Genomic DNA, 72089 nt, shown 5'->3' on the forward strand with positions numbered 1-72089 from the left:
CTTCAGAAGCTTTGCAATTTTAAGAGTGCTGCATCCCTCTGCAAGATATCTCACTATTTTTTACTTTTCTGAGCCTGTCAAATCCTTCTTTTGACCCATTTTGCCAAAGGAAAGGAAGTTGCCTAATAATTATGCACACCTAATATAGGGTGTTGATGTCATTAGACCACACCCCTTCTCATTACAGAGATGCACATCACCTAATATGCTTAATTGGTAGTAGGCTTTCGAGCCTATACAGCTTGGAGTAAGACAACATGCATAAAGAGGATGATGTGGTCAAAATACTCATTTGCCTAATAATTCTGCACGCAGTGTACTTTGCTATAACTTTGCTTTCTTTTCACAATCCAGTAACCACCTTCTCTCAAACAGCTTTGGGTAAAGCTTCTTCCTTGATGCAAGGATTTGTTGTGGTAGTGATCAATAATCAATCTTGTGAAGGTAGAGTTTTGGGGTAGAATTGCTGGATGCTTCCCTCTGCTAGGTAACGATGCATTTCCCAGTCTCCCTCCCACCTTCAGTATACGATCCTGTAGAACAAGATTAAGCTTGTACAATAGGTGGTTGTTTGGAAGCCTTTTAGGTTCTTGACTAAGTCTCTTCAACTCTTCACTGTAGAATCTCTGTTAAAAGAGTCTTATGACTGTTCCTTCAGCTTTCATTCTTTCTTCTACATTCAACAATTCCTTCTTTCTGATTCCCTTTGCCAAACCTGGAATTCGAGCTACTACGTTTATGACTGTATTCCATTTTGAACATCTGGCTAGTCTTTCAAGTATGTCATCTTGACACTTGGCAGCAGTGCTCAATGTTTGTACAACTTTTACTTCTGGATCACCCATAGACAATTCTGTGTAACCTTTACTGGGTGTGATTTCCTTTTCCCAAAGGAACTCTGGACCTGTGAACCAATTTGAATTTTTTCAATTCAGTTACATTCAGGCCTCTTGAAGCATGATCTGCTGGGTTATGCTTTGTGTCAATGTGATGCCAATGTTCTGGATTTGTTTTTCCCCGAATTTTCTCAACTCTCTTGGCGACAAAGATATGGAATCTCCGAGCTTCATTGTTTATGTATCCAAGGTCATCTATTTTTAATTCCAATTCTTCTCTCAGAAACTTGCTTACTGATGCTGAAACTACGGCTGCAGTCAGTTCAAGTCTTGGTATTGCCTGAATACTGGTAGGTGCGACTCTGGCCTTCCCCATAACCAGGGCACAGTGTATCTTTTCTTCACCTATCACTGTGATGTAGGAGCACTGACCATAACCATAACTACTGGCATCTGAATAATTATTAAGTTCTATTTTCTTGTACTTTCCGAAATCCTGAGGTACAAAACATCTGGGTATCCGAACTTCTCTCAAGTTTTGCAAGTCTCTTATCCAACTCTCCCACCTTGGCCTCAAATTTTCAGGTATGGGTTCGTCCCATCCCAACTTCTGTCTGCATGATTCTTGTAGTATTTCTTTTGCTCTGAGGATTACTGGGGCCAAGAATCCCAATGGATCAAATATAGAAGCCACTGCGGAAAGAATGGTACGTCTAGTTACAATTTTCTCTTCAATAGATACTTAAAAAAAGAACTTGTCATTCTCTACATTCCATCCCAATCCAAGTATGTTCTGAACTGGAAGATGATCATAATTGAGATCTACATTCTTCATTGTTGCTGCAGATTCAGAGTAACTGATGGATTCCAGTACCTCTCTGTTGTTTGAGATGAATTTATGAAGGCGCAGGTTTCCTCTTGCGCATAACTCTTGGCTTTCTTTCACTAGTTCGATTGCAGATTCTGTGGACTCTAGACTTATAAGACCATCATCTACATAAAAGTTTTTCTTCAGAAAATTTGCTGCTGATGGGCAATCCTTTTCACTCTGATTAGCCTGGTACTTCATACAATAATTGGCGCAACCTGGAGATGATGCTGCTCCAAACAAGTGTACTTTCATTCTGTATTCTGCTGGCTCTGTATCTGTATCTCCATCCTCCCACCATAGAAACCTCAGGAAGTCTCTATGTTCATTCTTCACATGAAACTGGTGGAACATCTTTTTAACGTCACACATGACCGCTACGGGATACTTTCTAAATCTACAGAGTACTCCAGGCAGAGTGTTTGTAAGATCTGATCCTTTTAGTAGATGATCGTTCAATGCAACACCATTGTACTTTGCTGAGCAATCAAATATTACTCTAATCTTATCTGGTTTCTTTGAGTGGTAAACACCTTGATGTGTGATGTACCACACTTCTCCTTCCTTAGGTTGGTTATTAACTTAATCTGCATGTCCTTCTTCGAGGATGCCTTCCATGAATTTCAAATAATCCTGCTTGAATTTGGGATCTCATCCCATCTTTTTCTTCAAACATTTCAATCTTGCTAGGGCAAGATTTCTGTTATTTGGCAGACGAGATCGTTCTCTAAATGGTAAAGGCATTTCAAGATGACCTTGTTGATTCATCTGAATACTTTCTTCTAGAGTGTGTACGAACTTTATGTCTTCTTGTGATACACTCTTTTCTTTAGAACTTATGTCTGCAAAGTCGGATTCAAGGATCTTGATTACTTTTGCTGGACTTACAGTTGGTAATTCTTGGACAGATATTCGATGACACAAACCTGTCACCTGTCTGCTGTTTTCCTCCAACAACACCCCATCCTAGATCAGTTTGAACAGCGTAGGTTCACCCTTTCCTCCTGTGATTACCTTTCATGGTACCAAGGCTTTGTGACAATCGTAGCCTATCAACAGTCCAACACCAAACTACTTCAGTGGGGACATTTCATGAGATATGACAGATAGGTGCTCCCATTCATTGGCTGTTTCACAGGTAGGTATGCGATCTCGATCTAGAGGTATATCGTCTTTTGTATAAGCTGGAGGTAGATCTAATGTGCAGTTTGAATGAAGTCCTCTAACTCTCAGTCCTTTGACCCTTTGACTGTTCACTAATGTGTCTTTCTCCGTCATTGTGGTGAGTTTGAGCTTCACTGGTTCTGTAGCCACTTGTAATTTCTTGCAGATTTCTTGATCAATGAAGGTGACGTCACTGTGGGCGTCCAGTAGCGCATAGGCATATACCTTCTTGTTCCTCCTTTTAGGATTTGAAATGCACACTGGTACAACCATTGATGTGCCATTGCTTTCTCCTTCCCTCACTCTGCAAGAGAATACCGATACTTTCTTTCCTTCCTCAGTATCTTTAGGTATTGAGGATGTATCTTTCTTTGGACGTTCTTCATGTAGTGGTGTAGGATGGCGTCCTTTGCAAATGCTGCATGTGTCCTTTTTCTTACACTCCTTAGTAACATGGCCTTTTCTTAGACATTCAAAACAGTTGGTTATCCAGTACAATTTTTTTCTTTTCTTCTGGGGACTTCTCCTTCAATTGTTGGCACTTGTGTATGGAGTGGTTCTCTCCACAGAACCTACACTTGAAGGTAGTCTGAAGATTTGTTGGTTCTGTTTCTCTACTGATCCCAGTAGTGACTTTGAATTTGCTCTCGTAGGTATCTGGACCTTTAGCTGCTGTGTTGGTTGCAAAGCTAGTTACTCTTTCACATCTTATCTCTCTTGCCGGCCTTTCTTCTAAGGATTTTAAGACGTAAGATGATGTTACTGGATTACATGCTATCCGTGCTTCCTTATTGACGAACTCAGAGAACTCTTTAAAACTTGGGAAGTTCTTGCCTAGATCTAACTGTTCAGTCACATAGCGGTTCCATCTAGAAGCCACTTCTTCAGGTAGCTTAGTTAGCATCCTGTGGTTTTCTAGATAGTCGTTCAGTACTTACAGTCCTTGAACATGTGGGATGGCATTGCTGCATGCTTGCAGGAAGTCACCGTACTCTTGGAGTCTGAAGAATTCTTTAGGACCTATTTTAGGCCAGTTATTCAATTTCTCTCTAAAAGCTCTTTGTACTAAGAAAGGATGACCATATGTCGCATTTAATTTTTCCCAAGCTTGCTTGTAGGCTTCTTTGTCCTTTCTATAGAAGTTACCTTCAAGAACTTTCTTTGCTTCCCCACCAACATATCTCTGAAGGTAGAACAATTTGTTGATTGAACTGAAGCAATGATGCTCAATGATCATTTTAAAACTTGCCTTCCACTCTATGAAATTCAGTATATCTCCTGAAAATACAGTGGGTTCCGGCAAAGGAAGTCTAGCGAGGACTGTTTGCTGTTGTCCTGTTGGGACAATAGTTGGAACATTCTCCTGAGCATTGCCGTGACATCTAGGAATAGAATCATGCGGTTCTATTTTCTCACTTACTTCTGAATTAGGTGAGTCCTTTTCTTTATCTTTTCTGGTAGAGATAGAGGGTAAATTCACACACCTTTTTTCTAACACTGGACTAGGCCTCTCTTTGTTTTTCTGAGCAGGGATGGAAGGATAATAACTTATTCTCTCACTAAATGCTGGAGAATCCCTTCCATTCTCATGGGCGTAAGAAGGAAAGTTGGAGTCTGCTTCTTCACTTAGAACAGATTTGAAAGTAGGATTCGGGCTTCTATGATCTTAACTTCTTTTTGCCTTTCCAGACTTTTCATCTGTTGGCGCTGTGCCTCGATTTCAGCTTCCATTTGAAGGCGTTGTGCATCTATTTCAGCTTCCATCTGATGGTGTTGTGCATCCATTTCAGCTTCTATCTGATGGCATTGTGCATCCTTTTCAGCTTGCTTTTCAGCAATCAGTTGGCGCTGCGCCTCGATGGCAGCTTCCATTTCAATTTCTGCTCTCTTGACAGCTAATTCCTTTCTTTTGGCTGAAGTATTTGAGGACTCTGATATGTGGGTGGCACTTCTGCTAGCGAAGGAAGTCACACTTGAGATTGTGGTCCCCCCTAAGGACCTAGCATAGTCTCTCATAAAAAGCTTGTTCATTCTACTTCTTGTTTTAACTTCATCATAATTAGCTGCAGATGAAAGTTCTCTCATGAGCTTTACTAAATCTTTAGTGACTGCAGTACATGTGTCCATGTTCCTTACAATGTCCTGGGAAGGTGTCGCAAGTGACTGCAGATTGACATATACTGCCATAAGCTCTAATTCAGATTCTTCTACCATCTCTACCATATCACTCAAGTTCCCTTTTATACTTTTTTATTTTAACTTTCCACGAATGCCTTTAATGTATAATTTCCACTTCTCATACATTCTGGTGAACTTTTTTGCTTTTAATGCTGCTTTTTGCTCCAAATTTTCCAGTATCTTTGGGGTCGGTTTTCTGGCACGTGATGAACGTCTTAGTTCATCTGTTTGGGCTATATTTATTTGAGGCAAGACTAATGCTGCATCAGACTATTCTACCTCAGACAGGTTCTCTTGCTCTTCCCCTTCTACCCTATCTATCTTTTGTATCCTCTAACAGTGGCATGGTAATACTAAGCTCAGACATTTTAGTTTAAATGCTATAACAATCAATACGAATATTAAGAGTCCTTTCACTTTAAATGCAATACTGACAAATGCAGAAATAAATGACTTTCACTCTAAATACAACAGCGATAAATGCAGGCAATAAATGACTTTCACTTTAAATGCTTTAGAGTCCGTGTACTACAAACTGTCCTTTGTTTTTATTTAAAGTCTCTTATTTCTGATCACAAAAAAAAAAATGTCTCTTTATGCCAAAGCCTATATGCAATGATAAGTAATAAAAGTAAAGCTCTGACCTTATTCTGAAGAGCAGGATACTGCGATCTGAAGGTTGCTGGAACAAATGTCTGTCTTAAAGGAGACTTGTCTTTTCTTGATGTGATGCTCTGTGCTGAGTTGCGATGCTCTGCTCTGAGTTGCGATGCTCTGTGATGACTTGCGATGATCTGTGATGAAAAATTAGAATATCGTGCAAAAGTCCATTTATTTCAGTAATGCAAATGAAAAGGAATTGCATTAATGCAGCTTAAAATTAGAGTTTTGTGAAAAAATTCTATATTCTAGGCTCAAAGTGTCACACTCTAGTCAGCTAATTTATCCATACCCCCTGAGCAAAAAGTACCTCAAAATTGAGACTTTGGAGTTTCATAAGCTGTAAGCCATAATCATCCAAATTATACCAAATAAAGGTTTGAAATATCTCACTTTGCATGTAATGAGTCTATCTCATATGTTAGTTTCACCTTTTAGGTTGCATTACTGAAATAAATGAACTTTGCACGATATTCTAATTTTTCGAGTTTCACCTGTATATACAGTGGGATGCGAAAGTTTGGGCAACCTTGTTAATCGTCATGATTTTCCTGTATAAATCGTTGGTTGTTACGATAAAAAATGTCAGTTACATATATCATATAGGAGACACACACAGTGATATTTGAGAAGTGAAATGAAGTTTATTGGATTTACAGAAAGTGTGCTATAAATTGTTTAAACAAAATTAGGCAGGTGCATAAATTTGGGCACCACAAAAAAGAAATGAAATCAATATTTAGTAGATCCACCTTTTGCAGAAATGACAGCCTCTAAACGCTTCCTGTAGGTTCCAATGAGAGTCTGGATTCTGGTTGAAGGTATTTTGGACCATTCCTCTTTACAAAACATCTTTAGTTCATTCAGGTTTGATGGCTTCCGAGCATGGACAGCTCTCTTTAAGTCACACCACAGATTTTCAATTATATTCAGGTCTGGGGACTGAGATGCCCATTCCGGAACGTTGTACTTGTTCCTCTGCATAAATGCCTTAGTGGATTTTGAGCAGTGTTTAGGGTCGTTGTCTTGTTGAAAGATCCAGCTTTGTCACTGATTCCTGGACATTGGTCTCCAGAATCTGCTGATACTGAGTGGAATCCATGCGTCCCTCAACTTTGACAAGATTCCCAGTCCCTGCACTGGCCACACAGCCCCACAGCATGATGGAACCACCACCATATATTACTGTAGGTAGCAGGTGCTTTTCTTGGAATGCTGTGTTCTTTTTCCTCCATGCATAACGCCCCTTGTTATGGCCAAATAACTCAATTTTAGTTTCATCAGTCCACAGCACCTTATTCCAAAATGAAGCTGGCTTGTCCAAATGTGCTTTAGCCCACCTCAAGCGGCACATTTTGTGCTGTGGGCGGAGAAAAGGCTTCCTCTGCATCCCTCTCGCATACAGCATCTCCTTGTGTAAAGTGCGCCGAATGGTTGAACGATGCACAGTGACTCCATCTGCAGCAAGATGATGTTGTAGGTCTTTGGTGCTGGTCTGTGGGTTGACTCTGACTGTTCTCACCATTCGTCGCTTCTGTCTAGCCGAGCCTGAGACTGAGCCTGTGGTCTTCATTTCCTCAATATGTTCCTAACTGTGGAAACAGACAGCTGAAATCTCTGAGACAGCTTTCTGTATCCTTCCCCTAAACCATGATGGTGAACAATCTTTGTCTTCAGGTCATTTGAGAGTTGTTTTGAGACCCCCATGTTGCTACTCTTCAGAGAAAATTAAAAGAGGAGGGAAACTTCCAATTGACCGCCTTAAATACTCTTTCTCATAATTGGATTCACCTGTGTATGTAGGTCAGGGGTCACTGAGCTTACCAAGCCAATTTGAGTTCCAATAATTAGTTCTAAAGGTTTTCGAATCAATAAAATGATAACAGTGCCCAAATTTATGCACCTGCCTAATTTTGTTTAAACAATTATAGCACACTTTCTGTAAATCCAATAAACTTCATTTCACTTCTCAGATATCACTGTGTGTGTCTCCTATATGATATATTTAACTGACATTTTTTATCGTAACAACCAACGATTTATACAGGAAAATCATGACGATTAACAAGGTTGCCCAAACTTTCGCATCCCACTGTATATCTATAATAATAAAAGCCCTGTGTGCCTGCGCTGTGTCCGTGCTTGTGTGCCAATTTAAGTGCGCATGCGCAGCGGGGCGCCCAATCGGCACACATGCACGGACTCCGCCTACACTGCCCATACCTGCATGCCCGGCATGTACAGAGGGTAGAGCGCCCGGCGTGTAAAGCTGTCCGGAAATAAAGGGCCACGTAACTTGGGGAGAGGGGGCTGTGTGTGCTGCACTGTTGGGGCTCCCCCAGTACCCGGCTCTGGAGCTAATGATCTCTCCTGCTCGCTGCAGTCTCTTTGTTAGTGGCGGTGAGAGGTGAGAGGCCACATCCACCCCTCTGTGCCGTCCTATGTCATCCCGAGCTGCAGGCAGATGACGCGGGGAAACAATAGTGCAACTTCCCTGCCCTATCCCTCCCCCCATTACTCTGACTACATCTGTACATTCCGGCCATGATATTAGAGAGAGCTAGGGAGGGGGCTACAGGGGATATATTATAGAGATGGAGGGGGATACAGGGATGCAGGACTAACTTGGTGTCAGTGTAGACTTCCAGCCCCCTTGGTCACCAGTGCCCAAGTATAAATGTTGCCTCTTCCTAGCCTTTGGTTACACCCCTGTCTGGACCCACTGAGTAATAGGCCTCTACCAACCTTCAACCAGTCCGTGGCATGGAGGGCATTTGTTTTTTTAGTGGTTGGTTCGGCCCAGGTGGCCAAGGATGTGGACAGGCTGTGTGCAATTGTACTGGCTGGTCAGGACTCCATAGGGGAGATTTATCAAAACTGATGTAAAGTAGAACTGGCTAAGTTGCCCATATCAACCAATCAGATTCCACCTTAAATTTGCAAAGGAGCTCTGGAAAATGTAAGGTGGAATCTAATTGGTTGCTAGGGGTAACTAACTTTATTTAATTGGTTGCTAGGGGTAAAATAACTTTATTTTACTATGGGGCCCTCACTCCATTTTGCATGCTTTTTGTATTTTGACTTGAAATTACAGAATTTTAGAAATGTAGCATTTATGTCCCCGGAAATTAATATTAAAAAAAAAACCAGAGATTGAGCTAATGAGTTTCCTCAGAGAATCCATATTGGAAGGCTAATTGCAATAATTATGCTGTTGTATGATACATAAACCTGAGGAGCAGTTTCATCAGATACATAATGAGCTGAAGAAAAACTCAAGAGCCACAACCAGCAGACTCCCATTACCAAGAAGTAATTGTCAAGCAGCTGCGCTGGAATATAACCACCGACCATGGGATGAACACGTCGTTGGTTGTCATGTCAATGATGGTCCCCATGTAAAATATTATATTATGTGCTTAAAGGGGTTGTCCAACATTAGAAGAATGGGACTGAGCTGAGCTAGGATATGCCATCAAAGTCAGACAGGTGAGGGTCCCATCTCTAAAATGGGCCCTCGAGAGTGAAGGAGAGCGCACTGTGTATGCGTGGTGTGCTCACCATTCATTTCTATGGGACTTCCGAAAAAAGCGAGCTATTTTTGGAAGTCCCTTACAAATTAATGGAGAGTTCACCATGCAAGTGTGGCCACCACTCCCTTCACTTCTATTAGACTGCTGGAAGGTGGGACCCATTCTGGAGATAGGGGTGAGTCCCAGAGGTGGCATTGGTGGCATATCCTAGCAGTACACCGATTTCTCAAAAGATACAACCCCATTTAACACCAGCTTCCCCTCTGTTGGATTCGAGGTGACCATGTATTACAAGGCTGGTCGGTGCCTCTGACAAAATCAGCTGAAGCCAGAGCCGCAGTAATTAGTGGCTTTTCACAGCAGCCCCAGTAGGAAACTGGTTGTCTGTGATGAGACAACCCCTTTAAGAAACAGTGATGGGTCACTAAGATCTATAAGTGAAGACATATTGACCCAGTTGGTACCAGGTCAATATTTTGTTTTTGCATTGGCCTTCAAATGGCAAAACTTTTTTACTTTTCCATTCACATCGCTGTATGAGGGCTTGGATTTTCATTGACCAAATCTTGTACTGATAAACGGGAAATGCATTGTGGGGTGAAATTGGGGGAAAAAACTCTGCACACTAAAAATGAAATGACGACCTTAGGGCTCATTCAGATGACCTTATCTGTTTTGCGGTCCGCAAATTACGGATCCGCAAAACACGGATACTGGCCGTATGCGTTCCATATTTTGCGGAATGGAACGGCCAGCCCTATGATAGAAATGCCTATTCTTGTCTGCAATCACGGACAAGAAAAATACATGTTTTATGTTTTTTTGTAGGGCCACGGAACGAAAGTACGGATGCGGACAACACATGGTGTGCCATCTGCATCTTTTGTGGCCCCTTTGAAACAAATGGGTCCACACCCGTTCTGCAAAATTGCAGAGAGGATGCGGACACAAATATATGGTCGTCTGAAAGAGCCCTTTTTCTGCAGGTCAGTCTGATTGTCATGATACCAAATGTATATAGTATATGCTTGAAAAAAATACAAAATAAAGACCCTCTTTTCTAATATTTTCTTGTATCGCTATATTCTGATACCTTTAACTTTTTTATATTTCTGTCTACACAGCTATTTAGGGCTTGTTTATTGCAGGGTGAGCTGTAGCTGTAGTTTTTGTTGATACTATTTTTGTGGCACATATCACTTTTGATCACTTTTTATAATTTATTTATTTATTTTTTTCCCGGATGGCTAGGTGGCAAAAAAATGTCTATTCGGCCATTCAGCTATATATTTTTTCGTTACACCATTCACCGTGTAGGATCTGTACATTTATATTTTAATAGTTCAGATTTTTTGGGCACATTGATATCAAAGATATTTTATTTTTTATTGTTTATTTTTATAGGGAAAAATTGAGAAAGGAGTGGTAATGATTCCTTTAAAAAATATATATCTATATTTTCAAAAGCATTCTTTAACTTTGTTTTAGTTGCTAGATCGCTAGATCACTAATACCATAATTGGAAACAGCATACTTACCATCATTGTACTGGTAAATTTGGGGCATGTAAGCCCCATCCCCAGGAGCACCCCAAAACCTGCATGGGACTGCCCAGTTCTGTGTGGGACTAACATAAACCCCTTAAATTTTATTCCCGGCACAGTCAAAATTTTTAGGGATTAAATTAGGGACTGTTGGCATCTATATAACAGTATACCATTGCAGTCTATGGGGAATCTCCATACATTCCTTTAAAGGGAATATGTCATCAGAAAATGACCTATTGTTTAAATCACGTTTTTATATTTAACATATTTTAAAATAATTTTTGGTGATGTTATTTTTAATTTTCCATGTCAATATCTACAGGGTGGGCCATTTATATGGATACACCTTAATAAAATGGGAATGGTTGGTGATATTAACTTCCTGTTTGTGGCACATTAGTATATGTGAGGGGGGAAACTTTTCAAGATGGGTGGTGACCATGGCGGCTATTTTGAAGTCGGACATTTTGAATCCAACTTTTGTTTTTTCAATAGGAAGAGGGTCATGTGACACATCAAACTTATTGGGAATTTCACAAGAAAAACAATGGTGTGCTTGGTTTTAACGTAACTTTATTCTTTTTATGAGTTATTTAAAAGTTTCTGACCACTTATAAAATGTGTTCAATGTGCTGCCCATTGTGTTGGATTGTCAATGCAACCCTCTTCTCCCACTCTTCACACACTGATAGCAACACCGCGGGAGAAATGCTAGCACAGGCTTCCAGTATCCGTAGTTTCAGGTGCTGCACATCTCGTATCTTCACAGCATAGACAATTGCCTTCAGATGACCCCAAAGATAAAAGTCTAAGGGGGTCAGATCGGGAGACCTTGGGGGCCATTCAACTGGCCCACGACAACCAATCCACTTTCCAGGAAACTGTTCATCTAGGAATGCTTGGACCTGACACCCATAATGTGGTGGTGCACCCCTTAGACTTTTATCTTTGGGGTCATCTGAAGGCAATTGTCTATGCTGTGAAGATACGAGATGTGCAGCACCTGAAACTACGGATACTGGAAGCCTGTGCTAGCATTTCTCCTGCAGTGTTGCTATCAGTGTGTGAAGAGTGGGAGAAGAGGGTTGCATTGACAATCCAACACAATGGGCAGCACATTGAACACATTTTGTGTGTATGGACCATGGGGCTGCCATAAAGCTATTTCTTAATGTTTTCTAAATGCTGTTAAAGGGGTTGGCCACTTTCTGTTTCTTGTTGATCAATGTGTTTGTGTCACGGCGGGCGTGCACTCAGTCTAACAGATAATGCACCAACCAGGCTCTGGGCGAGAGACAGGGGAAGGGTCACCTCCTGACTAATCCCTGACCTCTTTCCCTGCACTGCTCAGCCCACCTACAGACCTTTAAGGTAGGTATGAGGTGTCCCCATGCCTGGGCTGACAAAACCCTGAATTCCCTGAGATGGTGAAGTGGGGAAATAGGAGCAGCCTGCTCGCACAGAACCTGAATGGGATAGATGACACAAAACAACCCAACATGAAATAACACTTATCTTCCTGAGCTGGAACAGACAGCCAACCTTCCTTCCTAGCTTCCAAGACCACAATGAATAGTATAATCCGCCCAGAGCACTGGGCTGGTATACTATTTAAACTAATGACCCCACCCAGTGCACTTGATGAGAGGCGGATCCAGCACTGCTCCAAAACAAACACTAAACTCGTGCTGCAATCCTGGCCGACCTCCGCACATCGTCAGAGTGGGGCATGACAGTTTGTGAGATGATTATATGGCAGTTACTAATATAGTCTTCGTTGAAATTCTGCCCCATTTTCTACATTTTATCAGGTATAGCCCCCTTGTTTACAAAGTCTTTTCTGCTGTCCACACAAAGGCTCTGTCCATAAGATGGCTGCTGATAAAAGGTCATGTGACCAGACAAATCACCTCCATTTGACGTCTTCTCCATTCAAACACACTGCACCTGCACTAAACTCCCAACAGAACAAGTACAGATGTCAGGGGCAGTGTATCTGAATGGAGGAGGCATCACATGGAGGTGATTTGCCTGGTCACATGACTCTCCATCAGCGGCCATCTTATGGACAGGACCTACCATACCGAGCATTAGAACCACTGAAAGCGTGGGGGGTGTCATTACTCTGTAATCCCACTATTATACAATGAAGGCCCGCAAATCGAAGGGTTGCTTCATCCTGTAATCCCTTTGCTGCATCAAGGTTTCATTATGCTTTACGCTTTGTCACCTTCACGTCTAAACATGGTAGCTTTTCATTTTTCTCCTTGAGGTAGTGCATAGTGCTTTAACCTCTTCCCGTCACACTAACGCCGATCGGCGTCAGTGCGGCGGCTCCCTCAGGTCACACTAACGCCGATCGGCGTCATCTCGTGAGACCCGAGATTTGCTGTGAACGCGCTTGCGCGTTCACAGTGGCGCACTGTTTGGAAGTTATACTACAGCCTGCCAGCGATAATTATTCGCTGGCAGGCTGTAGATGTTAAAATAATCGCATCAGAAAGGTATATCAGACGCTGTTTTGTTAACAGCGTTTGATATACCTGCTACCTGGTCCTCTGGTGATCCCTTTTGCTTGGATCGACCACCAGAGGACACAGGCAGCTCAGTAATAAGTAGCACCAATCACCACACTACACTACACCCCCCTGTCACTTATTAACCCCTTATTAACCCCTGATCACCCCATATAGACTCCCTGATCACCCCCCAGTCATTGATCACCCCCCTGTAAGGCTCCATTCAGACGTCCGTATGTGTTTTGCGGATCCACGGATTCGCAAAACACGGACACCGGCAATGTGCTTTCCGCATTTTGCGGATCCGCACATTGCCAGAACTATATATAAAATGCCTTTTCTTGTCCGCAATTGCAGAAAAGAATAGGACATGTTCTATATTTTTGCGGAACGGAAGGGCGGACCCGGAAGTGCAGATCCGCAATTCCGGATCCGAGCTGGACAAAGTCTGTCTCCATAGAAATGAATGGGTCCGCAATTCCGTTCCGCAAAAACACCTTAAAATCGCTGCGGCGCTATAAAGATCACTTTTGAGGGGCATGGCGAGTTCATAGAAGATTTTTTTTTTTGCCACAAGTTAGCGGAAATTTTTTTTTTTTTTTTTGTTTTTCTTACAAAGTCTCATATTCCACTAACTTATGACAAAAAATAAAATCTTACATGAACTCACCATACCCCTCACGGAATCCAAATGCGTAAAAATGCCCTGTGAAATCCTAAAAGTACTCATTGAAATTTGGGCCCCTTTGCGCATCTTGGCTGCAAAAAAGTGTCACACATGTGGTATCGCCGTACTCAGGAGAAGTAGGGCAATGTGTTTTGGGGTGTATTTTTATATATACCCATGCTGGGTGAGAGAATCTCTGTAAATTGACAACTTTGTATAAAAAAAATTAAAAAGTTGTCATTTAAAGAGATATTTCTCACACACAGCATGGGTATATGTAAAAATACACCCCAAAACACATTGCCCTACTTCTCCTAAGTACGGCGATACCACGTGTGTGACACTTTTTTGCAGCCTAGGTGCGTAAAGGGGCCGCAAGTCTAACGAATACCTTTAGGCTTTACAGGGTTGCTCACAATTTAGCCCCGCCCAAAATGCCAGAACAGTAAACACACCCCACAAATGACCCCATTTCGGAAAGTAGACACCCCAAGGTATTCACTGAGGGGCATAGTGAGTCCATGGGAGATTTTTTATTTTTTTGCCAGAAGTTAGCAGAAATGGAAACTTTATTTATTTATTTTTTTCCTCTGAAAGTGTCATTTTCCGCTAACTTGTGAAAAAAAATTAAATCATACATGAACTCACCATGCCCCTCTGCGAATACTTTGGGGTGTCTTCTTTCTAAAATGGGGTCATTTGGGGGGTATTTATACTATCCTGGCATTCTAGCACCTCAAGAAACATGCCAGGTGCTCAGAAAGTCAGAGCTGCTTCAAAATGCGGAAATTCACATTTTTGTACCATAGTTTGTAAACGCTATAACTTTTGCGCAAACCAATAAATATACACTTATTGGATTTTTTTTTAATCAAAGACATGTAGCACAATAAATTCTGACACAAACTTGTATAGAAATGTAATTATATTTGAACAATTTAACCAGAGAAATTTAAAAATACACTTTTTTGAGCAAATTGGAGTCTTTTTTGATTAATATCGGAAAAACTAAAAATGTCAGCAGCAATCAAATACCACCAAAAGAAAGCTGGATTTGTGAGAAGAAAGGAGGTAAAATTTATTTGGGTGCCAAGTTGCATGACCGAGCAATAAACCGTTAAATTTGTGAAGTGCCGATTTGTAAAAAAGGGCCTGGTCACTAGGGGGGTATAAACCTGTGGTCCTAAAGTGGTTAAGGCACCTAGAACCAGAGGAGGAACCAGCCCACCTTCCATAGCTTCCGTGAGGGCTGAGCCTCCTTAATAAATAGCTTAACTTACATATTTTTGGCAGCAGGGTTACCCTTTAAAGTATTAAGGCACTGGTGCTGCTTACAGCAATGGTTCTGCTTGTGACTCTATATCATAATCCTCCTGTGTAGTACAGCACATGATCCCATAGACACAGGACATACTGACTCCTTCCCCTCCCGGGTCTGTGGAGAGAAAACGGTTAAGGGCATATGCAAATAATACAGTACAATACCTAGGCTTTCTAAACTAACACAGGGCAAACTGACCATTTTATACTTTTGAGTCCTCAGAGGCAGTCCACAAGAGCAATGGAGCAAGGTGTAGCTGACTATCTAGCTGACAGTACTATTTCACCAAAGTCCATTCAAAAAGTGCATAAAAATTAAATTGTTGCTCCAATCAAAACGAGTCCATGCAATAGGCAAAAATACTTTAAAGGCTTTAGAAAAAAAGATGCCATATTTTTAATAAAGACTAATTGAAAAAATTATTTTTAGCTCAAAATAAGTACAATGCAATAATAAGAAAATTGCCCCCAAAGGTGTACATAGCATTTAACGTGGCAAAAACTTTGAAACTTTAGTGCAAAAATGTCACACCTGAGGTCACAAAGAGCTCAGGCACTCATTTGAGTCCATTCTTTGGGTCCTGGCTCATAACGTTGCCGAAACCATAACACATAGTGCAAAAATAATTTAAAGTGTAAAGTCATTTGTAATCCACAAGTGGTAATAAAACTGTTATTTGTCATCCACATGAAGGTTAAAGTTACGCTTAACCTGAGAAGTAGAAAAAAGGTATTTGGCGCATATGTGCGCAACCTGGAGATTATTATTGGATAATGGTTGGAGTCCTTACAATCCACAAAACATGGCAACAAAAAATTAACCGTAGGCCAACAAAGATATCTCGCCCGTCAGAAAAAGTTGTGACATGCAGTCCTCATCCTGGGTCTCTTGAGGGTGCAAAGATCCTTCTTTAATCTGCATGATATCCTCATTGCTGTCAATGCTAGCTTTGGTGCTCCCTGCAGCCACAACTCCATCAGAAGCTTCATCTGTGATCTTCTAGTCATCTTCTGGAAGATTCTCTGTAGGCCTTGGTCTTTTCCTTGTATGTGACAGATTCTCCAGACAGCAGTAAAGGATAGTTCCTTGGTATTTCATAGCAGTAGAATTTGCGTTTGGTTGTGGCTCTGGAGTGCACGGAGCAGTATCAGTTGTCTCATCACTCGTGGACAGGTCACTTTCTTTTCTAGCTGCTCTAGGGGTGCTCAATGTATGAGGAGAGATACTGTTGAGGATGGGGTGCTCAATGTATGAGGGGAGATACTGTGGAGGATGGGGTGCTCAATGTATGAGGGGAGATACTGTGGAGGATGGGGTGCTCAATGTATGAGGGGAGATACTGTGGAGGATGGGGTGCTCAATGTATGAGGGGAGATACTGTGGAGGATGGGGTGCTCAATGTATGAGGAGAGATACTGTGGAGGATGGGGTGCTCAATGTATGAGGGGAGATACTGTGGAGGATGGGGTGCTCAATGTATGAAGGGAGATACTGTGGAGGATGGGGTGCTCAATGTATGAGGGGAGATACTGTGGAGGAAGGGGTGCTCAATGTATGAGGAGAGATACTGTGGAGGATGGGGTGCTCAATGTATGAGGGGAGATACTGTGGAGGATGGGGTGCTCAATGTATGAGGGGAGATACTGTGGAGGAAGGGGTGCTCAACGTATGAGGAGAGATACTGTGGAGGATGGGGTGCTCAATGTATGAGGGGAGATACTGTGGAGGATGGGGTGCTCAATGTATGAGGGGAGATACTGTGGAGGATGGGGTGCTCAATGTATGAGGGGAGATACTGTGGAGGATGGGGTGCTCAATGTATGAGGGGAGATACTGTGGAGGATGGGGTGCTCAATGTATGAGGAGAGATACTGTGGAGGATGGGGTGCTCAATGTATGAGGGGAGATACTGTGGAGGAAGGGGTGCTCAATGTATGAGGGGAGATACTGTGGAGGATGGGGTGCTCAATGTATGAGGGGAGATACTGTGGAGGAAGGGGTGCTCAATGTATGAGGGGAGATACTGTGGAGGATGGGGTACTCAATGTATGAGGGGAGATACTGTGGAGGATGGGGTGCTCAATGTATGAGGGGAGATACTGTGGAGGATGGGGTGCTCAATGTATGAGGGGAGATACTGTGGAGGAAGGGGTGCTCAATGTATGAGGGGAGATACTGTGGAGGATGGGGTGCTCAATGTATGAGGGGAGATACTGTGGAGGAAGGGGTGCTCAATGTATGAGGGGAGATACTGTGGAGGAAGGGGTGCTCAATGTATGAGGGGAGATACTGTGGAGGATGGGGTGCTCAATGTATGAGGGGAGATACTGTGGAGGATGGGGTGCTCAATGTATGAGGGGAGATACTGTGGAGGATGGGGTGCTCAATGTATGAGGGGAGATACTGTGGAGGATGGGGTGCTCAATGTATGAGGGGAGATACTGTGGAGGATGGGGTGCTCAATGTATGAGGGGAGATACTGTGGAGGATGGGGTGCTCAATGTATGAGGGGAGATACTGTGGAGGATGGGGTGCTCAATGTATGAGGGGAGATACTGTGGAGGATGGGGTGCTCAATGTATGAGGGGAGATACTGTGGAGGAAGGGGTGCTCAATGTATGAGGGGAGATACTGTGGAGGATGGGGTGCTCAATGTATGAGGGGAGATACTGTGGAGGATGGGGTGCTCAATGTATGAGGGGAGATACTGTGGAGGATGGGGTGCTCAATGTATGAGGGGAGATACTGTGGAGGATAGGGGTGCACATTCAGGGCCGGGACAAGGTATTTCAGCTCCCTAGGCGGAGCAGGCAAATTGCTCCCCCCTCCCACTGAATCAGTTAAAAGTCACATTACTTACAAATAAAAAGATCAAAAAACAATTAAGAGAAGCAGTGTAGGGCAGATCCAGTGACTTACAGGTGACGTCTCCACGGATTTCAGTTCTTCGCTTTCCTTTTCTTCCCCATTTGGTCCAGATCATCACACGCAGATGTCTTTGGTCAGGGGTGTGCAGCCCCCTCTGCTGTATAAGAAGACACCAGTATTACTATACGGCACATGGGGGACTGTTACAGATTTTGCAAATAAGACCCCAAATTTATACAGACCACTCTCACCCTGCTGCTCCTCCCAATACTGTGCCCACTGTGCTCCCCCATGCCGACAAACACTATACTACAGAAATAGCAGTGCCACACAGATAGCCCTCCCCCACAGTAGTAGTGCTCCCAGACTGCCCTCATTAATAATAGTGCCCCCAATAGTGATAATACTCCCCAAGAGTGCCCCCCATTAGCAGCAATGCCCAGTAATAATAATGCCCCCACAGTATCCCTGGTAGTAATAATGCTTCCCCTGCGTCCCCTATAGCTACGCCGCTGCATCATGGGAAAATGCCAATACTATTCAAATATAATTTTTTTTATCCCGTACGGCCAATGGTGTAACGGAAAAAAAATCTAAATGGTCAATTCACTATTATTTGTCACCACCTCCCCCCAAAAAATGTAAAAAAAATTATCAAAAAGTCACACACATTTCAAAATGTTATCACTGAAAAGTACAGATTGCCCCTCATACAGCTCCGTTCACATAACTACAAAAAAAGTTATAAATGTCAGAATATGGCGATGAAAAAAAAACAAACTTTTTTTCAAGTTTTTTTTTTTCTCCAGTATTAAAACACAAGAAAGACTATACAAGTGTGGTATCATTGTAATCATACTGACCTGGAGAATAAAAGGTAACAGGTCAATTTTACCGCATAGGGAACGCCACCAAAAAAATAAATAAAATTAAAACAGAAAACTGGCAGAATTGTGTTTTTTTTTCCCCTCAATTTCACCCTATCTGGAATTTTATTCCAGCTCCCCTCTACATCATATGCAATATTAAATAGTCCCTTTAGAAAGTACAACTTGCAAAAAATAAGCCCTTATAAGGCTATGTGAATGGAAAAATAAAAAAGTTATAGCTGTAAGAAGGCAGGGAGTCAAAAACGAAAACAGCAAAAACGGAAAATCCCAAGGTCCTCTAAGGATTAATATATCCAAATGAGACTCTGGGAGCATTGGGGATGTTGCCATTACACCTAGAGGCTCAGCTATCCTTGCACTATGATTGACAGGACCAGGCAGTGATAACATGACCCCACCCGGGCCTGTCAATCATAGTGCAGAGGTTGCGGCAGTTGCAGAGAGAGCTGAGCCTCTAGGTGTAATGGCAACGCCCTCGTTGCTCCTAGAGGCTCATTTGCATATAATAAAACATCATTTTTCTCAGCAAAGCAGGCGCATATAACCATGGGACCAACACAGATGCCTTCAGCTGCCAAGCGCACATGTAACAGGTCAGCCAGTGTCATAGGTACAAAACTGCTGACAGATGAATAATATTTATTTCAACTGTATTTTATCAGGTATTGATTTATAGATTCATGAATGTGTAGATTGCACTTGATGCAGCCTATTTAGAAGCTAGCAAGTTGAGCGGAGCGGAGCATCCAAAGCCGAATTCGGTCTGAAGTTTAGGGAAACTTTGATTCTAAACTAATCCAAATTTCCTCGCGCTTGATGGTAATGAATCAGTTTTCCTAAAATGGTAGCTGCACCTGTTAGAAAGTGAAAGTAAGCGTAGCGGAGACAAGCCTGGGAACGCGAGATCACCCGTAATGCCGTACAGGCGGCAGGTAGCCATCCGCTAGGCAGAGCCCTATAAAACTCTGATCCCGCGCGGTTGCTGCCATTTCCCTGTGAGCTGAGAATAGGGAGAGACGTGACGAGACGCTTGCGCACTAGGGCCAGGCTTGCTATGGGCATGCTTTCCTGGCCGGCCAGAGCGGGTGTTCAGTGGGATGGGGGGCATAGCTACCCCTAAGAGAACTCGCTTTTCCTTCCAAAATGTTGAGACTAGCCTTCATAAAGATGAATCAGGTGTGGATCAACCAGGATTTCCAGACACCATAGAGTAGATTGTTCTGCCACTAATGACCATACTGTAGGGTGCTGGCACACCGGAATATTCTGCAAAATGGGCCATTACTTTTGGCCACGTGCTGCTGCCACCCGCCTGGTGCCACCCACCTGCTGCCTCTACTGGCATTCCTACAATGAGGCTTCTTGGCCTTCTGATATGTACATGGTATATTTTTGGAAGGATATGCTTACCACTGGGCACTGCTATCACACTGCTGTTGTTGGGTTCTGCTACTACTGTGACTGGCCACCATCTTGTGCTGTATGCCACTGCTGCTGCCCCCCACACTGTGTCATGGGGCCACTATTGTCACTGGTACTGCTACTGATACTGCTGCCACCCTACTACTTTATGCTACATTTTATGAAATGTATTAGACGGACTGAGGCTAGATCTCCGCTGGCCCCTATTATAGTGAATGGGGCCGGATGGAATGCCGGCAGCGCACAGCTGCACCCGGCAGGGATAGGTCCGACAGGCTTTTCCCGGAACAGACGTTTCCATTTTATTTAACCAACACTTTATTGGAGGATGGATGTCATTGTATTGACATCCGTTTGCTCCAATTCCATCTGAAATTAGTTTTTATGCTGGATTTGAAAACACTGCATTTAGGCGGATTGGCCTGGGCATACCTGATTTATAGTGATTCATGATGAAATAATTGGTAACTAATCAAATTTCTTGTGGAACTTCGGGAAGGCTGCCGAATCGAATTTTTCAAAACTTCGCTCATCTCTACCAGCAACCATTCACTTGTTATTTGATACAGGCTATCTGTTAGTGGAGGGGGATGGTGGGCGGGTGTGAGATAACGTGCATGATTTCCTCCGCTGTCAGTTGGAGGAGGGAGTTGGTGGGCGAGTTACCAGATACCCCCATAACAGTGCGCGATCCACCGATGCCCATAACAATGTTCCAAGACAAAGGCTTGTTAAGCCAAAACCTTGCATCTGGAATAAATCACACAGAAAGGGCGTGCTGTCTTCGTACCTCTTTTATATTTGGATATACCCCATAACAATGTCATTAACAGATCCCCATAACAGTGTGTTATTCACAGATCCCCCATAACAATATGCCATACACAGATCCCCCATAACAATGTGCCATCCACAGATCCTCCATAACAATGTGTTATTCACAGATCCCCCATAACAATGTGCCATCCACAGATCCTCCATAACAGTGTGTCATCCACAGATCCCCCATAACAGTGTGTCATACACAGATCCCCCATAACAGTGTGTCATACACAGATCCCCCAAACAGTGTGTCATCCACAGATCCCCCATAACAGTGTGTCATCCACAGATCCCCCATAACAATGTGTCATCCACAGATCTCCTATAACAGTGTGTCATCCACAGATCCCCATAACACTGTGTCATCCACAGATCTCCTATAACAGTGTGTCATCCACAGGTCCCCCATAACAGTGTCATCCACAGGTCCCCCATAACAGTGTCATCTACAGATCTCCTATAACAGTGTGTCATCCACAGGTCCCTCATAACAGTGTGTCAGCAACAGATCCCCATAACAGTGTGTCAGCAACAGATTCCCATAACAGTGTGTCAGCAACAGATCCCCATAACAGTGCGCGATCCACAGATGCCCATAACAATGTTCAAAGACAAAGGCTTGTTAAGCCGAAACGTTGCATCTGGAATAAATCACACAGAATGGTCGTGCTGTCTTCGTACCTCTTTTATATATGGATATACCCCATAACAATGTGTCATTAACAGATCTCCCATAACAATGTGTCACCTACAGATCCTCCATAACAGTGTGTCATCCACAGATCACCCATAACAATGTGTCATCCACAGATCCCCCATAACAATGTGTCACCTACAGATCCTCCATAACAGTGTGTCATCCACAGGTCCCCCATAACAATGTGTCATCCACAGATCCCCAATAACAGTGTGTCATCCACAGAACCCTCATAACAGTGTGTCATCTACAGATCCCCATAACAATGTCATCTACAGATCCCCCATAACAGTGTGTTATCTACAGATCCTCCATAACAGTGTGTCTGTCATCTGCAGATCCCTCACAGCAGTGTGTCAGCCGCAGATTATTTTCTTCCATCTGAAACCTACGGTGCATCGTATAGTGTGAATAATACAGTACACAAGTGCTGTGAGCAGTTTAGCATGGTCAAAACTGCTGACAGACTCCCTTTGACTCCATAACTGCGTGAAGGAAACCAAAGAAGTTGCACAGGAGTTTTTATGCTTTCTATGCCCCTGAGGGGCGTCCAGAAAAAAAGCAGTGTGTCAGACTGAGGATTCATTTACCCTTGTGGCTGTTGCCCTTGAACATTTGCAGATTTTTGGAGCAATTGTACTATTCTCCTCCTTCTCCTTTGTCCAGGTGCACTGGACACATTATGACACATTCTTTGCATTCCTATTATATTTATGTTTCCGACTCTACGTTTTTATTCTGATTTACCACTCTTGGCGTGCGGCCTGCATACAGGATCCCTCCGAAATGCCAGACATGATAATAATGTTCCAGAGATTCCTGTTTTTACAGTTTGTAATGCTAAAGCACCAGTGAAAGAAATCAGTGGGGTCTGTGGTTTTTTTTTTTCTGCCTAGCGCTTCTGTAGTAACAATACATTGTTGTATGATAAATATGACAATCTACAGCAAATGAAAAATACCTCGGACCACTCTCTTCTTTAATGCATTGCACAATAAAAGGGTCCCAACCTCCAAATCATAAAGATGTTACTAATGTACTTGTCACAACTGTAGGTAGGGACAGACAAGGACAGTGAGTGCCTGAACCCAGCCCGCTTTCTCTACATACTGTACTTGCAGTGTAAGCCCTAAATGGCAGAACCGCAACTGGACGACAGTCCCTACGCTAGTATAGGCGCAGAACAAACAAGACACGCAACACGGACAACACAAAGCAGAGTCGTACAAAATGGTTCAGACCAGATGGGCTACGCAGTACCAAAACGTGAGACAGAGGGTGGTCAGAAGACAAGCTGGGGTCAGGAACACTGGAAGCAATTAGCAATACAAGGACCAGGAACAATGGAACAGCTAGAGCCAACAAAGACTATCACTGGCACTGGTATATACACAAGGGAGAATTTAAATAAAGCGCCAGATCCCTGGACCAGAACCTTTTGGTCCAGTGGTCTGGCGGTCCAATAGGTCAGACACTAAACAAACCAGTTAACTGGGCAGATGGACGGGCATTCAGTCCACAGCCTATCTCCCCCTGCACATGCGTGCTGCGGGGAGGAACAGAGCATTGCTCTGGTTGCTAAAGACGCAGCTGCGTTACTGGGCGGCGCGGCTCAGCAGCACGTTTCTCCCTGCGCCGAAGCTGAGGATTGCGCCGTTGGAGTCTGGGCAGGTAAGTTCCTTACAGTACTTAACAGGGTTGCCCCACAAAAAATATTCTACAGTTTTCAAACCAGCACCTAGATCTGAATACTTTTGTAATTGCATGTAATTAAAAATTTTATGAAATTAGTTATTCAATAAAATGTATCTGTATAGCGCCACCTGCTGTTTGCTTTTTTTTCTTATTTCTTTGTCCGGCTCACTGAGATGGCCGCACACGCTCAGTTCCAACTGCCTCCTGAGCTATGATAAGGAGAGAGCTGCAGCAGAATGGACACACCCCCTGAGCTGCAGCAGAAAGGACACTCCCCCTGAGCTGTAGCACAAAGGACACTCCCCCTGAGCTGCAGCAGAAAGGACACTCCCCCTGAGCTGTAGCAGAAAGGAAACTCCCCCTGAGCTTCCAGCTTTATATACTGTAAATGTACATTAGCAGAGCAATGAATGCATCCATGGGAACATAGTACAGGACTGGTTCTAGCTTTGTGAGAAAGAGATTTTCATGTACTATATGATGTCCGATTTTAATTTTTTACATTAGTCATGTGATACTGAATTTAGGTTTTCAAATATTTTGGATGCTTTTTGCATTAATTAATTTGGTTTACTTTGTAGGTAGATCTCTATGGAATTGCCTTGTCTTTGTAAATAGATAAGGTAAGCATTACAGAAGAGTCACCACAGTCTGGAACTTGAGATGTGCAGTGACATCAGCAGCTCTTCCCAGATAACCCTGCTCCTTCACTCTCTGACATCACCAGTAGTGTTGGGCGAGCATGCTCGGCCGAACACTTTTTTCTCGAGCATCGCGATGCTCGGCAAATCGCGGTGTTGGGCCGAACACCGCGTGTGCTCGAGCGATGCTCGAGACTCCTCCCCGCACGTTTGTTGGCTGCTAAGCAGCCAATAAACGTGCAAGACGGTACTGGCACTCACTGTAATGCCGTAGCCATGTTGGTGACAGCGACATTACCTGCGCTACATCTCCAGTATAACGTTAGCGCATCCTAAATATCAGTGACATTCAGTCTAATTTATTTGCGTATACACTTACAAAACCTGCGCTACTGTACGTGTGACATACTTGCAAGTATATATACCATTTAATATGCGCAATGCGAGCAGTAAGGGTAGGGGAAGTGGCCGTGCTGCTGATGGTGCACACAGAGGCCGTGGCCCTGGGCGCGGTGAAACTGTGCCTGCTGCCAGAGCACAAGAAACACACTCATCCACGATACCTAACTTCATGTCCCAGTTTGCAGGACGGCGCAGGACACCACTCTCAACGTCACAACAGTGCGACCAGGTGGTCGGTTGGATTGCAGCAGATAATGCTTCCAGTCGGTTAAGCACCACCCTGTCTTCCACAAAGTCCTGTCTCAGTAGCCAAGAGTCTGGTCAACACAATCCTCGCCCTGATCCTCCTTCCTCCCACCATGGAGAGTCTAAGCAAACAAGTGATTCCACACTCGGATATACCGAGGACCTCTTTTCATCGCCATTCCTTAATTTGGGCCTCTCGCCAAGCCCGCTTGAAGAGGGACATGAGGAGATCTTGTGCACTGATTCCCAGACTCTTGAGTATCCACAGTCAGAAGAAGATGATTGTATCATTATACTTTTTATTATATGGAATTCAATAAATATTATATTTATTTATTTTCATTTTTGTACTGTGGCTTTTTGGGTGTTTCCTGTTTATATGGCCACACACTTGGTTTAGAATCATTGGTGTGTTGTGGGAGTATTGATGTTTTGCCTGTATTTCTACAGAGGTACTTATTCTGAGTATAGGTCCAATATGGACTACCGTGCAAGAGATGCGACCTGGCTTTCCCAGGTGGAGGCGGTTTTTCGGATCTGATATGGCGGCGGGGGATGATACTGGCCAGGGGAATTTGATGGAGTTAAAGGGAATATTACACATCAGCCCTGGAGAGGTACTCGGCTGGGGATTTAATACCTCGGGGGTTAAATGTTCAGATTCCCCACGTACGGATGGGATGATGGTGAGTGTTGTCAAAAATGACAAAACAAATAGTGTAGTCCCTTTTCTCTATTTGTTTTCTCTAGCCGAGATTATTTTTCCACCTTTGTTACATTTATTGTAGATACCGAGTGTACAATTTGTTTTCATGCATTTAATTTTATTTTAATATATATTTATTTATTTTTTCTTAGGTGCGTTATGCCCATTAAGTTAGCATTATACTTACCTCTACTTATTTTTGTTTATTTGTGTTGTCTTTATGCCTCTTCAAAGAATATGTCCGCCTGAGGGGAATAAGATGCGTACGGAAATATAGAACTGAATGGAATAATAGACAATAAAGGAGAGAAATGAAAAGGAAAAATAAATATGGAATAGAAAATATGACGGAGAATGGAATATTAATACACCATTTAAACGCCCTGCCACTTCACAGGACTGCTGATGTTAACTAGGTTGACTACATAGATAATCATGTTGACTAGAAGGAAAATACTATGAATTCACGTGTTTTATTGTTATTTATTTCTGTTTATTTATATATATTATGAAGTAACGGATGTAATTATATTATCACTTTTGCACTGGCACTTTATTTTTGTCACTTTGCACTTTTTTCACATTTTGCATGATTTGCACACTTTCTGCATGCCATTCACTTATAAGTTTTAATATTTTATTTGTTTTCTTTATATTTATTCATCAAATGATGGATTATATTGATCGAATGATGTGTGATAATGGTTCACAATTGTGCACCTATTGCTTCTGTAAAATCATGGTTCTTTTATATATATATATATATATTGATGGTAGTATTTAAGTGTTTTTGTGGCATTGTGGGGTACGTTAAAATTAATATCTGATTGGTAATAATGGCAATTACGCCCTCTGTCTGTTCTGGCTAAAATGATACCTATGGATTCCTTGTTTTTCCTATATATTTCTCCGTGGTTACCTAATTCAAGATGGCGTCTGGCACACTTCCGCCTCTCTGTGCGCATGCCGCGGTCTCGCAAGATCTCAAGCGGGGACCGCGCCGCACTGACGAGGAGGCGGCATTTTATATTATGTTGTGGTGCCTCAGGAGGGATGTTCTAAATGTGCTTTACTTTGTATGGAGATAATTAAATCACACATTACAGCTGTAAGGGGGAGGGAGGATTTATGGGATGGGGCTGTTTAACAGCACTCTTGAGGCTATGTGAGTACACCCCCTGAAAGAAGCCGTCGGGTGAAACGTACATCGGAGAGTTGCTGGAGGTCACACTACACAGCAGTCTGTATCATTTCATGTTTCTATATTTGTTCCACTTATTATACTTATTACCTTTGAGTCTAGCCTTGTGCCTTACCTATCTTATATTGTGGTTTATACAGTTGGGTTATCCAATAAGCACTAATATGATTTGGCCATTGGGCCTGCCTGCTTTGTAGGTTGGCTAGGGAACTTTTTACCTAGCTATATAAATCATCCTGACTTTCAGGATTAGTGCACAGATGGATATGGGCCCCTCTGATTAGTAGACTTTTACAGGTCTTCTTTGATACGGATAGATCGCTGTATGCTTTTATGTGTGACTTGCCACATGCTGCTATATGGTATCCGTTTTTAACCGTATCTCTGTGATTGTATCATTACACTTTTTATTATATGGAATTTAATAAATATTATATTTATTTAAATTTTTGTAGAGTGGCTTTTTGGGTGTGAGGTTGTTGTTAGGTCAACAAGTCAGGAGGATGACCAGAGTGAGGAAGTGGAAGAGGAGGTGGTGGACGATGAAATCACTGACCCAACCTGGGAAGGTGGCAAGCCGAGCGAGGACAGCAGTACAGAGGGGGAGGGATCCGCAGCACCGCAACAGGCTGGAAGAGGCAGTGGGGTGGCAAAAGGGAGAAGGTGGGCCATACCAAACAGGCCCGCAACTGTTCCCCGGAGCACCCCCTTGCGGCAACCTCCCTTGCCAAGGGGTGGATGTTCCGCAGTCTGGCGCTTTTTTGAGGAAAGTGCGGACAATAAAAGAATTGTCATTTGCAACCTGTGTCGTACCAAAATGAGCAGGGGCGCGAACACTAGCAACCTCACCACCACCAGCATGATCCGACACATGGCATCAAAGCACCGTAATAGGTGGGCCAAACGCCTGGGTCCACAATCAGTGTCTCCACTCCTCCACTTCCACCTCTGAATTCTCATCTTGCAGCACCAGTCAGCCATCGGTCAGTAGTACTTAGTGATGAGCGGCATAGGCAATATTCGAATTTGCGATATTTCACAATTTTTTTGCCGAATATTCGCCATAAATTTGCAAATTCGAGAATTTGTGATCTCCAGTCATTATTTACTTGATTGCGAAAATCGGCAATGTAATATATTCGCAATATTCAAGATCAACACTAAGGGGTAGGCAACTTTCCTATTGGTTGCTAGGGATCTTGCTAAGTGATTAGAATATTTGCGATCAACACTATTCGCAAATACGAATATATAGCACTATATTCTAAATATTTGCAAATTTTTAAAGTGGCAATATTCGCGAATAAAATTTGCGATTCATAAATTTGCGCTCAACACTGGTCAGTAGCTGGAAGCAGTGTAGCACTGCAGTGGGGAAGCGGCAACAGGCCATACTGAAACTACTTTGCTTAGGTGACAAAGAGCACACCGCTGTGGCAGGGTATAAGGGACCAGACTGAGCTGTGGCCCTCGCCACTTAACCTACAACCAGGCATGGTTGTGTCTGATAATGGCCGTAACTTTTTGGCGGCTTTGGAGCTCGGCAAGCTCACACACATCCCATGCCTAGCCCACGTGTTCAACTTAGTGGTTCAGCGGTTTCTCAAAACCTACCCCAATTTGCCTGAGCTACTGGTGAAGGTGCCCATTTTCGAAAGTCATCTACAGCTGCCGTCGGTCTGTCAACGATGCAGCAGCGCTTGCAATTGCCAGCTCACTGACTGTTGTGCGATGTGAGCACGCACTCGAACTCCACGTTCCACATGTTGGCCAGGCTTTGTGAGCAGCAGAGGGCAGTAGTGGAATACCAGCTGCTACATGGTCGTCGCCTTTCCAGTCAGCTTCCGCTCTTCACAAGCGACGAGTGGGCATGGATGTCTGACCTCTGTGAGGTTTTACACAACTTTGAGGAATCAACACAGATGATAAGCGGCGATAACACTTATCAGTGTCACCATCCCACTTCTGTGTCTACTGAAATGCTCGCTGCTCACAATGAAGGTGGACGATTTGCCTGTGGAAGAGGTGGAAATGGGGGAAAACCGTACACAGGGTGATAGCTAGACCACCCTCAGTTCGTATTCTCAGTGCAAATTGGATGATGATGAGGAGGAGCAGGAAACGGTTGCCTCCGCTACAGAGGGTAGTACCCATAGCAGGTTTATTCTATCTGTTCAGCCTGGATGGGCCGGGCCGAAGAGGAGGAAGAGGATGAGGAGATTGAGAGTCATCCTCCTGATGAGGACAGCGAAGTCTTGTCTGTTGGGACTCTGGCACACATGGCTGACTTTATGTTATGCTGCCTTTCCCATGACCCTCACGTTATACACATTTTGGCCAACACGATTACTGGTTGTTCACCCTTCTCGACCCCGCTACAAAGAGAACTTCTCATCTCTCATTCCTGTGGTGAAGAGGACGAGCAAAACGGTGCAATACCAGAAGATCCTTGTGGAAAAATTGCTCCAAAAATTTCCAGCTGACAACGCTGGCGGCAGAGTACGTAGTTCCTTGGGCAACCGAGGAGGGGAGACGAGGGGAACACACAGAAGTTCCAATAGAGGCAGGGCAACACTCTCCAAGGCCTGGGACATTTTTATGACACCCCGCCAGCACCCTCAACCTGATGCGCGGCCTAGTGTCACAAGGAGGGAAAAATTTTGAAGATGGTGAAGGAGTATGTAGCAGACCGTGTCAGCGTCCTCAGTGATCCCTCTGTGCCTTACAACTATTGGGTGTCCAAGCTGGCGCTCTACACTTTGGAGGTGCTGGCCTGCCCTGCCGCCAGCGTTTTGTCAGAGCGGGTATTTAGTGCTGCTGGGGACAATGATAAGCGCATCAACTGAAAATGCTGACAGGTTCACTCTTATCAAAATGAACAAGGCCTGGATTGCCCCTGACTTCTCTACTCCACCAGAGAAAAGTGGCTGAACATAAAGGCACTTTAAATGTGGCTTTTATGGTGTATTGAATACACTGTATTTCCATGCACCCCTTCCACCACAAAAAAGGGTATATGGTTCAATCTTCCATTTCTCGTCCTCCTCCTCCTCCATCATATCAACATGCTTATTAGGCTGCCCTTACTCCTAATGTTTTAGAGGGTCAGCTCAGCATCAGACCCTCACCCCTAATGTTTTAGAGGGTCACCAGCAGGCCCTGGCCCATAATGTTTTAGATGGTCAGATCAGCAGCAGACCCTTGCCCCTAATGTTTTAGAGGGTCAGCTCAGCAGCAGGCACTCGCCCCGAATGTTTTAGAGGGTCACCAGCAGGCCCTTGCTCCTAATGTTTTTGAGGGTCACCAACAGGCCATCAATCATAATTTTTCAAGGGTGTGTATGATGCCCTCCTTTATGTGTAATATAAAGGGTGTATTGGAGTGCCGGTTCCTTGTAATTTTTGGCAGCCCTTTCACTTAGTGCATAGGCTTTATGAATGTAGGAGTCCCACTACCTGAACAATTGTACCACAATGTGAATGAGGCCCTCTGTCATGTGATATGCAGGTTGTATTTGAGTGCCTCTACCTTGTAATTTTTGGCAGCACTTGCACTTTATATACAAGTAAATATAGAGGAAAGAATGTTTCCTAGCAATTTTTCCTCTAAAATTGATTTTATCCTCAGTTTTGTGTGTATTATAGTCAGTCTGTAAAAGTGGCGTATTACTCGGACAACATCGTTCCCAACAGTGACCTGGGAGTCCAAGATGCATCCTCCCCATGCTGTTCCCGAACCGTTTCAGTGGTGTTTCCATCAATTTAGGAACTTTTCATATGAACCTGACACCCTTCCCTCTTCAGAACAGGGGGTGCCTGGTTTAATGCTCGGGTTCTCCCGTTGACTTCCATCCAAAAGTGTTCTACTCGAGCACCCGAGCACCTGAGCACTTTGGTGCTCGATCAACACTAATCGCCAGTCCTTCCTAGTAAACCCTCCTTCCTCCCTCTTGTAACACCCCAGAGTTGTGTTACTAAATTCTTCTACCCCGCTACAATCTGCTAAGAGCCTTTACCTTGTCAACTGATATGATTTTACATTATGTCACTCACAAATATGCATAAACCCTGTTAAATGTAAATTAATGTTGCAATTTTCCATGTTCACCAGCAGGTGGCAGCAATGCGTTGGTAAGGACTTAGTTTCAGTTTAGTATTTCTAAGCTGGAATGGTTCATTCCAGCTTAGCTCCCCCTCTGTGGAGGTGTGGACTATTCCCACATCCTACACCCTGGGTGGAGAAGGAAGTTAGTGAGGCGTGCAGCCCACCCCCTGCTAGGGGTAGGGTGTGTGTGTTAGGAGCTTCCTGATATAGGGAACCAAGCCAGGTTCTTGTCTCAGCTGAGACATTGATCACATCCCCAGCCTGAGCCCTGCAGCCTCAGCTGGATGAAGCAGCAGACAACCTCTAGTTCCAGGAAGAAATTATACCCTGAGAAGATAACTGTGAGTAAAGTCCAGAGACCCAGGAAAAGCCATATTCCTCCTCAGCTAGTCAGTTCCCATAAAGCAGAAGATAGAAAGTGCAGAAGCCAAATTGCTGCCACAGTATAGAGCTACAAAGCAGACGTCCTTTCCTGCAAGCTCCAGGTTGATAGAGCAGAAAATAAATACCTGCCAACCATTGCTGAAAGCCTGCTGGGACCTAAGACAAAAATCTGAACCTTGCTTGGATGAAAGTTACCCTCAGTAAAGACGACTTTGAACTTTACCAAAAGTCTGGATATCAGTTTCTGCTACAAAATCCCTATATTACTCCTCCTATCACTACACTCCATTTTATTGCAAGTGAGCCAGGAGCAAGGAGTCCAGCCGTACACAGGTAATATACACCGTTGACACCACTATTATCACCATACAGAGACATTATAGCCAACCACACGACTCTGGCATTCCTAACCTGGGGCGTGAGTTATAACACCTTTGAAGGGTCCTGTGATTTTACCCTGCGCACGCTGCAATTGGTGTCACGACAAATACTGAACAATTTAAACAACCCGTTCCTCGCCACTGCACTCTGTAACATCATCAGATGCTCCCCCACTCAGTTAATTCCCCTTCTTCAGTTTGCACATACTTTCCAAAATGTTAAAGCCCATTTGTGGGACATTTAGGTCTTGTTTTTTTTTCCTCATTGGAGCCCTAGTTCTCAGTCTATTCCAGGTGCTCACCTCCCACTGCTGCTAGGTCCGTCTTTTTAGGGCCGCCTCTTGCTCCGCTGCCATAGTCTTTGTGTGCCCAGCATTCCTTTCTACGCTCCATCCTCAGGGTGCAGGGTCACCTCCTCTCTGCCAGGTCTTTTATGATAGGTCACCTGTTGCTCTCTTGCTCCATAGGGTTCTTCCCTATTGTCCTGTGCCTGAGCAGTAAGGCTACTTTCACATTAGCTCTTCAAAAACGCTTCTGTTACCATAATACAACCGCATGAATCCGTTGTGAACTGATCAGGTTGTATTATGTCTTCTATAGCCATGAAGGATCCGTCATGAACACCAGGCAGCTGCAGGCAGCGTTTTGGTGTCTGCCTCCAGAGCGGAATAGTGACTGAACGGAGACAAACTGATGCATTCTGAGTGGATCCTTTTCCATTCAGAATGCTTTAGGGCAAAACTGATCCGGTTTGGACTGCTTCTGAGAGCCCATGACGGATCTCAGAAACGGAAAGACAAAACAGTAGTGTGGAAGTAGCCTAAGTCTATTTTGGTTCCTAAATTTCGCTAAGGTATTTTTCTGTATTGTTTTCTAATCTGGTTCCTCCTGTGACCTAGCCACATGTCTCCTGCCCATCCTGACCTTCCACTTGGTTTTTGTGCTGCCTGAACTCCACCTGGTGCCACATTAGCTATCGCTTACTGAGACTACTGGTGTGGCTGTGGTCTGGGGGTTCCCTGCACAGGAGTGAATACCAGGGGATTCCTTAGACTCCATTACCAGGTTTAACCCCAATCTGTTGCAACATAGTGGGGCCACAAACTTTGTGAAACTGACACTCTACTTACCCCTTTTGCCTACTCCGTATAGGAGCATTGAGGCTATTACCATTATGGAAGCCTTGAGCAACCCTTGCCTCTGTCCAATCGTTACCCAATGAAGGACTATTAGAGACATTTTATCCTTTTGTTACAAAGTATGCATAGATATGATCATTGCGACAAGAGGAAGTTCATTACGCAATTTAACCCATTGTAAACAGGAACAGATGTACTAAACGTAGCAGCATGCTGTAGGATGAGGATTATAATTGCACTATTGATCCAAGTGCAGTAGTTTACAAGACACAATCTGGAGTTATTGGGTTCCAGATACTAGAGGCCTATCGTTACAAGAGTGAGGAAGCGCTAATTAATAGTGTGAAACAGGTTTTACAAAGGAATTAATTGACTACAGCAAACATGCTCTTGGCGTGTTCCCTCCTTCACCCTGAAATATAACTATTTGTGATATTCTATATCAGGCTTGGATCTCAGAAGTAATATGGAAATATGACGACCCGCCCGCTACGCCAGTTTTATCTACTTAGTAAGTTAGCAAGTTCTCCAGTCGTGACAAACAGATATGTACATTTTCAATATAAAGTATAGAAAATGTTTCTGCTTAATAAAATGTGTATAATTGCGACAAAAATGTGGTTTTGTTAGATATGTCTTGGGCTTGCTATGTAAGACCCTAAAATTTTTAAAAAATTTCTCCAACATGGACCTACTGTACATTTCTATCTGAGGCGCGTCAACACCTAACATCTATTGTCTAAAATACTGATATCTTTTGCTGTGGTAGAGGTGCCTCGTGCCCCTCAGACACCAGCGCACATGGCTGCACTCCCATAGCTACACCTATAATATTTGGCAATTTTGAAACTAGCAATGTTCACCAATATTCTTCTAATAGCTATTGTTGTTGTAGTCCATGGAGTGCCAAATCAACACATTCATCAGACTTCACGGCTGCATCTTTTGAAGCAAAGAACTGAACACTGTCAATTAGCAGCAGCCGTGTCCTGTCTTCTCAGCCCCAATCTAAGAGATGAGGACATGAGCAGGAAAATACACATCTACACATCTACAAGGTGTATCATTAGATCCCATTGTCACAGGTGTGGGTCGTTCTTACGAGCTCTCTGAAGTCCAGCGTGGTCCTCTAATAGGGTCCAGTTCCTGAAAGGTCTTTACCTGTGAGTGGTATTACTGTAAGAGTACTTTCACACTAGCGTTTTTTTGTTTTCCGGTATTGAGTTCCGTCACTGGAGCTCAATACCGGAAAAAAAAACTGATCAGTTTTACCCTAATGCATTCTGAATGGAGAGCAATCTGTTCAGGATGCATCAGTTCAGTCCCTCTTACATTTTTTGGACGGAGAAAATACCACAGCATGCTGCAGTTTTCTCTCCGGCCAACAATACTGAACACTTGCCGGAATGCCGGATCCGGCATTAATTTACATTGAAGTGTATTAGTGCCCGATGCGGCATTAAGTGTTCCGGCAAAAGGGATCCGGCTTTCAATGCATTTGTAAAATGGATCCGCATCCAGATCCGTCTGACAAATGCCATCAGTTTGCGTCCGGATTGCCGGAATCCTCTGCCACAAGTGTGAAAGTACCCTAAAGTGGAAGGAACCACAGCAACTCAGACACAAAGTGGAGACCAGAAAGGGGTCACCGAGTGCTGAGGAGCACAGTGCATAAAAGTCACCAACACTCTGCTGACGCCATAAGTGCAGAGTCCAGACCTCCTCTGATATTAACATCAGCACAAAAACTGTGCTGTTCCGTGAGCTCCATGGCATGGGTTTCCATGACCGAGCATCTGCAAGCAAGCTCAATTCCGAACGTTGAATGGAGTGGTGTGAAGCTACCACTGGACTGTGGACCAGTGGAAACGTCTTCTGTGGAGTGATGAATCGCACTTCTGTATCTGGAGTCTAGTGATAAGTCTGGGTTTGGTGAATGGTAAGAGAATGTTACCTGCCTGACTGCATTGTACCCACTGTAAAGTGTGGAAGAGAAGGATAATGCTATAGGAGGTGTTTCTTATGGATCGGCCCCTTGGTTCCAGTGAAGAGAAAGACATTGTAGACAATTGTATCCATCAAACTTTTTGGGAACAGTTTGGGGAAGGCTCTTTTCTGTCCACCATTAATTACAGTTTTTGGTGCAGATTTGATGTGGAGTTTCCGCAGATATCACCCTTGGGATATTCAGGCTAAGGATTTTGTCCATGACAGAAATCGCTGCATATCCCATGGGAGAAACTGCTGCGCTGTGCTGTGGGTTTTCATGCGGACGCGTTTTAGGTTTAGCTTCATTCAATGAAGCTAAACCACAAGCAGGCTCTCACTGTGGCTTTGAACCCCAATACTAGTAATTAGAGTTGAGCGGACACCTGGATGTTCGGGTTCGGCAGGTTCGGCCGAACTTGAAGAAAAAGTTCGGGTTCGGGACCCGAACTTGACCCGAACCTGAACCCGAACCCCATTGAAGTCAATGGGGACCCGAACTTTTGGCCACTAAAATGGCTCTAAAATAACCCTGGAAAGAGCTAGAGGGCTGCAAAAGGCAGCAAAATGTGCTTAAGAGCATGACAACTTTTCTGCAAACAAATGTGGATAGGGAAATGAATTAAAAAAACATAAAAGACCATAAAAAAATAAAAATTAGGAATGATGTAGGAGGAAGAGGTTGAGGAGACGGTGAATAGGTGGATGTGGCGGTGTAGGCTCACGTGGCGGTCTAGGTGGAAGCGGCGGCGAAGGTGGAATAGGTAGCCAACACAGATGTGTGTTATTTTGCATTTTTACATAGGGGTATCCCCCAAAATATTGGGACATATAAAAAAAATAAAAAAAGGAATAAGTGCACTTGAGTACAAGGATGGATGGTTGAGGCTGTTAGAACTGTCTATTCTGCACAAGGTACAGACAAGTCCTGAGGGATCCATGTCTGGTTCATTTTAATGAACGTGAGCTTGTCTACGTTGGCTGTGGACAGGCGGCTGCGTCTGTCTGTAATGACGCCTCCTGCTGTGCTAAACACACGTTCAGAGAGTACACTGGCTGCAGGGCAGGCCAGCACCTCCAAGGCATACAGGGCAAGCTCTGGCCATGTGGACAATTTGGAGACCCAGAAGTTGAATGGGGCAGAACCATCAGTCAGTACGTGTAGTTGTGTGCACAGGTACTGTTCCACCATGTTGTTCAAATGCTGCCTCCTGCTAACACGCTCCATATCAGCAGTTGGGGCCGGTTGTTGCGGCGAGGTGACAAAGGTTTTCCACATGTCGGCCATGCTAACCCTGCCTTCTGAGGTGCTGGCGCTGACACAGCTGCGTTGGCGACCTCTTCCTCCTCCTCTGCCTTCGCCTTGTGCTTCCACTTGTCCCCCGGGGTCAGTCGGGAATGCTCTTAGGAGCGCGTCTACCAGCGTGCGCCTGTAGTCGCGCATCTTCCAATCACGCTCCAGTGAGGGAATTAAGGACGGCACATTGTCTTTGTAACAGGGATCCAGCAGGGTGGCCACCCAGTAGTCAGCACACGTTAAAATGTGGGCAACTCTGCAGTCGTTGCGCAGGCACTGCAGCATGTAGTCGCTCATGTGTGCCAGGCTGCCCAGAGGTAAGGACAAGCTGTCCTAGGTGGGAGGCGTATCGTCTGCGTCCTCCGTATCCCCCCAGCCACGCACCAGTGATGGGCCCGAGCTGCGTTGGATGCCACCCCGCTGTGAACATGCTTCATCCTCATCCTCCTCCTCATCCTCCTCGTCCTCCAGTAGTGGGCCCTGGCTGGCCAAATTTGTACCTGGCCTCTGCTGTTGCAAAAAACCTCCCTCTGAGCCACTTATAAAAGACTGGCCTGAAAGTGTTAGAGATGACCCCTCTTCCTCCTCCTCGTCCTGGGCCACCTCCTCTTCCATCATCGCCCTAAGTGTTTTCTCAAGGAGACATAGAAGTGGTATTGTAACGCTGATAACGGCGTCATCGCCACTGGCCATGTTGGTGGAGTACTCGAAACAGGGCACACAGGTCTCGCATGGAGGCCCAGTCATTGGTGGTGAACTGGGGCTGATCCGCAGTGCGACTGACCCGTGCGTGCTGCAGCTGAAACTCCACTATGGCCTGAGGCGGTGAGCGGGAAGGCCAAAGTTACGCTGTAGAGCAGACAGTCGAGCGGTGGCAGGATGAGAACGCCGGAAGTGCGCACAGACGGCCCGCACTTTACGCAGCAGCTCTGACATGTCGGGGTAGTTGTGAATGAATTTCTGCACCACCAAATTCAGCACATGCGCCAGGCAAGGGATGTGCGTCAAACCGGCTAGTCCCAGAGCTGCAACGAGATTTCGCCCATTATCGCACACCACCAGGCCGGGCTTGAGGCTCACCGGCAGCAACCACTCGTCGGTCTGTTGTTCAATACCCCGCCAAAACTCCTGCACGGTGTGGGGCCTGTCCCCCAAACACATCAGTTTCAGAGTGGCCTGCTGACGTTTACCCCTGGCTGTGCTGAAGTTGGTGGTGAAGGTCTGTCGCTGACCGGATAAGGAGGTGGTAGAAGAGGAGGAGAAAGCTGAGTAGGAAGAGAAGGCTACAGGAGGCAAAGAATGATGCCCTGCGATCCTTGGCAGCGGAAGGACGTGCGCCAAACAGCTCTCCGCCTGGGGCCCAGCCTCCACTACATTTACCCAGTGTGCAGTTAGGGAGATATAGCGTCCCTGGCCGTGCTTACTGGTCCACGTATCTGTGGTTAGGCGGACCTTGCCACAGATGGCGTTGCGCAGTGCACACTTGATTTTATCCGATACTTGGTTGTGAAGGGAGGGCACGGCTCTCCTGGAGAAGTAGTGGCGGCTGAGAACGACGTACTGTGGGACAGCAAGTGACATGAGCTGTTTGAAGCTGTCCGTCTCCACCAGCCTGAATGACAGCATTTCAAAGGCCAGCAGTTTAGAAATGCTGGCATTCAGGGCCAGGGATCGAGGGTGGCTAGGTGGGAATTTACGCTTTCTCTCCAAGGTTTGTGAGATGAAGAGCTGAACGCTTCCGTGTGACATGGTGGAGATGCTTGGTGGCAGGTGCCAACGTTCCTCCAGAGGCGGAGGAAGAGGCCGAGGCAGCAGCGGAAGAGGGAGCAGGAGGGACCTGAGCCCTTTCTTGGTTTTGAAGGTGCTTACTCCACTGCAGCCCGTGTCTCGTATGTAGATGCCTGGTCATGCAGGTTGTCGGCCACCCAATCGACTAGCGCATGTACTTGCTCAGGCCTTACCATCCTTAGAACGGCATTAGCCCCGACCAAATATCGCTGTAGATTCTGGCGGCTACTGGGACCTGAGGTAGTAGGTTCAGTAGGACGTGTAGCTGTGGCAGAACGGCCACGTCCTCTCCCTGCACCAGAGGCTCCACCAACACCACGACCATGGCCGCGTCCCTTTTTAGATGTTTGCCTCATAGTTAGCGTTCACCAAGCAAAGTAAAAAGTGGTTAAGTCTGTTTAAAATAATTAACCGCCAATAAAAACCCTGATGTAGGGTATTGCACTAAAAAAAAAAATTTTGAACTCTATATGTCAGCGGTATTTGTGGCCTAAATTTCACAGTAACTTATGCACGTCTAATCCCAGATGTGCAGTATAGCAGAGGTTTTTTTCACCCCAGTAACCAAAAAGCCGTATTTCTGGCCTAAAATGAACAATCCCTTATGCACCTATAATCCTAGATGTGCACTATATGAAACAGATGGGTTTTTTTCACCCCAGTATGAGAAAGCCATATTTGTGGCCTAAATTTCACAGTAACCGATGCACCTCTATTCCCAGATGTGCAGTATATCAGAGGGTTTTTTAACCCCAGTAAGCAAAAGCCGTATTTCTGGCCTAAAATGAACAGTCACTTATGCACCTATAAACCTAGATGTCCACTATATGAAACAGAGGGGGTTGTTTCACCCAGTATGCCAAAGCCGTATTTCTGGCCTAAATGTGACACTCACTTATGCACCTATAATCCTAGATGTGCACTATATGAAACAGATGGTTTTTTTCACCCCAGTATGCCCCAGTATGAGAAAGCCGTATTTCTGGCCTAAATTGAACAGTCACTTATGCAGCGATAATCCTAGATGTGCACTATATGAAAAAAAGGGGTTTTTTTTAACCCCAGTGTCTCAAAGCAGTATTTCTGGACTTTCAGACATGCAGATATCCTGTGCTGGTGCACTATCGTTGCATAAAATGGCTGCCGATTATGTATTGATATTGACTAACTGAAGGAAAAAAAGTTCGTTTTCAGCAGTAGTTGGCTCAGGGCAGGCTTAAAACAATTGTGCACTGCACCAACAAAACACATTTGCTGTAGATCGCTGAGTAAAGAAGCAGTTCTTCATAAGATTTCTCCCTGATCTCTCCCTCACAGCAGCTGCAGCCTATCCCTACACTAATCCGAGCAGAGTGACGGGCGGCGCTACGTGACTCCAGCTTAACCACCTCAGCCCCCATGGCTTAAACACCCTGAAAGACCAGGCCACTTTTTACACTTCTGACCTACACTACTTTCACCGTTTATTGCTCGGTCATGCAACTTACCACCCAAATGAATTTTACCTCCTTTTCTTCTCACTAATAGAGCTTTCATTTGGTGGTATTTCATTGCTGCTGACATTTTTACTTTTTTTGTTATTAATCGAAATTTAACGATTTTTTTGCAAAAAATGACATTTTTCACTTTCAGTTGTAAAATTTTGCAAAAAAAAAACGAGATCCATATATAAATTTTGCTCTAAATTTATTGTTCTACATGTCTTTGATAAAAAAAAAAATGTTTGGGTAAAAAAAAAATGGTTTGGGTAAAAATTTTACAAACTATGGTACAAAAATGTGAATTTCCGCTTTTTGAAGCAGCTCTGACTTTCTGAGCACCTGTCATGTTTCCTGAGGTTCTACAATGCCCAGACAGTACAAACACCCCACAAATGACCCCATTTCGGAAAGTAGACACCCTAAGGTATTCGCTGATGGGCATAGTGAGTTCATAGAACTTTTTATTTTTTGTCACAAGTTAGCGGAAAATTATGTTTTGTTTTTTTTTCTTACAAAGTCTCATATTCCACTAATTTGACCAAAAGACAACTTTTCCCATTTTTTTTATACAAAGTTGGCATTTGGCCAAGATATTTCTCTCACCCAGCATGGGTATATGTAAAATGACACCCAAAACACATTCCCCAACTTCTCCTGAATACGGAGATACCAGATGTGTGACACTTTTTTGCAGCCTAGGTGGGCAAAGGGGCCCATATTCCAAAGAGCACCTTTCGGATTTCACTGGTCATTTTTTACAGAATTTGATTTCAAACTCCTTACCACACATTTGGGCCCCTAGAATGCCAGGGCAGTATAACTACCCCACAAGTGACCCCATTTTGGAAAGAAGACACCCCAAGGTATTCGCTGATGGGCATAGTGAGTTCATGGAAGTTTTTATTTTTTGTCACAAGTTAGTGGAATATGAGACTTTGTAAGAAAAAAATAAAATAAAAATCATCATTTTCCACTAACTTGTGACAAAAAATAAAAAATTCTAGGAACTCGCCATGCCCCTCATGGAATACCTTGGGGTGTCTTCTTTCCAAAATGGGGTCACTTGTGGGGTAGTTATACTGCCCTGGCATTCTAGGGGCCCAAATGTGTGGTAAGTAGGTAAATGACCTGTGAAATCCGAAAGGTGCTCTTTGGAATGTGGGCCCCTTTGCCCACCTAGGCTGCAAAAAAGTGTCACACATCTGGTATCTCCGTATTCAGGAGAAGTTGGGGAATGTGTTTTGGGGTGTCATTTTACATATACCCATGCTGGGTGAGAGAAATATCTTGGCAAAAGACAACTTTTCCCATTTTTTTATACAAAGTTGGCATTTGACCAAGATATTTATCTCACCCAGCATGGGTATATGTAAAATGACACCCCAAAACACATTCCCCAACTTCTCCTGAATACGGAGATACCACATGTGTGACACTTTTTTGCAGCCTAGGTGGGCAAAGGGGCCCAAATTCCTTTTAGGAGGGCATTTTTAGACATTTGGATACCAGACTTCTTCTCACGCTTTGGGGCCCCTAAAATGCCAGGGCAGTATAAATACCCCACAATTGACCCCATTTTGGAAAGAAGACACCCCAAGGTATTCAATAAGGGGCATGGCGAGTTCATATAAAAAATAAAAATTGCCACAAGTTAGCGGAAATTGATTTTTTTTTTTTTTTTCCTCACAAAGTCTCCCTTTCCGCTAACTTGGGACAAAAATTTCAATCTTTCATGGACTCAATAAGCCCCTCAGCAAATACCTTGGGGTGTCTTCTTTCCAAATTGGGGTCATTTGTGGGGTGTTTGTACTGTCCTGGCATTTGAGGGTCTCCGCAATCATTACATGTATGCCCAGCATTAGGAGTTTCTGCTATTCTCCTTATATTGAGCATACGGGTAATGAGATTTTTTTTTTCCGTTCAGCCTCTGGGCTGAAAGAAAAAAATGAACGGCACAGATTTCTTCATTCGCATCGATCAATGTGGATGAAAAAATCTCTGCCAAAAAAAGAAAAAGGAGGGGAAAGGCGTCTGCCAGGACATAGGAGCTCCGCCCAACATCCATACCCACTTAGCTCGTATGCCCTGGTAAACCAGATTTCTCCATTCACATCAATCGATGTGGATGAATAAATCATTGCCGGGATTTTTTTTTTTATATATATACAAAGTGTTTGCCAAAGTATATGAACACCGCCACCTCCTCAGCTCATATGCCTCGGCAAACGTATCTTTTACTGCAGAGGAGAAATCTCGTCTTGCAGCGCCGCATACACCGACTTGCGTGTAATCTGACAGCAGCGCAATGCTTCTGTCAGAATGCACATCAGTGCTGCAGCTAGTCGATCGGTTGGTCCACCTGGAAGGTAAAAAAAACAAAACAAAAGAAAAAACCAGGCCGCAACGCAATAAATTTATTAACTTTAGAACAGAACATATTAACTTTTTTTAACTTTTTTACTTACCGGTAATTTTTTTTTTGTTTAGTTTTTTTTACCTTTATAGAACAAACCTCTCCTTCCCCATGGGACAATGTGCAAAGCGCAAATCGCCCAAAGATGTGGCGAAGTACGTTATGCACTTTATCCCAGGTGAAAGGAGAGGTTTGCAGCAGCTGTGAGTAAAAGGGCCCTAATAGCCCTGTGTGCCTGTCCTGTGAGATGCAATCCCTATGCTAGGTGTACCTGTGTGTGGTACTTCCGGAAACACTCTCCTAAGCATAGGGCAGGGTGGTCAGGACAGTCAGGACAGAAATAGCGGGTGTCACGCCTTATTCCACTCCTGCTACAGACACGACATTTTTTTCGGGGTGGCGGTTGGGTTGAGGTACCAGCAACGACACTGGGGAAATGTCGCTCGTGTAGATGGCTAACTACACTGGTGGATGGGGCCACGGAACCTTCTGGATACAGGAGGTTCTCGATGATCTCTTCCTGGAATTTGAGGAAGGATCGTGTTCTCCCAGCCTTACTGTAGAGAACAAAACTATTATACAGCGCCAATTGAATCAAATATACAGACACCTTCTTATACCAGCGTCTGGTTCTGCGGGAAACTAAATAGGGAGCCAACATCTGGTCATTGAAGTCCACCCCTCCCATGAGCGCATTATAGTCGTGGACTGAGAGGGGCTTTTCAATGACACGGGTTGCCCTTTCAATTTGGATTGTCGTGTCTGCGTGAATGGAGGAGAGCATGTAAACGTCACGCTTGTCTCTCCATTTCACCGCGAGCAGTTCTTCATTACACAAGGCAGCCCTCTCCCCCCTTGCAAGACGGGTGGTAACGAGACATTGGGGGAAGCCCACGCGACTAGTTCGCGCGGTGCCACAGGCGCAAATCCGTTCTAGAAACAAATGCCTAAAGAGGGCCACACTTGTGTAAAAATTGTCCACATAAAGATGGTACCCCTTGCCGAATAAGGGTGACACCAAGTCCCAGACTGTCTTCCCACTGCTCCCCAGGTAGTCAGGGCAACCGACCGGCTCCAGGGTCTGATCTTTTCCCTCATAGATCCGAAATTTGTGGGTATAGCCTGTGGCCCTTTCACAGAGCTTATACAATTTGACCCCATACCGGGCACGCTTGCTTGGGATGTATTGTTTGAAGCCAAGGCGCCCGGTAAAATGTATTAGGGACTCGTCTACGCAGAAGTTTTGCTCAGGGGTATACAAATCTGCAAATTTCTGGTTGAAATGGTCTATGAGGGGCCGAATTTTGTGGAGCCGGTCAAAAGCTGGGTGGCCTCTGGGACGGGAGGTGGTGTTGTCGCTAAAATGCAGAAAACCCAGGATGGTCTCAAATCGTGTCCTGGACATAGCAGCAGAGAACATGGGCATGTGATGAATTGGGTTCGTGGACCAATATGACCGCAATTCATGCTTTTTAGTTAGACCCATGTTGAGGAGAAGGCCCAGAAAAATTTAAGTTCGGAAACTTGGACTGGTTTCCACCGGAAAGGCTGGGCATAATAGCTTCCCGGGTTTGCGGTTATAAATTGTGTGGCATAACGGTTTGTCTCTGCCACGACTAAGTCCAAGAGCGCCGCAGTCAAGAACAGCTCAAAAAATCCCAGGGCCGAACCGATTTGAGCCGTCTCAACCCGAACTCCAGACTGGGCGGTGAAAGGGGGAACTACTGGTGCGGCTGAAGTTGGTGACTGCCAATCAGGATTTGCCAGCACCTCAGGGACTCTAGGGGCTCTACGGGCCTGTCTGCGAGGTGGCTGCGACGGGGTAACTACTGCACGTGCCACCGTACCAGCTTCAACTGCCCTTCTGGTGCTCGCTACTTCACCAGGTTGTACGGCAGTGCTGGTACTAGGTCCAGGAAGGGCTGCGCTGCTGGTGTATGCCTCACCACGTGATCCGGCAGCGACAGCCCCACTCTGCTGCTCTTGAAGCGGATCCTGCGTAACCTGTGGTCTAGTGACACGGGGCCGGGTACGCCTGGTTCTATCAGGGACCTCCACCTCCTCGTCCGAACTTTGGGTCAGAGTGCCACTGCTTTGCACAGGTTCATATTCTGACCCGCTAGATTCGTCAGATGAGGGTTCCCATTCCTCATCCGACTGGGTCAGAATCCTGTAGGCCTCTTCAGAAGAATACCCCCTGTTTGACATTTTGGACTACTAAATTTAGGGGTATTCCCTGAGACTACCCAAGAAAAAAAGCAAACCTGTCTTACAAAGGGGAGGCTAGTGAAGTACCGGAGGCCGCTACGGTTGATAAAAAATATCAAAACTGATTTTTTTATCGCCGCAGTGCGTGTAAAGTGAATGTGCAGTGATCAAAAAATAATAATTTTTTGTCACTGCGGTGGGGCGGGCGTGGGTGAACGCACGTGTGGGCGACCGATCAGGCCTGATCGGGCAAACACTGCGTTTTGGGTGGAGGGCGAGCTAAGGTGACACTAATACAATTATAGATCTGACCGTGATCAGTTTTGATCACTTACAGATACTATAAAAGTACAAATGCTGATTAGCGATACGCTAATCAGCGAATAAAAGTGACTGCGGTGCGGTGGGGTGGGCGCTAACTGGCGCTAACTACCTAACCAAGGGGCCTAAACTATCCCTAAAACCTAACAGCCAATACTAGTGAAAAAAAAAAAGTGACAGTTTACACTGATCACTTTTTGTCTTTCACTAGTGATTGACAGGGGCGATCAAAGGGTTAATTAGGGTGCAGGGGGGTGATCTGGGGCTAAGGTGTAGTGTTGGTGCTACTCACTGTGAAGTCTGCTCCTCTGCTGGATCCAACCGACCAGCAGAGGAGCAGAGAAGCCATATAACAGATCATATTTACTAATATGATCTGTTATATGGCTTGTGATTAGATTTTTAAAAAATCAGCAACCTGCCAGCGACGATCATTGGCTGGCAGGTTGCTGATGCAATTGTCCTCGAACTTTTGCCGGCCCGCGATGCGCATGCGCGGGCCGGCTGTTACCGAAATCTCGCGTCTCGCGAGAGGACGCGCCGGCGCGTCCAAGCGGAATGAAACAACCACCTCCAGGACGGATCGCTGCGTTCGGCGGTCCGGAGGTGGTTAAATAGAGGCTGGGTCACATGCTGCAGTTGGCCAATCACAGCCATGCCAATAGTAGGCATGGCTGTGATGGCCTCTTGGGGCAAGTAGGATGACGCTTGTTGATTGGCTGCTGTGCAGCCTTTCAAAAAGCGCCAAGAAAGCGGCGAACCCCGAACCCAAACTTTTATGTAAATGTTCGGGTTCGGGTCCGGGTCCCCAAAATCCTAAAGTTCGGTACGAACCCGAACTTTACAGTTCGGGTTTGCACAACCCTACTAGTAATGTTATGGGGGTGCTGTCGACTGCAAAAGCAAAACCTTGCCTTTTTGGGGATATTTGATGTTTCTATGTATGTGCGGTCAGAACAGTTGATATAATGCCTCTACGGATGCCTCAGGAATATGTGGAGAAATACCCACAATGGACATGGACCACACAGGTCTGTGTAATTACTAGAGGGGGGGGGCTGTCTGACTCCATAGAGGACTATGCACAATTTTCCTCATTCAGTATGTACTGGCACCGACCAACACACAGAAAAGTTTTATGTGTCATTTAAGTGTTAATAAAACTGTTTAAAGGAAAACAAAAAATTCCGGCCTAGCTGCACAGTTAACAACTTTATTAACTTTCTAATATGGCATACCAACATGTCTAGATTAAATTAGAGAGCTCAAGGAACTCTCTGAACTGTTCTCCATTCAGCAGCTAATTGAAAAGCAGGTTTATTGCAGCCTTCTGCTTTTGGCCTTGTCAACAGCGCCACCTTGTGGAAATAACTGCCATGACGCTCTCAATAGCTTTTTGTTTTATTCTTCATGTAAAATAATAGGTATAAAATATCTGTGTTGTTGTGATTTACTTTTGCATCAGTTTGTCCCTGAGTTCAAGGTCACTGCTTACTGTCAAGCAATGAAGACAACAATGTTTATGCAAGATAATGCACCTGGGGCGTAAAAACCCAAGAGCAGAATATAAAATCAGTGATACAGTCCTAACCTCAGTATCTGAGGAAAGGGATTTAGGGGTCATTATTTCAGAAGACTTAAAGGTAGGCAGACAGTGTCATAGAGCAGCAGGAAATGCTAGCAGAATGCTTGGGTGTATAGGGAGAGGCATTACCAGTAGAAAGAGGGGGGTGCTCATGACGCTCTACAGAGCACTAGTGAGACCTCATCTGGAGTATTGTGCGCAGTACTGGAGACCATATCTCCAGAAGGATATTGATACTTTGGAGAGAGTTCAGAGAAGAGCTACTAAACTAGTACATGGATTGCAGGATAAAACTTACCAGGAAAGATTAAAGGACCTTAACATGTATAGCTTGGAAGAAAGACGAGACAGAGGGGATATGATAGAAACTGCTAAATACATAAAGGGAATCAACAAGGTAAAAGAGGAGAGAATATTTAACAGAAGAAAAAATACTACAAGAGGACATAGTTTTAAATTAGAGGGGCAAAGGTTTAAAAGTAATATCAGGAAGTATTACTTTACTGAGAGAGTAGTGGATGCATGGAATAGCCTTCCTGCAGAAGTGGTAGCTGCAAATACAGTGAAGGAGTTTAAGCATGCATGGGATAGGCATAAGGCCATCCTTCATATAAGATAGGGCCAGGGGCTATCCATAGTATTCAGTATATTGGGCAGACTAGATGGGCCAAATGGTTCTTATCTGCCGACACATTCTATGTTTCTATGTTTTCTCACATATAAAAAGTTTGGCACAGTTGTATTCAGGCTATATTTAGGCTTCACAAACTCTTTCTGCTTGGGCCACAACAGCTGATCCATGGTAATGGCATGGCAACAGTGCCAACCAACTACCACCAGGCAGAACACATAATACCCACGAGCAACACCAAGCACCACAGTGCAGCACAACGTACCTCTCCAGAAGTGCCAGACACCACAGTGCAGCACAACGTACCTCTCCAGAAGTGCCAGACACCACAGTGCAGCACAACGTACCTCTCCAGAAGCGTCGTACACCACAGTGCAGCACAACGTACCTCTCCAGAAGCGTCGTCCACCACAGTGCAGCACAACGTACCTCTCCAGAAGTGTCGTCCACCACAGTGCAGCACAACGTACCTCTCCAGAAGCGTCGTACACCACAGTGCAGCACAACGTACCTCTCCAGAAGCGTCGTACACCACAGTGCAGCACAACGTACCTCTCCAGAAGATTACTCACATCCGGTTTGGAAATATCGTCCCGATCATTTGCCAGCTTGCCTGGCATTGCCTCTGTGGCTCCAAATGGCTTTATTTAACAATGTTTAGTCTAAAAATTTGTGTCCTCAGTGTCCTTTCTTGTTGGCTTTGTTTTGGCTGGTGGAGCGCATATGCGTTCCACCATCCGATCATGTGACTTACACTTCCGGTTTCCTGTTTTGACTGGAGTTTGATTTGCTCACACACTGACCACAGTTCCTGCTGCACAGGTGAATGTAATTTATACCTTATTTAACAGCCTATATTAACCACCTCAGCCCCCAGTGCTGAAACACCCTGAAAGACCAGGCCACTTTTTACACTTCTGACCTACACTACTTTCACCGTTTATTGCTCGGTCATGCAACTTACCACCCAAATGAATTTTACCTCCTTTTCTTCTCACTAATAGAGCTTTCATTTGGTGGTATTTCATTGCTGCTGACATTTTTACTTTTTTTGTTATTAATCGAAATTTAACGATTTTTTTGCAAAAAAATTACATTTTTCACTTTCAGTTGTAAAATTTTGCAAAAAAAAACGAGATCCATATATAAATTTTGCTCTAAATTTATTGTTCTACATGTCTTTGATAAAAAAAAAATGTTTGGGTAAAAAAAAAAATGGTTTGGGTAAAAGTTATAGCGTTTACAAACTATGGTACAAAAATGTGAATTTCCGCTTTTTGAAGCAGCTCTGACTTTCTGAGCACCTGTCATGTTTCCTGAGGTTCTACAATGCCCAGACAGTACAAACACCCCACAAATGACCCCATTTCGGAAAGTAGACACCCTAAGGTATTCGCTGATGGGCATAGTGAGTTCATAGAACTTTTTATTTTTTGTCACAAGTTAGCGGAAAATGATGATTTATATATATTTTTTTTTTTCTTACAAGGTCTCATATTCCACTAACTTGTGACAAAAAATAAAAAGTTCTATGAACTCACTATGCCCATCACGAAATACCTTGGGGTGTCTTCTTTCCAAAATGGGGTCACTTGTGGGGTAGTTATACTGCCCTGGCATTCTAGGGGCCCAAATGTGTGGTAAGGAGTTTGAAATCAAATTCTGTAAAAAATGACCAGTGAAATCCGAAAGGTGCTCTTTGGAATATGGGCCCCTTTGCCCACCTAGGCTGCAAAAAAGTGTCACACATCTGGTATCTCCGTATTCAGTAGAAGTTGAGGAATGTGTTTTGGGGTGTCATTTTACATATACCCATGCTGGGTGAGAGAAATATCTTGGCAAAAGACAACTTTTCCCATTTTTTTATACAAAGTTGGCATTTGACCAAGATATTTATCTCACCCAGCATGGGTATATGTAAAAAGACACCCCAAAACACATTCCCCAACTTCTACTGAATACGGAGATACCAGATGTGTGACACTTTTTTGCAGCCTAGGTGGGCAAAGGTGCTCAAATTCCTTTTAGGAGGGCATTTTTAGACATTTGGATACCAGACTTCTTCTCACGCTTTGGGGCCCCTAAAATGCCAGGGCAGTATAAATACCCCACATGTGACCCTATTTTGGAAAGAAGACACCCCAAGGTATTCAATGAAGGGCATGGCGAGTTCATAGAAAAAAAAAAATTTGCCACAAGTTAGCTTAAATTGATTTTTTTGATTTTTTTCTCACAAAGTCTCCCTTTCCGCTAACTTGGGACAAAAATTTCAATCTTTCATGGACTCAATATGCCCCTCAGCGAATACCTTGGGGTGTCTTATTTCCAAAATGGTGTTATTTGTGGGGTGTTTGTACTGCCCTGGCATTTGAGGGTCTCCGCAATCATTACATGTATGCCCAGCATTAGGAGTTTCTGCTATTCTCCTTATATTGAGCATACGGGTAATGAGATTTTTTTTTTCCGTTCAGCCTCTGGGCTGAAAGAAAAAAATGAACGGCACAGATTTCTTCATTCGCATCGATCAATGTGGATGAAAAAATCTCTGCCAAAAAAAAAAAAAAGGAGGGGAAAGGCGTCTGCCAGGACATAGGAGCTCCGCCCAACATCCATACCCACTTAGCTCGTATGCCCTGGCAAACCCGATTTCTCCATTCACATCAATCGATGTGGATGAATAAATCATTGCCGGGATTTTTTTTTTTATATATACAAAGTGTTTGCCAAAGTATATGAACACCGCCACCTCCTCAGCTCATATGCCTCGGCAAACATATCTTTTACTGCAGAGGAGAAATCTCGTCTTGCAGCGCCGCATACACCGACTTGCGTGTAATCTGACAGCAGCGCAATGCTTCTGTCCGAATGCACATCAGTGCTGCAGCTAGTCGATCGGTTGGTCCACCTGGAAGGTAAAAAAAACAAAAGAAAAAAGAAAAAACCAGGCCGCAACGCAATAAATTTATTAACTGTTGAACAGAACATAGAAACTTTTTTTTAACTTTTTTAACTGAACGTTTAACTTTTTTACTTACCGGTAATTTTTTTTTTGTTTAGTTTTTTTTACCTTTATAGAACAAACCTCTCCTTCCCCATGGGACAATGTGCAAAGCGCAAATCGCCCAAAGATGTGGCGAAGTACGTTATGCACTTTATCCCAGGTGAAAGGAGAGGTTTGCAGCAGCTGTGAGTAAAAGGGCCCTAATAGCCCTGTGTGCCTGTCCTGTGAGATGCAATCCCTATGCTAGGTGTACCTGTGTGTGGCACTTCCGGAAACACTCACCAAAGCATAGGGCAGGGTGGTCAGGACAGTCAGGACAGAAATAGCGGGTGTCACGCCTTATTCCACTCCTGCTACAGACACAACATCTTTTTCGGGGTGACGGTTGGGTTGAGGTACCAGGAACGACACTGGGGAAATGTCGCTCGTGTAGACGGCTAACTACACTGGTGGATGGGGCCACGGAACCTCCTGGATAAAGGAGGTTCTCGATGATCTCTTCCTGGAATTTGAGGAAGGATCGTGTTCTCCCAGCCTTACTGTAGAGAACAAAACTATTATACAGCGCCAATTGAATTAAATATACAGACACCTTCTTATACCAGCGTCTGGTTCTGCGGGAAACTAAATATGGAGACAACATCTGGTCATTGAAGTCCACCCCTCCCATGAGCGCATTATAGTCGTGGACACAGAGGGGCTTTTCAATGACACGGGTTGCTCGCTCAATTTGGATTGTCGTGTCTGCGTGAATGGAGGAGAGCATGTAAACGTCACGCTTGTCTCTCCATTTCACCGCGAGCAGTTCTTCGTTACACAAGGCAGCCCTCTCCCCCCTTGCAAGACGGGTGGTTACAAGCCGTTGGGGGAAGCCCACGCGACTAGTTCGCGCGGTGCCACAGGCGCAAATCCGTTCTAGAAACAAATGCCTAAAGAGGGCCACACTTGTGTAGAAATTGTCCACATAAAGATGGTACCCCTTGCCGAATAAGGGTGACACCAAGTCCCAGACTGTCTTCCCACTGCTCCCCAGGTAGTCAGGGCAACCGACCGGCTCCAGGGTCTGATCTTTTCCCTCATAGATCCGAAATTTGTGGGTATAGCCTGTGGCCCTTTCACAGAGCTTATACAATTTGACCCCATACCGGGCACGCTTGCTTGGGATGTATTGTTTGAAGCCAAGGCGCCCGGTAAAATGTATTAGGGACTCGTCTACGCAGATGTTTTGCTCGGGGGTATACAAATCTGCAAATTTCTGGTTGAAATGGTCTATGAGGGGCCGAATTTTGTGGAGCCGGTCAAAAGCTGGGTGGCCTCTGGGACGGGAGGTGGTGTTGTCGCTAAAATGCAAGAAACGGAGGATGGCCTCAAATCGTGCCCTGGACATAGCAGCAGAGAACATGGGCATGTGATGAATCGGGTGCGTGGACCAATATGACCGCAATTCATGCTTTTTTGTCAGGCCCATGTTGAGGAGAAGGCCCAAAAAAAATTTAAGTTCGGAAACTTGGACTGGTTTCCACCGGAAAGGCTGGGCATAAAAGCTTCCCGGGTTGGCGGATATAAATTGTGTGGCATACCGGTTTGTCTCTGCCACGACTAAGTCCAAGAGCTCCGCAGTCAAGAACAGCTCAAAAAATCCCAGGGCCGAACCGATTTGAGCCGTCTCAACCCGAACTCCAGACTGGGCGGTGAAAGGGGGAACTACAGGTGCGGCTGAAGTTGGTGACTGCCAATCAGGGTTTGCCAGCACCTCAGGGACTCTAGGGGGTCTACGGGCCTGTCTGTGCGGTGGCTGCGACGGGGTAACTACTGCACGTGCCACCGTACCAGCTTCAACTGCCCTTCTGGTGCTCGCCACGTCACCATGTTGTACGGCAGTGCTGGTACTAGGTCCAGGAAGGGCTGCGCTGCTGGTGTATGCCTCACCACGTGATCCGGCAGCGACAGCCCCACTCTGCTGCTCTTGAAGCGGATCCTGCACAACCTGTGGTCTAGCGACACGGGGCCTGGTACGCCTGGTTCTATCAGGGACCTCCACCTCCTCGTCCGAACTTTGGGTCAGAGAGCCACTGCTTTCCACAGGTTCATATTCTGACCCGCTAGATTCGTCAGATGAGGGTTCCCACTCCTCATCTGACTGGGTCAGAATCCTGTAGGCCTTTTCAGAAGAATACCCCCTGTTTGAAATTTTGGACTACTAAATTTAGGGGTATTCCCTGAGACTACCCAAGAAAAAAAGCAAATCTGTCTTACAAAGGGGAGGCTAGCGAAGTACCGGAGGCCGCTGCGGTTGATAAAAAATATCAAAACTGATTTTTTTATCGCCGCAGTGCGTGTAAAATGAATGTGCAGTGATCAAAAAAATATATATTTTTTGTCACTGCGGTGGGGCGGGCGTGGGTGAACGCACGTGTGGGCGACCGATCAGGCCTGATCGGGCAAACACTGCGTTTTGGGTGGAGGGCGAGCTAAGGTGACACTAATACTATTATAGATCTGACCGTGATCAGTTTTGATCACTTACAGATACTATAAAAGTACAAATGCTGATTAGCGATACGCTAATCAGCGAATAAAAGTGACTGCGGTGCGGTGGGGTGGGCGCTAACTGACGCTAACTACCTAACCAAGGGGCCTAAACTATCCCTAAAACCTAACAGTCAATACCAGTGGAAAAAAAAAAGTGACAGTTTACACTGATCACTTTTTTTCCTTTTACTAGTGATTGACAGGGGTGATCAAAGGGGTGATCAAAGGGTTAATTGGGGTGCAGGGGGGTGATCTGGGGCTAAAGTGTACTGTTTGGTGTACTCACTGTGAAGTCTGCTCCTCTGCTGGATCCAACCGACGAAAAGGACCAGCAGAGGAGCAGAGAAGCCATATAACAGATCATATTTACTAATATGATCTGTTATATGACTTGTGATTGGATTTTTTGAAAATCGCCAGCCTGCCAGCCAATGATCGTTGCTGGCAGGCTGGTGACGAAATACTTCTTTAACTTTTGCCGGCCCGCGATGCGCATGCGCGGGCCAGCTTGGAGCGAAATCTCGTGTCTCGCGAGATGACGCGTATATGCGTGACTGTGCGCAGCGCTGCCACCTCCGGAACACGATCCTGCGTTAGGCGGTCCGGAGGTGGTTAACTGACGCCCCAACACACAGTTCTTTACCCCTGAGGAAGCCGGATTGCTCCGGCGATACGCGTTGGGCGCTTGTCATGTTTCCAGGTCCACTGCACCAGCTGGCTATGTAGGTTTGGCTCTTGATATTTGACCCTATGTCGGTCTGTCTGTATCCTCATTTCTAGTGGTCTTACCTCACCTTACATTTGCTATATGTGTTTCATTGTAACGCTTTATATGCTGGTTGATAACGCATACATTCATATGTGATAATTCAGTGGACCTGTGTGTGTCGGTTACATATATTTTATTGCATACCGCACTTTGTTCTATATTGTATACAATTTTTTAATGCGTGTGTATTGTTGTGTCCAATAAACTTTATATATATTTTTATACCCTTAATGGTCGGATGTGCATTTATGGGGTGGTTCTTTTGACTCTCTCCTGGGTCAGATTATTTGTCATATGTAGTTTTACCACCCTTTGCACTCCCTGAAGTATTTGGTGTGCCCCCTGTCTCTTTAAACTAATACCTCTCCAGAAGTGTCATACACCACAGTGCAGCACAACGTACCTCTCCAGAAGTGCAATACACCACAGTGCAGCACAACGTACCTCTCCAGAAGTGCAATACACCACAGTGCAGCACAACGTACCTCTCCAGAAGTGCAATACACCACAGTGCAGCACAACGTACCTCTCCAGAAGAGTCATACACCACAGTGCAGCACAACGTACCTCTCCAGAAGTGTCGTACACCACAGTGCAGCACAACGTACCTCTCCTGAAGTGCCTGACACCACAGTGCAGCACAACGTACCTCTCCAGAAGTGTCGTACACCACAGTGCAGCACAACGTACCTCTCCAGAAGTGTCGTACACCACAGTGCAACACAACGTACCTCTCCAGAAGTGTCGTACACCACAGTGCAGCACAACGTACCTCTCCAGAAGTGCAATACACCACAGTGCAGCACAACGTACCTCTCCAGAAGTGCAATACACCACAGTGCAGCACAACGTACCTCTCCAGAAGTGCAATACACCACAGTGCAGCACAACGTACCCCTCCAGAAGAGTCATACACCACAGTGCAGCACAACGTACCTCTCCAGAAGTGTCGTACACCACAGTGCAGCACAACGTACCTCTCCAGAAGTGCCAGACACCACAGTGCAGCACAACGTACCTCTCCAGAAGTGTCGTACACCACAGTGCAGCACAACGTACCTCTCCAGAAGTGTCGTACACCACAGTGCAACACAACGTACCTCTCCAGAAGTGTCGTACACCACAGTGCAGCACAACGTACCTCTCCAGAAGTGTCGTACACCACAGTGCAGCACAACGTACCTCTCCAGAAGTGTCGTACACCACAGTGCAGCACAACGTACCTCTCCAGAAGTGTCGTACACCACAGTGCAGCACAACGTACCTCTCCAGAAGTGCCAGACACCACAGTGCAACACAACGTACCTCTCCAGAAGTGTCGTACACCACAGTGCAACACAACGTACCTCTCCAGAAGTGTCGTACACCACAGTGCAGCACAACGTACCTCTCCAGAAGTGTCGTACACCACAGTGCAGCACAACGTACCTCTCCAGAAGTGTCATACACCACAGTGCAGCACAACGTACCTCTCCAGAAGTGTCATACACCACAGTGCAGCACAACGTACCTCTCCAGAAGTGTCGTACACCACAGTGCAACACAACGTACCTCTCCAGAAGTGTCGTACACCACAGTGCAGCACAACGTACCTCTCCAGAAGTGTCGTACACCACAGTGCAGCACAACGTACCTCTCCAGAAGTGTCGTACACCACAGTGCAGCACAACGTACCTCTCCAGAAGTGTCATACACCACAGTGCAGTACAACGTACCTCTCCAGAAGTGTCATACACCACAGTGCAGCACAACGTACCTCTCCAGAAGTGTCGTACACCACAGTGCAACACAACGTACCTCTCCAGAAGTGTCGTACACCACAGTGCAGCACAACGTACCTCTCCAGAAGTGTCGTACACCACAGTGCAGCACAACGTACCTCTCCAGAAGTGTCATACACCACAGTGCAGTACAACGTACCTCTGCAGAAGTGCCAGACACCACAGTGCAGCACAACGTACCTCTCCAGAAGCGTCGTACACCACAGTGCAGCACAACGTACCTCTCCAGAAGCGTCGTACACCACAGTGCAGCACAACGTACCTCTCCACAAGTTCCAGACACCACAGTGCAGCACAACGTACCTCTCCAGAAGATTACTCACATCCGGTTTGGAAATATCGTCCCGATCATTTGCCAGCTTGCCTGGCATTGCCTCTGTGGCTCCAAATGGCTTTATTTAACAATGTTTAGTCTAAAAATTTGTGTCCTCAGTGTCCTTTCTTGTTATGTGGCTTTGTTTTGGCTGGTGGAGCGCATATGCGTTCCACCATCCGATCATGTGACTTACACTTCCGGTTTCCTGTTTTGACTGGAGTTTGATTTGCTCACACACTGACCACAGTTCCTGCTGCACAGGTGAATGTAATTTATACCTTATTTAACAGCCTATATTAACTGACGCCCCAACACACAGTTCTTTACCCCTGAGGAAGCCGGATTGCTCCGGCGATACGCGTTGGGCGCTTGTCATGTTTCCAGGTCCACTGCACCAGCTGGCTATGTAGGTTTGGCTCTTGATATTTGACCCTATGTCGGTCTGTCTGTATCCTCATTTCTAGTGGTCTTACCTCACCTTACATTTGCTTTATGTGTTTCATTGTAACGCTTTATATGCTGGTTGATAACGCATACATTCATATGTGATAATTCAGTGGACCTGTGTGTGTCGGTTACATATATTTTATTGCATACCGCACTTTGTTCTATATTGTATACAATTTTTTAATGCGTGTGTATTGTTGTGTCCAATAAACTTTATATATATTTTTATACCCTTAATGGTCGGATGTGCATTTATGGGGTGGTTCTTTTGACTCTCTCCTGGGTCAGATTATTTGTCATATGTAGTTTTACCACCCTTTGCACTCCCTGAAGTATTTGGTGTGCCCCCTGTCTCTTTAAACTAATACCTCTCCAGAAGTGTCATACACCGCAGTGCAGCACAACGTACCTCTCCAGAAGTGTCGTACACCACAGTGCAGCACAACGTACCTCTCCAGAAGTGTCATACACCGCAGTGCAGCACAACGTACCTCTCCAGAAGTGTCGTACACCACAGTGCAGCACAACGTACCTCTCCAGAAGTGCAATACACCACAGTGCAGCACAACGTGCCTCTCCAGAAGAGTCGTACACCACAGTGCAGCACAACGTACCTCTCCAGAAGTGTCGTACACCACAGTGCAGCACAACGTACCTCTCCAGAAGTGCCAGACACCACAGTGCAGCACAACGTACCTCTCCAGAAGTGTCGTACACCACAGTGCAGCACAACGTACCTCTCCAGAAGTGTCGTACACCACAGTGCAACACAACGTACCTCTCCAGAAGTGTCGTACACCACAGTGCAGCACAACGTACCTCTCCAGAAGTGTCGTACACCACAGTGCAGCACAACGTACCTCTCCAGAAGTGTCGTACACCACAGTGCAGCACAACGTACCTCTCCAGAAGTGTCGTACACCACAGTGCAACACAACGTACCTCTCCAGAAGTGTCGTACACCACAGTGCAGCACAACGTACCTCTCCAGAAGTGCAATACACCACAGGGCAGCACAACGTACCTCTCCAGAAGTGCAATACACCACAGTGCAGCACAACGTACCTCTCCAGAAGTGCAATACACCACAGTGCAGCACAACGTACCCCTCCAGAAGAGTCATACACCACAGTGCAGCACAACGTACCTCTCCAGAAGTGTCGTACACCACAGTGCAGCACAACGTACCTCTCCAGAAGTGCCAGACACCACAGTGCAGCACAACGTACCTCTCCAGAAGTGTCGTACACCACAGTGCAGCACAACGTACCTCTCCAGAAGTGTCGTACACCACAGTGCAACACAACGTACCTCTCCAGAAGTGTCGTACACCACAGTGCAGCACAACGTACCTCTCCAGAAGTGTCGTACACCACAGTGCAGCACAACGTACCTCTCCAGAAGTGTCGTACACCACAGTGCAGCACAACGTACCTCTCCAGAAGTGTCGTACACCACAGTGCAGCACAACGTACCTCTCCAGAAGTGCCAGACACCACAGTGCAACACAACGTACCTCTCCAGAAGTGTCGTACACCACAGTGCAACACAACGTACCTCTCCAGAAGTGTCGTACACCACAGTGCAGCACAACGTACCTCTCCAGAAGTGTCGTACACCACAGTGCAGCACAACGTACCTCTCCAGAAGTGTCATACACCACAGTGCAGTACAACGTACCTCTCCAGAAGTGTCATACACCACAGTGCAGCACAACGTACCTCTCCAGAAGTGTCGTACACCACAGTGCAGTACAACGTACCTCTCCAGAAGTGTCGTACACCACAGTGCAACACAACGTACCTCTCCAGAAGTGTCGTACACCACAGTGCAGCACAACGTACCTCTCCAGAAGTGTCGTACACCACAGTGCAGCACAACGTACCTCTCCAGAAGTGTCATACACCACAGTGCAGCACAACGTACCTCTCCAGAAGTGCAATACACCACAGTGCAGCACAACGTACCTCTCCAGAAGTGCAATACACCACAGTGCAGCACAACGTACCTCTCCAGAAGAGTCGTACACCACAGTGCAGCACAACGTACCTCTCCAGAAGTGCAATACACCACAGTGCAGCACAACGTACCTCTCCAGAAGTGCAATACACCACAGTGCAGCACAACGTACCTCTCCAGAAGTGCCAGACACCACAGTGCAGCACAACGTACCTCTCCAGAAGTGTCGTACACCACAGTGCAACACAACGTACCCCTCCAGAAGTGCCAGACACCACAGTGCAGCACAACGTACCTCTCCAGAAGAGTCGTACACCACAGTGCAGCACAACGTACCTCTCCAGAAGTGCAATACACCACAGTGCAGCACAACATACCTCTCCAGAAGAGTCGTACACCACAGTGCAGCACAACGTACCTCTCCAGAAGTGCAATACACCACAGTGCAGCACAACGTACCTCTCCAGAAGTGCAATACACCACAGTGCAGCACAACGTACCTCTCCAGAAGTGCAATACACCACAGTGCAGCACAACGTACCTCTCCAGAAGTGTCATACACCACAGTGCAGCACAACGTACCTCTCCAGAAGTGTCGTACACCACAGTGCAGTACAACGTACCTCTCCAGAAGTGTCGTACACCACAGTGCAACACAACGTACCTCTCCAGAAGTGTCGTACACCACAGTGCAGCACAACGTACCTCTCCAGAAGTGTCGTACACCACAGTGCAGCACAACGTACCTCTCCAGAAGTGTCATACACCACAGTGCAGCACAACGTACCTCTCCAGAAGAGTCGTACACCACAGTGCAGCACAACGTACCTCTCCAGAAGTGCAATACACCACAGTGCAGCACAACATACCTCTCCAGAAGAGTCGTACACCACAGTGCAGCACAACGTACCTCTCCAGAAGTGCAATACACCACAGTGCAGCACAACGTACCTCTCCAGAAGTGCAATACACCACAGTGCAGCACAACGTACCTCTCCAGAAGTGCCAGACACCACAGTGCAGCACAACGTACCTCTCCAGAAGTGTCGTACACCACAGTGCAACACAACGTACCCCTCCAGAAGTGCCAGACACCACAGTGCAACACAACGTACCTCTCCAGAAGAGTCGTACACCACAGTGCAGCACAACGTACCTCTCCAGAAGTGCAATACACCACAGTGCAGCACAACATACCTCTCCAGAAGTGCAATACACCACAGTGCAGCACAACGTACCTCTCCAGAAGTGTCGTACACCACAGTGCAGCACAACGTACCTCTCCAGAAGTGCAATACACCACAGTGCAGTACAACGTACCCCTCCAGAAGAGTCATACACCACAGTGCAGCACAACGTACCTCTCCAGAAGTGTCGTACACCAGAGTGCAGCACAACGTACCTCTCCAGAAGTGTCGTACACCACAGTGCAGCACAACGTACCTCTCCAGAAGTGTCATACACCACAGTGCAGTACAACGTACCTCTGCAGAAGTGCCAGACACCACAGTGCAGCACAACGTACCTCTCCAGAAGCGTCGTACACCACAGTGCAGCACAACGTACCTCTCCAGAAGCGTCGTACACCACAGTGCAGCACAACGTACCTCTCCACAAGTTCCAGACACCACAGTGCAGCACAACGTACCTCTCCAGAAGATTACTCACATCCGGTTTGGAAATATCGTCCCGATCATTTGCCAGCTTGCCTGGCATTGCCTCTGTGGCTCCAAATGGCTTTATTTAACAATGTTTAGTCTAAAAATTTGTGTCCTCAGTGTCCTTTCTTGTTATGTGGCTTTGTTTTGGCTGGTGGAGCGCATATGCGTTCCACCATCCGATCATGTGACTTACACTTCCGGTTTCCTGTTTTGACTGGAGTTTGATTTGCTCACACACTGACCACAGTTCCTGCTGCACAGGTGAATGTAATTTATACCTTATTTAACAGCCTATATTAACTGACGCCCCAACACACAGTTCTTTACCCCTGAGGAAGCCGGATTGCTCCGGCGATACGCGTTGGGCGCTTGTCATGTTTCCAGGTCCACTGCACCAGCTGGCTATGTAGGTTTGGCTCTTGATATTTGACCCTATGTCGGTCTGTCTGTATCCTCATTTCTAGTGGTCTTACCTCACCTTACATTTGCTATATGTGTTTCATTGTAACGCTTTATATGCTGGTTGATAACGCATACATTCATATGTGATAATTCAGTGGACCTGTGTGTGTCGGTTACATATATTTTATTGCATACCGCACTTTGTTCTATATTGTATACAATTTTTTAATGCGTGTGTATTGTTGTGTCCAATAAACTTTATATATATTTTTATACCCTTAATGGTCGGATGTGCATTTATGGGGTGGTTCTTTTGACTCTCTCCTGGGTCAGATTATTTGTCATATGTAGTTTTACCACCCTTTGCACTCCCTGAAGTATTTGGTGTGCCCCCTGTCTCTTTAAACTAATACCTCTCCAGAAGTGTCGTACACCACAGTGCAGCACAACGTACCTCTCCAGAAGTGCAATACACCACAGTGCAGCACAACGTACCTCTCCAGAAGTGCAATACACCACAGTGCAGCACAACGTACCTCTCCAGAAGTGCAATACACCACAGTGCAGCACAACGTACCTCTCCAGAAGAGTCGTACACCACAGTGCAGCACAACGTACCTCTCCAGAAGTGCAATACACCACAGTGCAGCACAACGTACCTCTCCAGAAGTGCAATACACCACAGTGCAGCACAACGTACCTCTCCAGAAGTGCCAGACACCACAGTGCAGCACAACGTACCTCTCCAGAAGTGTCGTACACCACAGTGCAACACAACGTACCCCTCCAGAAGTGCCAGACACCACAGTGCACACAACGTACCTCTCCAGAAGAGTCGTACACCACAGTGCAGCACAACGTACCTCTCCAGAAGTGCAATACACCACAGTGCAGCACAACGTACCTCTCCAGAAGAGTCGTACACCACAGTGCAGCACAACGTACCTCTCCAGAAGTGCAATACACCACAGTGCAGCACAACGTACCTCTCCAGAAGTGCAATACACCACAGTGCAGCACAACGTACCTCTCCAGAAGTGCCAGACACCACAGTGCAGCACAACGTACCTCTCCAGAAGTGTCGTACACCACAGTGCAACACAACGTACCCCTCCAGAAGTGCCAGACACCACAGTGCAGCACAACGTACCTCTCCAGAAGAGTCGTACACCACAGTGCAGCACAACGTACCTCTCCAGAAGTGCAATACACCACAGTGCAGCACAACATACCTCTCCAGAAGTGCAATACACCACAGTGCAGCACAACGTACCTCTCCAGAAGTGTCGTACACCACAGTGCAGCACAACGTACCTCTCCAGAAGTGCAATACACCACAGTGCAGTACAACGTACCCCTCCAGAAGAGTCATACACCACAGTGCAACACAACGTACCTCTCCAGAAGTGTCGTACACCACAGTGCAGCACAACGTACCTCTCCAGAAGTGTCGTACACCAGAGTGCAGCACAACGTACCTCTCCAGAAGTGTCGTACACCAGAGTGCAGCACAACGTACCTCTCCAGAAGTGTCGTACACCACAGTGCAGCACAACATACCTCTCCAGAAGTGTCGTACACCACAGTGCAGTACAACGTACCTCTCCAGAAGTGTCGTACACCAGAGTGCAGCACAACGTACCTCTCCAGAAGTGTCGTACACCACAGTGCAGCACAACGTACCTCTCCAGAAGTGTCGTACACCACAGTGCAGCACAACGTACAGTCATGTGAAAAAATTAGGACACCCTTTGAAAGCATGTGGTTTTTTGTAACATTTTTAATAAATGGTTATTTCATCTCCGTTTCAACAATACAGAGAGATTAAAGTAATCCAACTAAACAAAGAAAACTGAAGAAAAGTCTTTTCAAGATCTTCTGTAAATGTCATTCTACAAAAATGCCTATTCTAACTGAGGAAAAAGATAGGACACCCTTGCCCCTAATAGCGAGTGTTACCTCCTTTGGCTGAAATAACTGCAGTGAGACGGTTCTTGTAGCCATCTACCAGTCTTCGACATCGGTCTGAGGAAATTTTACCCCACTCCTCAATGCAGAACTTTTTCAGCTGTGAGATGTTTGAGGGGTTTCTTGCACGTACAGCCCTTTTCAAGTCACCCCACAGCATCTCAATGGGATTCAAATCTGGACTTTGACTTGGCCATTCCAGGACTCTCCATTTCTTCTTTTTCAGCCAATCTTTGGTTGATTTACTAGTATGTTTTGGGTCATTGTCATGTTGCATGGTCCAGTTCCGCTTCAGCTTTAATTTTCTAACTGATGGTCTCACATGTTCTTCAAGCACCTTCTGATACACAGTAGAATTCATCGTGGATTCTATGATGGTGAGCTGACCAGGTCCTGCTGCAGCAAAGCAGCCCCAAACCATGACACTTCCACCTCCATGCTTCACAGTTGGTATGAGGTTCTTTTCTTGGAATGCTGTGTTTGGTTTACGCCAAACATGTCCTCTGCTGTTGTGTCCAAATAATTCAATTTTGGACTCATCTGTCCAAAGAACATTATTCCAGAAGTCCTGGTCTTTGTCAACTTTATCTCTGGCAAATGTCAGTCTGGCCTCGATGTTTCTCTTGGAAAGCAAAGGTTTCCTCCTTGCACACCTCCCATGCAAGTTAAACTTGTACAGTCTCTTTCTGATTGTTGAGGCATGTACTTCTACATCAACAGTAGCCAGAGCCTGCTGTAGTTCTCGAGATGACACTTTAGGGTTTTTGGAGACCTCTTTTAGCATCTTGCGGTCTGCTCTTGGGGTGAACTTGCTGGGGCGACCAGTCCTGGGCATGTTGGCAGTTGTTTTGAAAGCCTTCCACTTGTAGACTATCTTCCGGACAGTGGAATGGCTGATTTCAAAATCTTTTGAGATCTTTTTAAATCCCTTCCCAGACTCATAGGCTGCTACAATCTTTTTTCTGAAGTCCTCTGACAGCTCTTTTGCTCTCACCATGGTGCTCACTCTCACTTCAACAGTCAGGAGCACACCAAACTAAATGTCTGAGGTTTAAATAGGGCAAGCCTCATTCAACATGCAGAGTAACGATCTACTAATTATGTGCACCTGGTGTGAGATCTGAGCCAATTTAAGAGGGAATACATGTGAGGGTGTCCTATCTTTTTCCTCAGTTAGAATAGGCATTTTTGTAGAATGACATTTACAGAAGATCTTGAAAAGACTTTTCTTCAGTTTTCTTTGTTTAGTTGGATTACTTTAATCTCTCTGTATTGTTGAAACGGAGATGAAATAACCATTTATTAAAAATGTTACAAAAAACCACATGCTTTCAAAGGGTGTCCTAATTTTTTCACATGACTGTACCTCTCCAGAAGTGCCAGACACCACAGTGCAGCACAACGTACCTCTCCAGAAGTGCCAGACACCACAGTGCAGCACAACGTACCTCTCCAGAAGTGCCAGACACCACAGTGCAGCACAATGTACCTCTCCAGAAGATCAATACACCACAGTGCAGCACAACGTACCTCTCCAGAAGTGCCATACACCACAGTGCAGCACAACGTACCTCTCCAGAAGTGCCAAACACCACAGTGCAGCACAAAATACATTCTTGACAGCATCACCTACTCCAATGCAGCACCCAATTTCTCTACAGAATCACCATATACAAAAGTGCAGCACCACCAGCAGCAGAATTATCCAACTTTCCATCTTTCCCAGACATGGCAGCATCAACCCCAACCTACAACACGGTGCAGAGATTGCATGACGATGGTTGGTGAAGTTACACTAGGTTGCTGGAGGTGGGTGTCTTGAGAGATCCATAGGTTCCTCTGCCTCCAGACTCCTCTTTAGGCCACAGTAATTCTACAAAATTGAAAATCCGTATAATTTTCGTGCAGATTTCTAAGAGTTTCCACACCAAAACTCTCATGTCTTACTTTACAGTTTTTTGCAGATCTGATGTGGAGTTTCCGCAGATATCACCCTTGGGATATTCAGGCTGAGGATTTTGTCCATGACAGAAATCGCTGCATATCCCATGGGAGAAACTGCTGCGCTGTGCTGTGGGTTTTCACGCGGGCGCGTTTTAGGTTTAGATCCATTCATTGAAGCTAATCCACAAGCATGCTCCCACTATGGCTTTGCAAGGGCCGAACTGCGGCACAGCCTCCCATTGAAAACAATGGAGTAGATTCAGCACGGTTTTCGGCACTAAATCCACGCTGAAATTCTGTGCCTTAATTCCTCCATCTGAACACACCCTTCCATTGAAAAGAGTTAAATCCGCACAAGAAAAACGCAGTATGTCTAAATGCACCGCATGGCAAGTCAATTTTCATGCATTAAAAAAAAAAAAAAAAAAAGCGTCTATGAGATTTGTCTCTTCTTATTCACTTTGCTGGTGCTGTATTATGCTGCAGTTTTTCCGCACAACAATCCATGCAGAAAAATAATCGCAAATAATCCACAATTTATGCAGATAGTCTTAGGAGAACCACCCGTTGGGTGCAAGACCTATGTACTCCTGATCATGAGACCGCAGGACCTTCACGCATTCTAGCCACAGAAACTGCTCTGATGATGCATCGCCGGCGTTATCAATGGAGCTTACGCTTTGGAATCCCAGCTTCGTGCCGACAGTGGGATCTTATGCCTCAGCAGCCGGTGAGCCGCACCTTGCCAGTCAGGTGTGCCTCGCACTTGAGAAGCGCCAATCTAGACAATCCATCATGGGTTTTAAAATCTAGAAGACTGCAAACTGATACATTTTATCTGCGCTGCTACATTGTAACAAACTATTAGGACTTATTGATTTAGCTCAGAATGGATAGAAGTGTGTGGGGAGAGGAGGGTGCTGAACGGCTTCCCTTTACATTACATTGTGTTTACTGGTAGCTGCCACTAGGGAGCGCTGACTGCATTGATTTATGTAGTTCAATCTGCTGACAAATAAAATGCATTGTGGACTTGAAAGTTTGTTTTTTAGTAAAATACTAGAAAAATCTGTTGAGCTCTTAGGCTCTTTACTTGCAAAAAATCCAATGCTGTTGGATTTCTTCACAATTCTGGTGTTGCGGCTGCTTGTAAGTTTGGCTGCAACTCTGTTCAATGGCTGCACCGCTACATAAAGAGCGTAGCCCCAAGGCCCAGATTTACTTATCCTGTAGATGGCGGTCTAGACCTGCACCAGGGGGCTGAGGCTGGTTGATACATCTGGACCAGGGATAGACGCTTATCTATGACTTTACCAGCTATTGGTTGGCTTACTTTCAGACGGATTTTTACCCCAGAATTGTGGAGCAATTTTGGTGCAAAATGGCGCATCTTAGGCCCCGCTCCCTTTCCCGTGAAGCTCCACCCTTTGTCGAGAAGCGCGTTGGAAAAATGTGTATTTGGGGAATTCAATATCTCCTTATGGAGAACGCCTTAAAAATGTGTAGAAACTCAAGATGCGCCAAATTGTGCCACTTTGAAGACAGATTTTTGGTGCAGACACATTAGTAAATCTAGGCCCACATCTCCGAACTGAGTCAAATAAAAGCCAGTAGGACTGGTTCCACTATGACCAGGTCATGCTGAAGGCTGGTTAATGTTCCCTCCACAAATACCAGATGGGAACGGGGATGGTTACTAATGGAGTCCCACACCATGACACCTGGTGCTGGTCCTGTGTGTCTCCACACTATGCATGATGGCGGTAGGCGCTCTCCAGGCCTCCTGTGAAATCTGATGTGGCCATCATCATTAGTACCAATCCAGAACCTGCTTTCATCACTGAACACTACGCCGTTTATGCCTCCAATGGACTTTCTCACGGCACCAGTGTAAGCGGTCTTGGCAATGATAAGAGTTCAGCGGCAAACGAGCTAGTGGCCTGCATGAATACAGTCCTGCTTAGACAGTTTCTTATGGTCCAGGCAGGTTGCCTTCATATATGGCAATATTGGCATACATTTGTCTATCTTGACCGTCCAGAACATAAATCCTCTACCTGTCTGACCGCTGTCCACTACAGAAACTTCTTGATCAACTCTTTCCAACATATGACTGATGGACCATCCAGCTTCTCGAAGTCCCAATATTCGCCCTTTTCAAAATCCATCAATTGCATAAATGGTGCACGCCTTGGTCTAGCAGCCATAGTGAACACTTCATCAACACCCAATAAACAGGACTGTAAGAGAGAAGATGAGAGAAAAAAAGTCTGTGGAACATCTGTATGTCAGGAAAGGATCTTGGAACTTTGATCTCTAGATGTAACGCTCTCCAGCATCGCCATAGGTTACGCTTTGTACCTTAACTCCTTCTAGGTGTTTTTTTTTTTCCAGTAGCGTATATAATATCTGTAACATTATATAACTACCTGCCTGTGTATGTGTCAGTCATCACTGAAGTTCTCGAATTCTGTTCATGAAGCTGGAAGAACAATGCTACAGGTCCTACCCAAAACGGTGAAAGTCTGACACAAGGGGAACAGAGGACAAATGACTAATGTATGTGCAGTGGCGTGCATAGAGAAGTAAGGGCCCCATAGCAAGGATCAAACCAGCCCCCCCCCCCCGTCCCCGTCCCCCACACAGGTCAGAAGGGTTTCCGCCTAAACACCTTTCAATGACCCTTGGGCCATTTTTTTTGCCTCGTTTGCTAAAAGTTGCAGAGTCCTGACCAAGTTTTCACCTCCAGTAGAAGAGGAGATGATCCCAACTAAGACTGGGCCGCCTCTTGCCTTGGCCCCATAGCAGTCGCATGGTCAAAAGCTATGGTAGTTACACCCCTGTATATTTGGTTACCAGTGATACTCCCAGGGTAATGCACAGAGGCGTAAGGTAAAGCTCCTAGGACCCAATGCACAATATATAACAGAACCACCCCCCATACACCCATCTACCACATGCCACCTATAATACTGGTATCTTCTTATTTTGCAGAGGGGCTTTGGGCCCCCTTAGTATCCATGGCCCTGGTGCGACCCCCTATAGCTACAACCATAGTAACATGTGAACCTATAGATGAACTCATGACCTTAGTGCCGTAGTATCGCCCTCTATGTCACATTCCCGTCATTCCATCTCTGCATTGCAGATTAAAATAACTTTCTGTCAGCGTTGTATTTCTAACCCCTCCCGCAAGCATTGTCCCTGCGCAGGTCTCAGTATCTGTGCCTCATTTTACCAGTAATACCATAATAACACAACAATACCAGTTATCCATACTGGTCATACCCATCCACATTCCTGCATATGAACGCAGGTATCAGGTTACTTTCTGTATCAAGTCTCGGACGGGCCTTTAAAGGCTATTCTGATTTTATGTAATGAAAGATTTAAGGAGTGCCCCCTACTTGCTAGAAGGGTCCCTTGGAGATAAGCTGGTCACAAAGGGTCCCCCAGCTGCCCCTCCACAATTAAATCAGCTGCAATCTGTGGGAAAACCTTACAGTAAGTTTCTGGTTTCCCTGTAGCGCCACCAAAGGGCAAATAAAGTATTACACAGTGCATATCAATGGGTCTGTGTGATATAGGACATGACAGGCGTATTGTCGAGTCGCTCACCCCTTAACCTCCCCCTACCCAACCCAATAATGACAGACTCAGCAAGTGGATTTATTGTCCACAGCAGCCTTTTTATTAATAACATAAATACAATAAATACCATAAATATAACTAACCCAAGGCCTTCCCACCTGAAGGCCTCCGCCCCAAGAACCTTACCAAGAACCTAGAGAAATGAAAGCATGGGGAGGGTCCTTGGAGCCCCGTAAAATGACATATAACTGCCCCGCCCTCAGTTACTTACCTCTAGCCGATAAACGCCAGCTCAGAGGCAGAAACCGGTAACCAAAGGCAACAAACGTGGGCCGCTGCCCGCCATATCAAACCCCAAAACCAATACCTGGGGAGTCCAGAGCCCCCTTTGGCTCCCTCCCCACCACGCCAGAGCCACCATAACAACCAACTCAAAGGACCCACCACTGCCCACAAAACAAGAAGGTGAACACCTCACCTCCTTACGTCCCGCCACACATAGTTACATAGTTAATACGGTTGAAAAAAGACAAACGTCCATCAAGTTCAACCAAGGGAAAGGTGGGGACGGGAATCTCAGAAGGAAGAGAGACTTAATTTCTACGCATTTTCATAAGCATTAATGTTTTTTTACTTTTTAGAATTCATCTAAACCCTTTTTGAAACTGACCACGTCCTGAGGAAGTCTATTCCACAGATTCACAGTTCTTACAGTAAAGAAGCTTTGACGCTTCTGGAGACTGAACTTTTTCTTCTCAATTCGGAGGCAGTGCCCCCTTGTCTTTTGAGCACATTTTACTTGGAACAGTTTTTTGCCGTATTTTTTGAATGGCCCATTTATATACTTGTACAGGTTAATCATGTCCCCCCTTAGACGTCTCTTCTCAAGACTAAATAAATTCAATTCTTTTAATCTTTCTTCTTAACTAAGACCCTCCATTCCCCTTATCAGTTTAGTCGCTCTCCTCTGTACTTTTTCCAGCTGCAGTGCGTCCTTTCTATGGACTGGTGCCCAGAACTGAACTGCATATTCCAGATGAGGCCGCGCCAGGGCTTTGTAAAGTGGTAATATTACATCCCTGCGCCGAGAGTCCATGCCTTGTTTAATACATGACAATATCCTGGTAGCCTTAGAAGCATCTGATTGACATTGTATGCTGTAATTTACCGTAATCTACCATCTACAAGGACACCCAAATCCTTCTCTATAAGTGACTCTCCCAGTGCTACATCACCTAGGACATATGAAGCACAGAGATTATTACTACCAAGATGCAGAACTTTACATTTGTCCACATTGAACCTCATTTGCCAAGTTGATGCCCAATCACTCAGTGTTCAAGTCAGCTTGTAGTTTGTGGACATCTTCCATAGACCGTACAGTTCTACACATTTAGTGTCATCTGCAAAAATAGATATGGTGCTATTAATCCCGTCCTCAATATCATTAATAAATAAATTAAATAATAAAGGGCCCAGCACTGAACCTTGGGGTCACCACTTTTAACCTGGGACCACCCGTAACGCCAATTCAATCCCGTCCTGCAAACCGGAACACCAGAGATCAATCCCTACAGCATTCAGGTGTACCCCATCACTTCTCCAAAATGCCCCCTCACCTGACTCCAGCTCCTTATGCCGAACAGCAATTCGACTGTTCCTCGCAACAAACCTACCCACAGCCCTGTTCACCTTTATCCTTGCATTATTCAGGCTTTCCACTGACCTCGCGTCCCTCCAGTGCTTACGCGGAAGCATGTCTGACCAAACCGTCACCAGCTGCGGATATTGCGCCCACAACCGCAGCAAGTCAAACTTGATGTCCTTCACAAGCTCCCGAAAGGGGCGCGCCCCCAAATTTCCCCCTATGTACAACACCAAAACTCCGGGGGGCATATCTAACCATGCAAACCTGTGAAACTCAGTAAGAACCCAACTCCACAGCATGCCTCTCATCCCCAACCATCGGATCAACGGCACCTCTCTTGAAAAACCCAACTGCCTTCCATCGGGCCTGACAGCTGTTCGTAACGCTCCCCAAAACACGTAAGAGTGCCCCATAATCCACACCAGACACTGTAAAACACCTGTAGGGAACACAAAATTAACACACATCAATCCCCGACTGCCGCCAAGACCCGACTCCCGCCCCAAAAACTCCCCCCATTATACCCACGGGGGTCTAACATATGACCTGAACCGAATAGACTCCCAACGGCCAATGCGCCAAATAACTTCCTCCCCCAACCCCCTCCAAGCCGCTTCCGTGGCCGCGCCTATCCGAAAAGAATAACCTCCATATAAACGAGGGGTACCGATGCAACTCTTTCAAGCAGGCTCTCATAACCACTATAAACTGGAAACGAGAAAGAAACGACCCATCCTCATCAACCAACAATGGGCCAACCCCCCCAAACTCTCTCCCTCCACAAAATTCCCTAAGACATCGAACCGGGCACGCGTTCGACCCTGCCACCTGGTACAACACCACCCGACAACCCCGTCCCAGTTGGTCCGATTTTGTCCTCCTGATGCAAAACTCCAACCTATCAAATAACACCACATCCTTTCCGCAAAGGCACCCAACCCTTACTCGGACTAACCAACTCCCCAATCCTCAATGCCCCCAAAAAAGCGAGCGAAAAAGCCAGCTTAAACAGCCCGACCTCCCCCGCCAACCCACAAATCCGCTCTAGCTATTCCATCATATCTACCAACAAAGTGAACAAAACCTGTCGACGTTGATCCTCCAACCCCTTAGGGCCTGCGCAACACAAAACGATTTGGGTCACATCCGCTGAACCCCGGCACCTACAACCAAAAGCCACCCCAGCCATAAACTTGTTCAATCTGGAAAATGACCATCCCTCCTCCCTACAGTGCCCCACCCAAAGCAACATCAAAGCTCCATCATCCAACTGACTTCCGTGAATACTCTGCCTCCAAGCCTGCCATAAGCCCCATGCCCTCGCATACGCCGCCCAGGTCCCCGCCGACAAGGAACCCCTCACCAGTTCTTCAACCGACCAAATGGCAGATTCCACAGCTCCTGGGGAAAGCTCGTCCCTTCCATCTCTGCCTCCGGTGCCAACAACCAAAAACGCTCCCACTGGAAATGAGACAAAGCATCTGCAATTGAGTTACTAACCCCAGGGACATGAGACGCTACCACCCATTCGTTCAAGGATAAGCAACCCAAAATCAAATGCTGAAGTAAGCACACGACCGATGGCGATGAAGCTGAATTGCGATTAATGGCCTCAACCGCCCCCATGTTGTCACAATAAAAACACACCTTCCGATTGCGAAAAAATTCACCCCAAATGGACATCGCCACCACAATCGCAACACCAAGTTCTGCACTAAACCGTCCTCCTTCCATTTTTTCGGGCATTTACCCACACACCAACGACCCCCAAATACGCCCCAAAACCCTGACCCCCCGCCCCATCCGTAAACAAATCCAAATCTGCTGCCAACACCCCGTCCGCCATCCACAAAGACCTCCCGTTATGCGTCTCCAAAAATGACACCTACACCCTCAAGTCATCTTGCAACTCACGATTAATCTGAACAAAGTGATGGGGAGCCGGCACCCCTGCCGTCGCCTGCACCAACTTCCTACAAAAGATCCGTTCCATGGGCATTATACGGCACGCATAATTAGCCTTCCCCAATGGGGACTGAAACTCGGACACACGCCGTAGACACCCCCCCCCTTAGATCTATGACTTTATCCTCCGGCAACCGGCACTCCATAGCCACCGTATCAATGACTATACCCAAAAAACTCAACTGTTTCGTAGGGCCCTCCGTCTTCCCAGACGCCAAAGGAACCCTAAAAAGGCGAGACATGGCTTCAAACGAATGCAACATTACGGAACAGCCATTCGAACTTGGCGGCCCGATAAACAAAAATTTATCCAGAAAATGGATGATGGAACCCCAACCTGCCCACTCTCGCACCACGCACTCCAAAAAAGTGCTGAACCGTTCAAAATATGCGCACGAAACCGAACAGCCCATGGGCAAAAACCCATCAAGGAAAAATCCCCCATCCCAAAAACACCCCAACAAGTGCTGACATTCCGGGTGCACCAGCAAGAGCCGAAATGCCGCCTCAATATCCACCTTGGCCAACAACGCTCCCCGCCCATTATACCGTACCCAACGAACCGCCTCATCAAACAACGTATACACGATAAAACATAATTCCGCCGCAATCCCGTCATTAACCGAGCCACCCTTTAGGAACAAAAGGTGATGTATAAGGCAAAATTTATTAGGCTCTCTTTTTGGCACAACCCCCAACGGTGACACCCGCAAATCCTACAACGGCAATTCCCTAAAGGGCCCTGCCATGCGACCTAACTCCACCTCTTTCCGCAATTTTTCCGCCACCACTTCAGGATGCTCCGTTGCTGATTTTAAATTCTTCCCCCCTTGCCAAACGACCCCCTCCACAAACGGTATACGAAAACCTTCCCTAAAACCTGTCAACAAGAATTCCACCGCATTCGGGTACCTATTTAGAAAATGCTCCATCTCGGCTACCCGGATTGGCGTCCTCCCCGTTTCCCGCCGCATGACCCCAACTTTTTCCTTTTCGCCCCTTGAAGCACCTCTGTGCTCTGTGATTCCCACAGCATGAGGAACACTCGTGCTTAAATTTGCACTTGTCCCCATTCCTGCATCCTCCCTCATTGAACAGAAACCATAACCCCTTAAAGGGCTTCTGTCACCCCACTAAAGTGATTTTTTTTTTTTGGGCTAGTTAAATTAGTTATATTGCGATATATGACAATATAATTGTGTTACTTACTTTGATCCAGCAGTTTCTGCAAAAAACGAAGTTTTATAATATGTAAATTCGGTCTCTACCAGCAAGTAGGGCGGCTACTTGCTGGTAGCTGCTGCAGAAAACCGCCCCCTCGCCGTGTTGATTGACAGGGCCAGCCGCGATCTCCTCCCCTGGCCAGCCCTGTCGGCATTTCAAAAATCGCGCGCCTGTGTTCATTCGGCGCAGGCGCTCTGAGATGAGGAGGCTCGTCTCCTCAGCACTCCCTCAGTGCGCCTGCGCCGATGACGTCTTCTATTTCGGTGATGTCATCGGCGCAG

The sequence above is a fragment of the Bufo bufo genome, chromosome 2 (genome assembly GCF_905171765.1).
Source record: "Bufo bufo chromosome 2, aBufBuf1.1, whole genome shotgun sequence".
In the NCBI taxonomy this organism is placed as follows: domain Eukaryota; kingdom Metazoa; phylum Chordata; class Amphibia; order Anura; family Bufonidae; genus Bufo; species Bufo bufo.